General features: G+C 38.5%; 1 long non-coding RNA gene and 1 other non-coding gene across 2 annotated transcripts; one reads left to right on the top strand and one right to left on the bottom strand.

Moving 5' to 3' along the window:
- Positions 1-61,820: 61,820 nt before the first annotated feature.
- Positions 61,821-68,814, top strand: LOC122428738. The gene is made up of 3 exons (XR_006265811.1): positions 61,821-61,902; positions 64,971-65,058; positions 68,649-68,814. It is a non-coding gene; the product is annotated as an uncharacterized LOC122428738 (long non-coding RNA).
- Positions 68,815-70,235: 1,421 nt separating this feature from the next.
- LOC122429021 lies at positions 70,236-70,341 on the bottom strand. Its single transcript, XR_006265890.1, has one exon. It is a non-coding gene; the product is annotated as a U6 spliceosomal RNA (small nuclear RNA).
- Positions 70,342-72,089: the final 1,748 nt, after the last annotated feature.

Here is a 72,089-nt window from a genome sequence, read left to right as displayed (position 1 = left end):
TCGGACACAAGGGAGGGACAGCACAGCACAAAACAAGAAAATAGAGAAACTGAAAACTGCTTTCCCTCTGTTCAAGGTGATTATTGATATCGTCCCATATCCGTTTTGCATTGGGAGAGAATCTAAAACAGCCTTTTAATTGTCAGTGCAAACAACTATGAGTTTTTTAATTTATGGAACACACAAGTGGAGAAACAGCTATTTTTACAGTTCTGTTACTGTGTTCTTTTTAATTAGATACAGAATATTTAACTAAACCTTAAACTTGATGTCAATAAAACCAGCAATAGACATTTATCAAAACTTTACTAGGTTTAAGGTGCTCTACTGAGTGGTAGTTATTCACAGACAAAATCCAGATGATTACAGTCTAGGAGGGGAAAATTAGATGCACATGAAAAGATGACCAATAAGACTAGGTAGCATAGAATAAATGAAAAGTCATTGAGGTTCAGATTAGGAAGCGTTTCAAGACAGAGTAGAAGTTCACACCACACGCTGGGAAGAGAAAGTCTGAGCCAGAGGGGAGGGGAGTAGGAACTGGGGAGGCCAAAGCAGGTAGATGAAAACGGACAATTCTAAACTATTGCTCCAGTCGAACCCCTCTGTCTTGTCAAAGATTTAAAAACAGTATAAATTAAAGCCAGATCAGTAAAAGTATTCAGGAAGAGTTTATTGTGCACAAAATAACAGTTTGTGAGCTGCATGCATACTCAGTCACTCAGCTGTGTCCAACTCTTCGTGACCCTATGGACTCCAGTCTGCTAGGTTCTGTGTCCATGGGGTTCTTCAGGCAAGAATGCTGGAGTGGATTGCCATTTACTTCTCCAAGAAATCTTCCTGACCCAGGGATTGAATCCGGCTCTCCTGAATTGCAGGCAGATTCTTAACTACCATCTGAACCACCAGGGAAGCCCAGTTTGTGAACTAGGAGTCTTCAAATTCAAAACCAATATGAAGCTCAGAGGCATGACATAACAGGGTGACTTAAGAAGTAAAAAGCAGGAAGTCACCTAACTTTTACAAAGATCATTTATTACCATAAGCATTTCTAGACAGCAGGTTAAAAGTGGTTGTGTTACACCATTTAAGAAGATAATTTAAGTTTATTTTTTGGTTATCAGAGGCACTTACAAAAAATGGGCTCCCTAGGTGGCAGAAATAGTAAGGAATCTGCCTGCCAATTCAGGAGACCTAAGAGACCCGGGTTTGATCCCTGGGTTGAGAAGATCCCCTGGAGGAGGAAATGGCAACCACTCCAGTATTCTTGCCAGAAGAGTCCCATGGACAGAGGAGCCTGGCAGGCTACAGTCCGTGGGGTTACAAAGAGTTGACCACTGAAAAACTAAAAACACAGGCAGACATGCACGTGGATTAAATGGTTTGGTCTCATTTTATTTTATTTGAATGGTCTTAAAGCCCCAAAGCAGCCCGTGGGTAAAAATTGGGTCACATTAGCCATTTCTGATTCTGTTTCTACAGCCCTAGCCCTCTGTCAGGGAAACCATGACAGGTTCTACCTCTTGCCGTGGACCATTTCTGTGGGTCCTAAGAGGGTGTGGCCCATGTGTTCAGCCACGTCCTCTCTGCCCCCTTGGAGGGCCCATCACTGCTCGCTCTCTCTGGGGATGACGGTGATGCTGTGCTGCTGAGGAGGAGCAGCAGCGGGAGGCCTCACCGCTGCCGCAGGTCCTACTGCCTTCCCTGAAAGAGCTGTGGGCTGCCCCCGGGGCCCTGTCTCCTCCTCGCCACCCACCCTTCCTCCATCCTGGCTCACTGCTGCTGAGATGTGCAGGGTCTCACTGCAGTGTCTCCGATTGTAACTGTACACGGTCACGGACTGAAGCATTGCGATCTTCACGCTGCTACATGAGCCCAGAAATAAGGGTGACTTTGCTCCAACGTCTCTCTTGCAAGCTGTTAGTAAACTCAGTTCATCTCTTTTACTCCTAGCATAATCTCTCATCTCAGGCCTCACATAAACTGATGAATTGATGATAGTGGGGCCTGATGACAAATCAAACTAATAGATCCAAAACCTTCAAGGCTTTACTGTGAAGAACAATGTCATGTAGTAGACAAGCTACTGAAAGAATACTATTTTCTGAAAGCAGCAGTAATAACTGGGAAAACTTGTCAAGAATGAAGGCAAAGATTTCCTCTTCTCAATCACTTTTGGAAGAAGGGTCAGCCTGGCTTAGGAGCTTTATGAACATGACCTAGGGAGTCTGGTAGTCAAGGAGTCACATTCCACACTCTAGTCCCATTACTGCTCAACCTTGGTGATCTTCAAGGCCATCTTGTGGCTTTGGATTTCAGATTATTTACCATCTGAAAAAAAAATGAGATCAGCTTAAATAGTTTTTGTTTGTTTGTTTTTCTTCCTAAAATTCTACAAGTGTGTATACATACTAAAGATTATTCTATTCCCATGTGTTCGAAGATATCAACTCAATCTAAATAAACATGTGGGACCTTTGAAGTTCTGTCAAGTCAGCCCTGTTGACTCAATAAGTATTATTATCAAGCATATACCATACACCAATATTAATAATGAATATTAATCTGCAAACTCTGGAGAGCAACAAAGTCTGTTTTAAAATATTTTTTAAATCAACATAAATCTTCCCTGGTGGCTCAGATGATAAAGAATCCACCTGCAATGCAACAGACCTGGGTTTGATTCCTAGGTTGGGAAGATCCCCTGGAGGAGGGAACAGCTACCCACTTCAGTATTTTGGCCTGGAGAATTCCATGGACAGAGGAGCCTGGCAGGCTACAGTCCATGGAGTCACAAAGAGTCAGACACAACTGAGTGACTTTCACTTTCAAAGTCGCCTCCAAACTTCTCCGTGCCAACTCCAACACCCTCTGGAAGGAGATTCTATTTTAATCAGTGTCAAGGCCTTTACTTTCAACAAAATGGCTCTAGAACTTGGGAAGACTAAGTAACTTCTGAAAGAGGGGCAGGGCCTTAAATCTTGGCCTGCATTATGACACCTGCGGCTGTTCCCATTTGCTGTAACTGCCGGAAGTCCACTCAGGAGCTGTTAGCGGGCATGGACATTTTCGAAGAGGTGGATGGCTCCACCCAGTGTCCAGGCTCCCCTCATACAACATGCTCCCAAAGCCTTGAAGTCCCACCTTCTCTCCAGGGCATCCCCACACAGCAGAGCACAAAGGTCCGCAGATGGGAAGGTTCACCCATCTCTGTTTCCTCCAAACTTTTAAGAATTCTCTCCTTTTTAATTCTGTACCGTCTCTTTGGTGTGCTGGGCATTTACTGAGCAGAGAAAGAAGCCGTTATCTGATGTCTTACCTATGAAATTATCCATATTTAAGGCAATGAATATGTAGGCCTTATTACTTGCTTGAATGGGAAGAAAGGAAATTAAGGAAAAACCATACATACATTTATATCTTAACAGATTATCCTGCTTACACTTCCTTGCCTTAGGGCAAAGGTAAATAACTCATTTAAGTAGCATAAAATAAGGATGAAAATTAGCACTGGCTTTGGGAAAATCAAATCAAGTTCATGGGTGCTCTTTTGCTGGTTTTAAAATTGACTCTAAGTCAGGTGGATAATTCCCTCTAGTTTATACTGCCAAAAAGGGAAGACAAAACAAAATGAAAACCTCCAAGTCTAAATTAAGACAATTATATCAAGTTTTTAATTTGAAATTACAAGTGTAAATTTCTGAGCAATCATAGTAAACTGCCTAGATTTGCCTCTTATCTATCCAACTACATTTTTTTCTCCAATTAACTGATACTCCCTGCCTAGCTCCATCCCTGAATACACCATTCTTTTCTCATATTTGTTACATATATATTTAATTACTTTTGCATTTGCAAACATTGGTTAACTTCTTCATTCCTGAACCTATAATCAGTTTAGTTCAGTTGCTCAGTCATGTCCAGCTCTTTGCGACCACATGAACCACAGCACGCCAGGTCTCCCTGTCCATCACCAACTTCCAGAGTTTACCCAAACTCATGTCCATTGAGTCGGTGATGCCATCCAACCATATCATCCTCTGTTGTCCCCTTCTCCTGACTTCATCTTTCCCAGCATCAGGGTCTTTTCAAATAAGTCAGTTCTTTGCATCAGGTGGCCAAAGTATTGGAGTTTCAGCTTCAACATCAGTCCTTCCAATTGTGAACACCCAGGACTGATTTCCTTTAGGATGGACTGGTTGGATCTCCTTGCAGTTCAAGTGACTCTCAAGAGTCTTCCCCAACACCACAGTTCAAAAGCATCAGTTCTTCAGTGCTCAGCTTTCTTAATGGTCCAAATCTCACATCCATATATGACTACTGGAAAAATTGCAGCTTTGACTAGATGGACCTTTGTTGGCAAAGTAATGTCTCTGCTTTTTAATATGCTGTCGAGGTTGGTAATGGATTTTCTTCTAAGGAGCAAGCATCTTTTAATTTCATGGCTGCAGTTACCATCTGCAGTGATTTTGGAGCCCGAAAAAATAAAATCTGTCACTGTTTCCACTGTTTCCCCATCTATTTTTCATGAAGTGATGGGACCATATGCCATGATCTTAGTTTTCTGAATGCTGAGTTTTAAGTCAATTTTTTGACTCTCCTCTTTCATTTTCATCAAGAGGCTCTTTAGTTCTTCTTCACTTTCTGCCATAAGAGTGGTGTCATCTTCGTATCTGAGGTTACTGATATTTTTACCTGCAATCTTGATTCCAGCTTGTGCTTCATCCAGCCTGGCATTTTGTATGATGTGCTCTGCATATAAGTTATATAAGCAGGGTGACAACATACAGCTTTGACGTACTCCTTTCCTGATTTGGAAGCAGTCTGTTGTTCCATGTCCAATTCTGTTGCTTCTTGACCTGCATAACATATCTCAAGAGGCAGGTAAGGTGGTCTGGTATTTCTATCTCTTGAAAAATTTTCCACAGTTTGTTGTGATCCACACAGTCAAAGGCTTTGACGTAGTCAATAAAGCCAAAGTAGATGTTTTTCTGGAACTCTCTTGCTTTTTCAATGAACCAACGGATGTTGGCAATTTGATCTCTGGTTCCTCTGCCTTTTCTAAAACCAGCTTGAACATCTGGAAGTTCACACTTCAGTTGGAATTCCATCACCTCCACTAGCTTCGTTCATAGTGATGCTTCCTAAGGCCCAATGACTAGAAGTCATTCAACAACATGTTGAATAGACATTTTTTCTATATATATATTTTAATGTAAAGTATAGGATTTACCAGAATTCATGGGGGAATTCACATTTCTACCATGTTGACTTTTCTTTTTCATAAATATTTACCTATTTAACATCTTTCTTTAGATCTTCTCCACTTATCTGCCTTCCCTGGTGGCTCAAATGGTAAAGCGTCTGCCTGCATGTGGGGAAACTGGGTTCAATCCCTGGGTCGGGAAGATCCCCTGGAGAAGGAAATGGCAACTCACTCCAGTACTCTTGCCTGGAAAATCCCATGGATGGAGGAGCCTGGTAGGCTACAGCCCATGGGTTCATAAAGAGTTGGACACTACTGAGTGACTTCACTTTCACTTTTCACTTTCCACTTGTTTAGTTCTTATTTAATGTCTCTCAACAGAGTTTTATCATTTCCATTATAAGAATCTTGTATATTGTTTGTTTTTATCCGTAAATGAATCAAGACTGAAAATTATAGACAGAGTATGTTAAGTAACCAAAAGGTAATCCTTCACAAGAATTAAAATACCTTTGCAAAAATATGTAAGTATAATATATAATCCTTGTATAAGAGTCAGATAATGCAGAAAGATGATGCCCATGATTCCACTGTCCTAAGGTAATACCTAATAACATTTTGTTGAATAGACTTCAAGTCATTGTTTATATAGACATGTGTAGGCACACTAAGATTTATTCAGGTTGAGACATACCCACACATACGAATAAAATACTATTAAAACACACAGTGCTATGCTAAATGATTTTTTTTTCACTTAAAATGTATCATGGGCCTCTTTTGAAGTCAACTTGCTCAATAGAGATTTTTACTCTTAATATTAACATATTTTCAATTAACCATTATTTGACAACTTATAGCTTTCAAGATACACTTTAAAAATAATTACTGCTACAATATTGTGGAAATAGTAACCTAAATTTTCCTTTAGTAGTTATGTGGATTTATTTTTCTATTTAATTAGTTAATTCCACCTGGAGATTAACAACAGTCCATCTTTTGCACTTTTTTGCACCTATCAGTTCAGTTCAGTTCAGTCGCTCAATCGTGTCCGATTCTTTGCGACCCCATGAACTGCAGCACGTCAGGCCTCCCTGTCCATCACCAACTCCCACAGTTTACCCAAACTCATGTCCATTGAGTCGGTAATGCCATCCAACCATATCATCCTCTGTCGTCCCCTTCTCCTCCTGCCCCCAATCTTTCCCAGCATCAGGGTCTTTTCCAATGAGTCAGTTCTTCGCATCAGGTGGCCAAAGTATTGGAGTTTCAGCTTCAACATCAGTCCTTCCAATGAACACCCAGGACTTCTCACAAAATATTATAATGAATAATCACTAATTCAAAATATTAATGTTTAACAAATTTTCTATTTTGGCATTCTCTATGCTATTATATTGAACCATTTGTTTATTCAACAGTATAAAAATATTTTATTCACTAAAAATTTATAACACATTTTAACGTCAGAAAAAATAAATTCTTCTGGAATGATTTGAATTTTCTTCTGTCATAAGGGTGGTGTCATCTGCATATCTGAGGTTCCTGATATTTCTCCCAGCAATCTTGATTCCAGCTTGTGCTTCCTCCAGCCCAGCGTTTCTCATGATGTACTCTGCATATAAGTTAAATAAGCAAAGTGACAATATACCGCATTGACGTACTTTTTCTATTTGGAACCAGTCTGTTGTTCCATGTCCAGTTCTAACTGTTGCTTCCTGACCTGCGTACAGATTTCTCAAGAGGCAGATCAGGTGGTCTGGTAGTCCTGTCTCTTTCAGAACTTATTTTCTAATCTTTAGCTCTTACTGAGATGCTTTTTATTAGCATACTAATACTTGTTAATATGAAAAATCATGAATAGAAAAAATTTAAACTGTCTTTTAAACTATATTCAACAAAAAATCCATTTTGGAGCTTGGATATACATTTCTTTTACTATTTGGAGTTTGTGAAATATTGTTACTTTTAATGTCATGGTGTGTTCTGCTTGCTATTACTGTATTTAGGATTTTTGTTTCTATACTAGCAAGTGAGATAGTTCTGTTTTGTTTCCCTTTTTGTGATGTTGATGAGTACCTTTTAGGTAAAAAAAAAAAAAAAAAAAAGTTGAGGAATTCCGTATGTATGAATATATGCTCTCAAACTCACTGCTAAATATTCTGACCTTCATCAGGCTTCCCATAGTTTCAAGCCCAAGAAAAAGGCATTCTAAAGCAGTAAATCCTGGAAGTGTAGTGGATCCAGTTCGTTGGCTTACTCAGTTCCAAAATCTAGCCTAACTTCTTGTGCTGCAGAATCTGTAAAGTTAAAAATACAAATGAAATTGCTCCGATTTTCCTTAAAGTATAAGATAAAATAATAAAGCTTTCATTTCATGAGAGGCTTCCCCACAAAAAAGAAATAAATCTGTATTACTTTCACTGGGGTTAATATTTTTGTGAAAGTTACATTAAATGAGTAGGGAAAAAAAATAGGTTTAAGTGGTGCTTAAATGTAATCATACCCGTGTTGTAGGTGTCATAAATTCTGCTTTTCTCTTTTTCTTCTCTTTTTTTCAGAGCATTTTCATTTATAGGAGACCTAGATGGAACAGAGAAATATGGTTCACACCGTGAGAGATGTTTTAAAATTTAAATAATGTCACTTGGCAAATAATAAGAGTTAAAAGTGTGATTCTATAGAGCTTTAAACAAGGCCAGCCTCAGGGGTTTACAGCTCTTTTGAAAACATCATTTCAGAAACTAGATGTAAAATGATTGAGAAGGAAAGTGTGGATTCTGTAGTCAGACAGGCCTGGAAATGAAATCCCAGTTCTGCTACTTACTGACTTTGTAACCTTCAGCAAATTGCTTAATCTTTCTCAAACACTGTTCTCTATCTATATATAAAAAAGCATCATATCTAACCATGAGGTTACTGTACAGATAAAAGAAGATAATATGCGTGAAAACTCCTTTCACAGTGTCAGGAGCACACTTCACATTCAGTAAATATTAGGACTGTTCCCTCCCAACTGGATTTAAAATCTGCAATTTTACCTACTTAGATATATAAGTTTAATTTATGCTTTTCCTTTTGGTTTGATCCACTACATCTGTTAATAAATCCTTTAGTGATATTAATTATTTACACATTTGAAGGAATAGGTTATCCATCTTTCACACAAAAAAGGATCTTCATTCACAGACGGGAGCAGTGCGGAAAGCAGTGTTACAGCAGTGGTTCCTGGCGTCTGAGAAGGGTGGGAGGGGACAGGATTGTCGCAGCTCTTCAGTAGCAAAGTTGTGTCCATATCCGACTCTCTGCGATTCCGTGACCTGCAGCATTCCAGGCTCCTCTGTCCACCATCTCCCGTAGTTTGTTCAAATTCATGTCCACCGAGTGGGTGATGCTATCTAACCATCTCATCCTCTGCCTTTCCTCTTCTCCTTTTGCTTTCAGTCTTTCCCAGCAAAAGGGTCTTTTTCCAGTGAGTCGGCCCTTCTCATTGGGTAGCTAAAGTATTAGAGCTTCAGTGTCTGTCCTTCAAAAGAATATTCAGGACTGATTTCCTTTAGGATGGACTGGTTGGATCTCCTTCCAGCCCAAGAGACTCTCAAGAGTCTTCTCTAGCACCACAATTTGAAAGTATCAATTCTTAAGCGCTCAGCATTCTTTATGGTCCAACTTTCACATCTGGACATGACTACTGGGAAAACCACAGCTTTGACAAGATGGACCTTTATTGGGAAAGGGAACACGATTGGCAGGATATTCAAAGTGCATAGAAGAAGAGCTAAGAGTCAAGGAAGAGAAACTTATGAAGGATAAATGTTAATATCATAATTTTTCTAGGGACATGCTGATGAATAGTCACTGATGTGGGGAAACGACTCCTTCACTGGACCATTGTAAAGTGAGTATAGAGGCCAGGATGATAAAATTTCCCAAATTCTCCAGGTGAAAGTAAATGTGAGCGCTCAGTAGATTCTCAATGAAACTCACAATTAATTATTATACAAACCTATGAGCCAAGAGAATGCGAATGTGTGCTTTAATTTATTTTTCCTAAGAACTCCCTGTAATGATTCTTGGAGTAGGCCAGTACTATTATAGCCATTAAACACACACACACACACACACACACACACACACACACACACACAAACTGTGGAATATAGGAATGTGCCCCAAATGAGGAAATCAGTTTATAAAGAAGGCAGAATAAAAACATAGGTTTTAATATTGTACTTCACCTTATGGCCCTTAAAAATTAGAGCTCAAACAGTGAAATTTTAAAATGGTATCACCCCAAGACACGATGGCCTAAGATAATCTTTTCCGAGTTCATTTAACACAGATCGTGTTTCCACCAGTCTAACTCCTGAATTCTAAAGATGCAATAATTATCTTTGCTCCTAAGGTGACGAGTAAAATTTTCCTACTGTTGAGATCTCATCTAGTCGTTTCAATGTAAAGTATACCATTTTGAACCACAAAGGTTATCAGAGCTAATTTTTCCCAGTACTTTTATTTCACAGATCAGGAAACTGAGACCTGCGGAAGTAGTTGACGGGTCAGGGACACACAGCGGTATGTTCACAGCCAAGAGTCACCCTTATGTCTTCTGACTCTCAGACCTCTGTTCCTTCTATTATTATTATTACTATTATCTCAGCTTTCCTAACTTTAGCAATTTTGTGCATTGGAGAATATAAATCACTAATGCTATTCATTGGTACCCAAGGCAAGAGATTTAGAAATCAGAAGAAAAATAAACCATGATTTCATTTGTTTTGCTAAGGTACACTTACATTTAAACGTACATGTGTGTATTGTGTTGTTCAGCGGCTGTCAGGTCTGACACTTTGTGACCCCATGAGCCGCAGCACACCAGGCTTCCCTGTCCATCACCAGCTCCCAAAGTTTGCTCAAACTCTTTCCATTGAGTCGGTGATGCCATCCAACCATCACAACCCTCTGTCCTCCCCTTCTCCTCCTGCCCTCAATCTTTCCCAGCATCAGGGTCTTTTCCAATGAGTCAGCTCTTCCCATCAGGTGGCCAAAACATTGGAGCCTCAGCATCAGTCCTTCCAATGAACACCCAGGACTGATCTCCTTTAGGATGGACTGGTTGGATCTCCTTGCAGTCCAAGGGACTCTCAAGAGTCTTCTCCAATACCGCATTTCAAAAGCATCAATTCTTTGGCATTCAGCTTTCTTTATAGTCCAACTCTCACATCCATACATGACTATTGGAAAAACTATAGCCTTGACTAGACAGAAACTTTGTTGACAAAGTAATGTCTCTGCTTTTTAATATGCTGTTTAGATTGGTCATAACTTTCCTTCCAAGGAGTAAGCGTCTTTTAATTTCATGGCTGCAATCACCATTTGCAGTGATTTTGGAGCCAGGAAAAATAGTCAGACACTGTTTCCCCATCTATTTGCCATGAAGTGATGGGACCAGATGCCATGATCTCAGTTTTCTGAATGTTGAGCTATAAGCCAACTTTTTCACTCTCCTCTTTCAGTTTCATCAAGAGGCTCTTTAGTTCTTCTTCACTTTCTGCCATAAAGGGGTGTCATCTGCATATCTGAGGTTATTGATATTTCTCCCGGCAATCTCGATTTCAGCTTCCGCTTCTTCCAGCCCAGTGTTTCTCATGATGTACTCTGCCTATAAGTTAAATAAGCAGGGTGACAATATACAGCCTTGACGTACTCCTTTTCCCATTTGGAACCAGTCTGTTGTTCCATGTTTAGTTCTAACTGTTGCTTCCTGACCTACATGCAGGTTTCTCAAGAGGCAGGTCAGGTGGTCTGGTATTCCCATCTCTTTCAGAATTTTCCACAGTTTATTGTGATCCACACAGTCAAAGGCTTTGGCATAGTGAATAAAGCAGAAATAGATGTTTTTCTGGAACTCTCTTGCTTTTTCGATGATCCATCAGAGTTGGCAATTTGATCTCTGGTTCCTCTGCCTTTTCTAATTCCAGGTTGAACATCTGGAAGTTCTCAGTTCATGTATTGCTGAAGCCTGGCTTGGAGAATTTTAAGCATCACTTTACCAGCGTGTGAGATGAGTGCAATTGTGAAGTAGTTTGAGCATTCTTTGTCATTGCCTTTCTTTGGCATTGGAATGAAAACTGACCTTTTCCATCCCTGGGGCCACTGCTGAGTTTTCCAAATTTGCTGGCATATTGAATGCAGCACTTTCACAGCATCATCTTTCAGGATTTGAAATAGCTCAACTGGAATTCCATCACCTCCACTAGCTTTGTTAGTAGTGATGCTTCCTAAGGCCCACTTGACTTCACATTCCAGGATGTCTGACTCTGGGTGAGTGATCACACTATCGTTATTATCTGGGTCGTAAAGATCTTTTTTGCACAGTTCTTCTGTGTCTTCTTGCCACCTCTTCTTAATATCTTCTGCTTCTGTTAGGTCCATACCATTTCTGTTTTTATTGAGCCCATCTTTGCATGAAATATTCCCTTGGTTTCTTTAATTTTCTTGAAGAGATCTCTAGTCTTTCCCATTCTATTGTTTTCCTCTATTTCTTTGTACCAATCACTGAGGAAGGCTTCCTTATCTCTCCTTGCTGCTCTTTGGATCTCTGCATTCAAATGGGTATATCCTTCCTTTTCTCCTTTGCCTTTTGCTTCCCTTCTTTCACAGCTATTTATAAGGCCTCCTCAGGCAGCCATTTTGCTTTTTTGCATTTTTTTTCTTGGGAACCGTCTTGATTCTTGTCTCCTTGTCTCCATTGAATCACATTGTGATTCAATGTCACAAACCGTCCATTGTTCATCAGGCACTCTGTCTATCAGATCTAGTCCCTTAAATCTATTTCTCACTTCCACTGTATAGCCATACAGGATATGATTTAGGTCATACCTGAGTTATCTAATTGTTTTCTCCACTTTCTTCCATTTCAGTCTGAATTTGGCAATAAGGAATTCATGATCTGTGCCACAGTCAGCTCCCAGTCTTGTTTTTGCTGATTGTATAGAGCTTCTCCATCTTTGGCTGCAAAGAACATAATCAATCTGATTTCGGTATTGACCAGCTGGTAATGTTCATGTGTAGAATCTTCTCTTGTGTTGTTGGAAGAGGGTGTTTGCTATGACAATTGCATTCTCCTGGCAGAACTCTATTAGCCTTTGCCCTGCTTCATTCTGTACTCCAAGGCCAAATTTGCCTGTTATTCCAGGTGTTTCTTGACTTCCTACTTTTGCATTCCAGTCCCCTATAATGAAAAGAACATCTTTTTTGGTTGTTAGTTCTAGACGGTCTTGTAGGTCTTCATAGTACTGTTCAACCTCAGCTTCTTCAGCATTCCTAGTCAGGGCATAGACTTGGATTACCGTGATATTGAGTGGTTTGCCTTGGAAATGAACAGAGATCATTCTGTCGTTTTTGAGATTGCATCCAAGTACTGCATTTTGGACTCTTTTGTTGACTATCATGGCTACTCCATTTCTTCTAAGGGATTCCTGCCCACAGTAGTAGATATAATGGTCAATGGCTTAGCACAAAAGTTAACTTCTTCTTACAAAATGTTATGCAATTTGATGGGAGCATTTTGACTTTTAGAAAATAGGATTCACATAGCTGGGACATAATCATCTCAACATACAACCTCCAAACCAGAGAGAGAGATGGAAGACACATGTTAGCTCTGAACTGTCTTGGCCCAGCAGTAATGCTCATAATTCTTGTACTCAATCTATTGGTCCCTACTTTCCTGAAAAAGAAGCTAGAAAATGCAGAAGAGACCTTGGAGGATTTTGTGAGCACTGGCTATCTCTAGCGGGGCTTTCCTGGTGGCTCAGACAGTAAAAAGTCTGTCTGTAATGGAGAAGACCCAGATTCTATCCCTGGGTCAGGAAGATCCCCTGGAGAAGGGTATGACAACCCACTCCAGTATTCTTGCCTGAAGAATTCCATGGTCAGAGGAGCCTGGTGGGCTATAGTCCCTGGGGTTGCAAAGAGTCAGACATGACTGAAAGACTAACACTTTCACTTTTTAGCCATCTGTAGCACACCTATGGACCATATCAGAGTACGTCTCTTTACTCACTAATGTTGTCAACTCTCCATGAGATCAAGCCCTACATCTGAGGTCCTACAGAAGTAAGTCATAAGTGAGTAGAATCACAGAAACAATCATATTGGGGGAAAGTCAAGAGAAAAGAAGAAAGTTCATAATGCTGGATTCTATCTCTACAGTCACAAACGAGGAATAATATGATTATTTAATTTTAAAACTTTGCTTGCTTATGCCTTGATAAATCCATTGTAAGTTGAAAGGTTTGTAAGTCAAAAATGCATTTAATAAACCTAACTTAACCAAACATCACAGCTGAGCCTAGCCTACCTTAAATGTGCTCAGAACACTTAGAGAAGCCTACAGTTGGGCACATCATCTAACACAAGTTTATTTTGTAATAAGGTGTTAAATATATCATGTAATTCATTGAACTCTGTACTGGAAGTGAAAAAGAGAATGGTGTTGTGGGTAGAGAATGGTTGTAAGTGTATCCACTGTTCGCCCTTGTGATGGTGCAGCTGACCGGAAGCTCGGCTGCTGCCCCTGCCCAGCTTCACAAGACAGTCCTGCTTATTGCTAGCTGGGAGAAAGATCAGCATTCAAAGTATGTGAATTGTTTCCACATCATCATAAAATTGAAAAATATTAACTGAAACCTTACGTCAGGGATCATCTCTATGTAATCATAATGTAGAAGGAGTGCTCAGTTGCTCAGTTGTGTCTGACTCTTTGGGACCCCATGAACTATAGCCCGCCAGGCTCCTCTGTCCATGGAACTTTCCAGGCAAGAATACTGGAGTGGGTAGCCATGCCTTCCTTCAGGGAATCTTCTTCATCCAGGGACCAAACGTGTGTCTCCTGCTTTGGCAGGCAAATTCTTTACCACTAGCATCACCTGGGAAGCCCTATAATATATAATACATACTTTGTATATTGGAGAAGGGCATGGCAAGCTACTCCAGTGTTCTTGCCTGGAGAGTCCCATGGACGGAGGGGCCTTACAGTCTATGGCCTGCGGGGTCGCAAAGAGTCAGACATGACTGAAGAGTCAGACATGATTGAGTGACTTAGCATGCATGCATGTTATATAAAAATAATATCATAGAATTGTATAATGTGATAAGTAGAAATAATAGAATGCAACTTCCTTACTTAAAACCCACTACAGGCTTCACACTGAATCTAGACAAGACGTCCTGTGGTGTCCCTGTTTTACTTCATATTAGAATCCCCAACTTGTTATACTCTGGCAACTTTAGTCTTACTTCTATTCCTCAAACATGACAAGCTTATTTTTTGTCCAAGGCCTTTTATCTTTGAGGTCGTTTTGCCTTGAATGCCCTTCTTCCAGGCTGTTTCTCATTCATTAAATCTCAGTCCAACTGCTGGCATCCTAACCTCCTTTCTAAAGTTTCTGCTACACCTTGTATTGGGTTATTTTGTTCTATGATCAATACAATTTGTTCAAATGAATTGACTTTCTGCCTTATGGCATGATTATGTATTTATCTTAAAACTACCCAATTCGTTGTCATTTTCATTAGGGTAGGGACTGTACTTTATGAATCTTCTCATTTTCCCATAATGTCTAGCACACAATAAAGAGTCAAGAAATATTTGTTTCACTGAACTTGAAAGCTGGAACGCCATTTAATCATTTAGGCACTTGAGCCTGACAGCGTAATAAAAAGGATATGAGAACATGCACCATATTATGTGAAGTAGAAAATAAGACTTGATTTTCATGAAAAGCAGCATCATGTCTACCTGTTGATCAACTTTCTGGGCTCTTCTCCTTTTCAAATCTCTGAATAAAAATTAATGGTCAGAAGAGGCTAAACTTACTTACAGAGTCAAACTCACTTTTGTCTAAATTTTGCCATGTAAAAGATACACAAACTGCTAGAAAGATCCTCAACTGTTTTGGGGAAAAAAGGTGCTCAAGAAATTCATTTAAATACAGAGTATCAAGTTGTGTAAATAGCTACTGTGAATCAGTATTAACTTTAGGGCTATTTGACCATTTAGGGTAATAATTTCCACCTAGAGTTGGTATATGACGAAAAGAGATAAAGTAGGGATTAGTAATCCAAAGCTAGGCAGGTCACTGAAGATATAGAAGAGAAGCTAGGGTGTGTATAGAAGAGAAGCTCGGGTGTGAGTGCCTTTCTAGAAAGCAAACGCATTACCTTTGGCTTCCCAGAAAATACCTAGTGCTTGTGAGCATCTTTGTAAAGAAATGATTCTTAAAGAGAGTTTTTAGAAACCACATCTTGGCAGAAAGGAGATAAAAGGCAATCAAAATAAACGATGTACAAAGTATAAAACTTCAAAAATTAATCTGATGATTGGTGCTTGTGGATTATTTATTTATTAATTCAACTTAGAATCTTCAAAAGCCCACTGAGATTTGTAGTATGTGTATGTTACTTGCTCAGTCATGTCTGATTCTTTGCCACCCCACAGACTGTAAGCCCTCCAGGCTCCTCTGTCCATGGGATTCTCCAGGCAAGAATACTGGAGTGGGCTGCCATTTCATTCTCCAGGGGATCTTCCTGACCCAGGGATCGAACCCAGGTCTCCCATATTGCAGGAGATTCTTTACCATCTGAGCCACCAGGGAAGCCTGAGATTTGCAGAGGTTTTCTTAATCCATCTTTACTATGTCACCTACTCTTTGTAATTCCAGCTCATTCCATTTCTATAAACATTGTAAATTCTAAGAGATTTTAGGCTAATTTCTATAGTTTAAAAGTATTTATATTTAATGACTTGAAATATATTTTACTAAGAATTGGTCCTATACTTGCCTAATTAAGACTTATGCATGCAAATAAAACATGACTGCAAAAAACCCCAAAATAAAACAGTGCAAGTTTCCTTGGACAGTTTAAGTTAAGCTCAGTTGCTAAAGCATCATTGTCAAATCAGGTGTAAGAAAACAATGAAAAGAGATTGGAGAAACATGGAGTAAAATTAGCTGTACTTTGAGCTCAGGTTAGGGCTTCTAACGTGGCACAGTGGTAAAGAATCTGCCTGCCAAGGCAGAAGACATAAAAGATGCATGTTCAATCCCTGGGTTGGGAAGGTCCCCTGGAGAAGGAAATAGCAACCCATTCCAGTGTTCTTGCCTGGAGAATCCCATGGACAGAGGAGCCTGGCAGGGGCATTGCCGACGTTGGGGCTGCAGACCATGGGGTTGCGAAGAGTCGGATGTGACTCAGACACTGAACACACACAGGAGCTCAGATTACAGAAATTAAAAAGGCAGAATTCCAAACATGGCAAATGCAAACTCAAACGTGGACCCTTGTTCAAAAGATGGTGTGCAGTTTGTCATTGTTGTCTTTATTATACACAAAGGAAACATATAGGACATAAGTCATTGCAATTTTTTCCCTTTAGTGATTTTTCTTTAATGACCAGTGGCATAGCTTTAAATAAAAGGTTTTCTACTATTGTCTTCATTTACTGAAGACTAAAAAAGTACAGTCAGAGAGGAGCTTGCAACTTTCCCAACTTCCAGTCTGGTGTTTTTTTTCTCATCGTAAATTGTATCCCTTAATCTATATGTTACTGACCTTATATTTTAAGGCCTGTTCTAATTCTGAGAATGATTCTATGGTTGAATTTCTAAGAGTTATCAAGCTAATGTTGAATGTGGGGGCGTGGTTTTGTTCTCAGGAGAACTGCTGTGGGTGATAATTCTGGCCGCCGTACCTCCATATTAATCTTGAAGCATTCACCAAAGTTACCCAGGATGTTTCCAGACAACAACAGCACGGCAGAGGATTTCAGAGCTGAACCATTGCCCCTGCATGTGACACTCCTGGAACAGGTCACAGCATTCTCAGGACTATGTTATCGTATGAGGCTTCTTTCATCTAGCCTTCCTTCCCTTCTTCTCTCATAGGTGTCAAGCATGCATCAAGGGCTCCCTGCCCACTCTTTCTCTCTCCCTCTTCATCCTTCAGAAGTTTTTCACACGGGACTTCCCTCATTGTCCAGTGGTAAAACTTCACCTTCCAATGCAGAAGGTGTCCATCGGCCGATGAATGGATAAGGAAGCTGTGGTACATATACACAATGGAATATTACTCAGCTATTAAAAAGAATGCATTTGACTTAGTTCTAATGAGATGGATGAAACTGGAACCTATTATACAGAGTGAAATAAGTCAGAAAGAAAAACACCAATACAGTATAATAACACATATATATATAGGATTTAGAAAGATGGTAATGATGACCCTATTTGCGAGACAGCAAGAGAGACACAGATGTAGAGAACAGAATTTTGGACTCTGTGGGAGAAGGCGAGGGTGGGATGGCTTGAGAGAAGAGCATTGAAACATGTATATTACCATATGTGAAATAGATCGCCAGTCCAGGTTTGATGCATGAGACAGGGTGCTCAGGGCTGGTGCACTGGGATGACCCTGAGGGATGGGATGGGGAGGGAGGTGGGAGGGGGGTTCAGGATGGGGAACACAAGTGCACCCGTGGCTGATTCATGTCAATGTATGCAAAAACCACTACAATATTGTAAAGTAATTAGCCTCCAATTAAATTAATTTACAAAAAAAGAGAAAGAAACCAAAACATAAAACAAACAGTATTGTAACAAATTCAATAAAGATTTTAAACTGGTAAGCATAAAAAAAAAAAACAAAAAAAAACTTACAAAAAAAGCAAAAGCATTTCCCCTGATAAATTGCTTGCACATCTAAATTTGGATTTGGCATCTGCTTCTAAGAGGACCTGGATAGCTAGTGTGCTTGCAAAGGTCTAAGGAAATAGATGTTATGATGGGATGTAGGATTTTCTCACTCACCATCCACGTGGTAAGGAGGACCACATTGTTGAGAGCAAAAAAGGAGCAGTTAGTTCCTAACACAATGACATGATTCACTTGCTGTAGATGTCATTGCTGGTGAATAGAAAAAAATATCCTCGTAGATTAGAAGAAAAAAAAATGTCCTTGTAGAGAGCACTCCTGCCAGCTAATTCGTACAGCTTTTTCAGGATATAATTTCTTCACAGGCTTTGTATGTTCCCAATTATACTGAGATTTTAACCCCAGGTATTGGCCTGATCCAGAGAAAAATAATGGAATAATTTCTATAGCAGAATTGTGTTGCCTAGAGCGAGGGAGAGAGGTTGTTAATTGTCTTCTCACATTCCATCTCACAGTACAAATGGTGAGACACCTCTGCAAGTTTCAAACATTTGTATGGGTCCACAGAGCCTAAAACATCAGTGCACACACCCAGATGCATTGACATAACAATCCTGCTTCAGCTAAGCATTTACTAAGCTCTGTGACCCCCATCATCACATCTGAGGATTCTCATTAAGTGTGCTCCCCTCGTTCACCACAGGAAAGAAGGGCATTTTTGTCACCTTAAGAAGCGTTCCAGAAAAACATCTATTTCAGCTTTATTGACTATGCCAAAGCCTCTGACAGTGCAGATCACAATAAACTGTGGAAAATTCTGAAAGAGATGGGAATACCAGACCACATGACCTGCCTCTTGAGAAACCTGTATGCAGGTCAGGAAGCAACAGTTAGAACTGGACATGGAACAACAGACTGGTTCCAAATAGGAAAAGGAGTACGTCAAGGCTGTGTATTGTCACCCTGATTATTTAACTTATATGTAGAGTACATCATGAGAAACGCTGGGCTGGATGAAGCACAAGCTGGAATCAAGATTGCCAGGAGAAATATCAATAACCTCAGATATGCAGATGACACCACCCTTATGGCAGAAAGTGAAGAAGAACTAAAGAGCCTCTTGATGAAAGTGAAGGAGGAGAGTGAGAAAGTTTGCTTAAAGCTCAACATTCAGAAAACTGAGATCATGGCATCTGGTCCCATCACTTCATGGCAAATAGATGGGGAAACAGTGGAAATAGCTGCTGACTTTATTTTTCTGGGCTCCAAAATCACTGCAGATCGTGATTGTGGCCATGAAATTAAAAGACACTTACTTCTTAGAAAAAAAGTTATGACCAACCTAGACAGCATATTAATGAGCAGAGACATTCCTTTGCCATCAAAGGTCCGTCTAGTCAAGGCTATGGTTTTTCCAGTGGTCGTGTATGGATGTGAGAGTTGGACTATAAAGAAAGCTGAGTGATGAAGAATTGATGCTTTTGAACTGTGGTGTTGGAGAAGACTCTTGAGAGTCCCTTGGACTGCAAGGAGATCCAACCAGTCCATCCTAAAGGAGATCAGTCCTGGATGTTCATTGGAAGGACTGATGCTGAAGCTGAAGCTCCAATACTTTGGCCACCTGATGCAAAGAGCTGACTCATTTGAAAAGACCCTGATTTGGGGAAAGATTGAGGGTGGAGGAGAAGAGGATGACAGAGGATGAGATGTGGATGGGTTGGATGGCACCAATGGCTCAATGGACATGAGTTTGAGTAAACTCCGGGAGTTGGTGATGGACAGGGAGGCCTGGCATGTTGTGTTCCGTGGGCTCCTAAAAGCGTTGGATACGACTGAGCTACTGAACTGAACTGAAGTGAACTGAAGCCCTTCTGGAGGAGGAAATGCACCCCCTGCTCCAGTATTCTGGAGAATTCCATGGACAGAGGAGCCTGGTTGGCTACAGTTCATGGTGTTGCAAAGAGTCGGACACGACTGAATGACTCAGCATTGCAAAGAAGCCCTTAGCTCTCATACGTATCCTTTGATTCTTGTTAACAGCCCTCAGTTTTTCATTAGCCCTCTGCATCAGTAAAACTTAGCAATAAACAGCCATTTCCCTGTCATTGTGGACACCACTTCCCCCTAACGGCACCAGAATGCATGCTAAGTTGCTTCAGTTGCGTTCTACTCCGTGTGATGCTATGGATTACGGCCTGTCAGGATTCTCTGTACATAGGATTTTCCAGGCAAGAATCCTCCATGGGATCTTCTGCACCCAGGGATTGAACCCATTTCTCCTATGTCTACCTCCATTGGCAGATGGGTTCTTTACCACTAACACCACATTTCACAACAAAATATGCCTTTTTAGCATACAGATTGTCTTAAACTAAGGGCCACCGAGAACCAGCAGATACAGAAAAAACTAAAAACAGGACACATGTTTTCTTTTATAAAATAAACGTATCATTATAAAGCAAATATTCACTTGTAAAGACGCCACCCTCTTCAGTACTAAAAGAGCAGGATTCTTAGCAACTCTTATCAATGGGGAAATCACCAGCGTAAAGTAACAAATGTTTCTAAGCAGAACAAATCTTGTTTACCATGCTTATCCTGGTCACCTTATAACTGGCTTCACCTTCCCAGAAACCTAGAATTCCTTTTTTTTTTTTTTTTTCCTTTAGTCTAAGATGGTATATAAGTCCAAGTTGTAACTACTCCTTTTAGTTACTCACCATTGAGTGCTTCCAGATGTATACCTTGGAGAAGGAAATGGCAGCCCACTCCAGTATTCTTGCCTGGAGAATCCCATGGACAGAAGAGCCTGTGGGGCTATGGTCTTTGTGGTCACAAAGGATCAGACCTGACTCAGTGACTAAAGACCAGGCATACCTAGGCAGCCGTGAACACACGTCTGCTTTTTCTTCTGTGTCGCCTGGCATATGGGTCTGATCATGATTTTTAGGTGTGGAGTGTGCTGCCTTCCTATAGAAGCCATAGTCATAGCCTTAGGATTTGACTTTGAAGACACTTTATCAGGGCCCTTGAACATGAGACTAGACAGATAAAGATTCATAGATTCAGGGCACTGGTTTTGGGGACATAGGATTTCATAACCTTGCAGTAACTACAGGGAATTGGTTGACAAGCTACAGAGGGTAGTTCTCAAAAGCCCAGAGGAAGCGTGGCTCATGCTGAGAGAAGTGGGAAAGCCTGGGCTTCCCTGGCATATAGAAAAAGGGAAAAAAACTTTGAGGAAAGTGGTCATGCTGCTTTGAACATATTTCATGAGGCCGGAAAACCCATGTTGACTAACACACACACACACACACACACACACAACCTGAGAGGTGTAAGTTCAGTTTTACTGGGACTTACTGAGGACTATGGCCCAAATCCAGGCCGTAGTCCTTTCCAACGAAAAAAGCCCCACACAGGCCCCTGAGTTCAGAAGCAAGAAATGCCATTTTTAACAGAATTCTATTACTTTTGAGAAACAGCTTCCAGCCTTTAATTGGGCACTGGGAGAGACAGGATCATAACTGTGAGATACTAAGTGATTGTGCTTCTGGAATGCCCTCCAGGAGCTCCATCCTGAGCTGGCATTGGTATCATAAAGACAGACAGACGGACCAGCCGTCCACTGTAAGATGGAAATGGGAGAGCTGCCGTTACACTCAAATGGGACTAGAGGGTATAGGTGAGCTTCAGGATGGGTGGTCAAGATCCTCACACTGCCCATCAACAGAATATACCTACCTCTCCCTTATAGCTATAGGAAAAAGTGTCTCGGATAACCAGCTGAAGGATAAGGAAAAAGATCCCAGTTTGGTTTAAGAGTGTATCAGATCATTATGTGAGCACAAGCCAAAGATGGGTGGTGTCTGTATTTCTGTAATACTGAAATATGGTGTTGAAAGAGTAAGGCAGGGCAAATTTCCCCAATCAGCAGAGAGGCAAATGGTTTGCTGGGTCCTCCCCACATTGGAAAAAAAAAATGGCTGAAGGTGAGAATTATATATACGGATACCTGAACAGGGGTCAAAGACCTAGCTAGTGATTCAGGGGCCTGGAAGGAAAAATAATTGGAAGATTAATGATAAGGTGTGGAGGAAAGGAACATGGATGGATATTCAGGAGTGCACAGAATATACATTTTTGTATACATATAGCACCCATCAAAATCACCCACTATGGAAGAGGTACTGAAAACCAAATAAATGACTTGACTAGCTGACATCATTCAATTCTTGTCAGTGGCCTTCCCCTGTCTTCCTTTTAAAGAGGTGATTTCCAATGCTTGAGTCTGGGAGAAAGATCAGTCTGCCTGAAGAAAACATGTATAACCCTCCTGCTCAGGACCAGGCAGTAAGTTTTCCAGGATCAAGTGATTTTTTTTAGGGTGAGGCAGTGGGGAAGCCGGGTGCTCTGAGATCCCAATGACTGCGACTGAAAATGAAGAACTAATTTAGGAGTAAGCTTTTGGCAGGCCCATTTGGCTAATGAACCTACAGACACACACCTCCACAACTCTATCAGTAATAAACCAATAGTTTAATTCCATCTATCCAACTCCTATGCTCATCTTGCCTTTGGTTTATAATGTGAGGGCTTATTCATTTGTCCCTCAAATTCAAGCCACTCACAAAATGGAAAGTAAAGATTATTTAAGGGTGTTTTATATTTTCTTCCAAAAGATGATTTTATATCAGAAGAGTAATCCATGAGAAAAAGCAGCTGATTGTTCATTTTGTTTCTCTCATTATTATCTTGTAGGTGATTGAGTGTATCTTTCCTTTCCTTTCTCTATTTAAAATTTTATTTTTAATATGATGGAGATTTAAATTATGCAAAAGTCATACTCTTTGTCTACATTTATTAAGTTTTAAATGTCAGAACACTGGGTTCTAACAATCTACTTAGAGCAAGGAAAGCCCAAGGTATGCACTTTTTGGCAGTGAAACTAAAGAGAAGCTCTTGCATTCCTCAGACCAGACAGACGCACCTGTATGGTGCCAGGTACAATTCAAGCAGGGTGGGGAAGCTGATTCCCAAGCCGCTGTGAGCGTTTGTGTGATACTCAGTCACGTCCTGCCCTTAAGGGACTTCTGTATTTACAGTCAGCTGTCGTGCTGTTCACAGATTAATTCATGTTCCAAATGGAGGACCTTTTAGAAATCATCTAGTTTCAGATCTACTTTTTAAGGAAAGCACTTTTTTTTAATTGGAGTACAATTCCCCGGAGAAGGAGTTCTCCCTGGAGTATAATTGCATTACGACGTTGCGTGACTGCCTGTTGTTCGGCGGAGTGAGTGGCTGTATACCTGCTCCATCTTAGACCTCTCTCCGCACTCCCATCCCGCCCATCCAGGTCGTCCCAGAGCCCTGGGCCGGGCTCCTCTGTTACTCTAAGCTCCCACTAGCTGTCTGTCTTACGCATGGTGGTGTATGTATGTTGATCTTAATCTCCCAGTTCATCCCACCCGCCTTTTCCTCCCTATGTCTGCATGTCTGTTCTCTACATTTGTATCTCTTTTCTTACCCTGGAAATAGGTCACCAGTATCAATTTTCTAGACTCCACATACATCTGTTAATATATAATATTTGCTTTTCTCTTTCTGACTTGCTTCACCCTGTGTGACAGACTCTAGGTCCATTAATAACCCCACAAATGATTGAATTTTACTCCTTTTTATGGCTGAGTAATATACCATTGTGTATAGGTACCATAAGAACAGACATTTGTTGTTGGACATCTAGGCAGTTTCCATGTTCCAGCTATTGTAAATAGTGCTGCAATGAATAGTGGGGTATACACATCATTTTGAATTATGGTCAGACCTATTTTTCTTAAAATCAGTGAAGTGTTTTTTTTTTTTTTTTTTCCCCACTAGGAGATCATACATAAGGCAAATCAAAGAGGAGCTATCTGTTTAAAGGTTGGGGAAACCACAACTGCACAGTCTAGCCTGAAACAACTCCACGAAATTCACAGACTCAAGGCTAGGGCACTGACAGTGTGTTCCCTCCTCACCCTAAAGTGAGGAAATTCAGAGCCTTCTGTATGTACCATGGAGCTGAGTGCTAAACAGTATTGTTAAATAGATTAAATGTAATTATCATTTACTTTGGGTTTCCCTGGTGGCTCAGACGGTAAAGAATCTGGCTGCAATGCAGGAGATCCAGTTTCAGTCCCTGGGTTGGGCAGATCGCCTAGAGAAAGACATGGCAACCCACTCCAGTATCCTTGCCTGGAGAATCCCTTAGACAGAGGAGCCTGACAGGCTATAGCCTATGGGGTTTCAAAGAGTTGGACACAACTGATCAACTAACACTAACCGACTGACTATTGCTTAATTTAGTGCTCCTGAGTTTATAATGGCATGTCTTACCTTTGAAAATGACATATCTCACATTTGGGAAAATGGCATAAAGAACATAAACTACAGAGTCCAATAGATCAGAGTCCAAGTTTGTTAACTCTTCTCTAGTTTTTACATGTGTAAAGCAAGTGTACTGATCTAACCTTCTAAAGATTGTTCTGAGAACTGAATTAGAAGATATATAATACCACCTATTGTTGCAGGGTCATATTAAAAACTTGAAAACTATTAGCTTCCTTCACCCAGTTAGTTTTAATTTTGCCTCACATAATGACATAGCAAAGTTGGATTGGAACATAGGAAAATCTAAGAAGTTGGTCAATGTAGATGAAGAGCCTAGGACCACCCAGATCTTCATTTTCCTGTTTGTCAGTTTCTTTATTAGAACAACTGTGGTGTGACATCAAACACATTAGGACAGATGCTCCATTAGAAAAAAGTTGGTGACTGGTTAGCCATTTTCCAGGGTGGCAAAATATTGATTTTTCCTATTTCATATATAGTCTTATAATGGGAACTACAGAAAAATCAGAAAACTGGAGCTGTGGTCTTTAAGAAAAAATGAAATGTGTTTATACATTCCCTTGAATAAATATGTTCATGGATATTAATTTCATTTTAAAAGTATATACTGCGAGTTTTATTTATTTGCCAATGAAAAAAACAAGAAAAAATAAAACTTGAAAGTGCCTGATTCACCATAACATTTTTGGAAAGGCTTTTGAAGGTCATTAACACTTCTCCTCTCACATCCTACTGATGCTGCACAAACACCATGATTACTTTATTTACTTTGAAACTGTTTTCATTAATAAAAGGAGCCAATTTATCTATGTCAAACATGTCAAAATGAGCCAATACAACAAATTGATTTAACTTTGTTACTCCTAAGTGCTTTCCAACACTTAATAAGTAATATCTAGACTAAACACAATTAATGCAAAATACATTACCTCTTAACCTTGAAAACACTTAACAACTTCCTGGCATAGTGTGAAAATACTTCCTACAGTGAAAAAAGTTATTGTTACTTCAAAATTTTTGTTTTGTGTAGAAGGTGAAAAAGTTAGAAGCAAAAGTTTTCTTTCAAGAATATGAAACATAATATTTCAATGGTCGTACTCTTTATAAAGAAGAAAGGCATTGCATATTATTGTTCAGAAAACAATCCATATTCAATAATATATTACATACAAAATAATCTAATAAGCCAACCAAATCCAAGAGAGAAAACTGAACAAAGAATTAGAAAATATTTCTCTCCTAGGAGATTGTGCTGGAGGAAGACGTGGCAATCCACTCTAGTATTTTTGCCTGGAGACTCCCCATGGACAGAGGAGCCCAGCAGGCTACAGTTCATGTGGTCACAAAGAATCAGACACGACTGAAGTGACTAAGGAGAAGCAGCAGGGGACGGTGAACAGTGACTACTGTATATCTACAGAGATCTTTGGCATCAGGGTGAAGTTTCATAATGCTTACAATTTCTATCATTAGAATGATACTTCTTTGTTAAGATGTGTATACACACATGAATATACCACACACACAGATCCCAGGTAGACTGCAGGTGTGTCTAAGCCAAGGTATGGATGGTAATGGGTACTTTGCCTTAAGGGTGAGATAAAAGTGTATTCTTTTTCTCTTGGATTTTTTTTTTTTTTTTCTGTTGATAACACTGATTTTAAAACTGCATATTTGTGGTTGTTAACTTTATGTGTCAACTTGGCTGGGCCATGGTGACCATATACATAGAAAAATATGATCCTGAATGTTTTCTGCAAAGGTGTTTTTTTTTAAAATGAGATTAGCATTTAAATCTGGCTCAGCAGTAATGAATCTGCCCACAATTCAGGAGACCACATGAAATGCAGGAGAAGCAGGTCAGATCTCTGAGTAAAGAGAATCTCTAGGAGAAGGAAATGACAACCCACTCCAGTATTCTTGCAAGGGACATCCTATGGATAGAGGAGCCTGGAAGGCTACAGTCCATGGGGTCACAAAGACTTTAACTTGGCAACTAAACCACAACATTTAAAGCAGTGGACTTTGAGTAAAGCAAATTCAGTTCATTTCAGGTCAGTTGCTCAGTCGTGTCCAGCTCTTTGCGACCCCATGGACTGCAGCATGCCAGGCTTTCCTGTCCATCACCAAACCCGGAGCTTGATCAAACTCATGTCCATCAATCAGCGATGCCGTCCAACCATCTCATCCTCTGTCGTCCCTTTCTCCTCCTGCCTTTAATCTTGCCCAGCATCAGGGGCTTTTCTAATGAGTCAATTAGGCCAAAGTATTGGAGTTTCAGCTTCAGCATCTGTCTTTCCAGTGAATATTCAGGACTGATTTCCTTTAGGATTGACTGGTTGGATCTTCTTGCAGTCCAATGGACTCTCAAGAGTCTTCTCCAACATCACAGTTCAAAGGCATCAATTCTTAGGCTCTCAGCTACTGGAAAAACAATAACTTTGACTAGACTGACCTTTGTTGGCTAAGTAATGTGTCTGCTTTTTAATATGCTGTCTAGGTTGGTCATAGCTTTTCTTCCAAGGAGTAAGCATCTTTTAACTTCATGGCTGCAATCACCATCTGCAGTGACTTTGGAACCCGAAAAAATAAAGTCTGTCACTGTTTCCATTGTCTCCCCATCTGTTTGCCATGAAGTGATGGGACCAGATGCCATGATCTTATTTTTCTGAATGCTGAGTGTTAAGCCAACTTTTTCACTCCTCTTTCACTTTCATCAAGAGACTTTTTAGTTCTTCTTCATTTTCTGCCATAAGGGTGGTGTCATCTGTGTATCTGAGATTATTGATATTTCTACCTACAATCTTGATTCCAGCTTGTGCTTCATCCAGCCTGGAATTTCACATGGTGTACTCTGCATATAAGTTAGATAAGCAAGGTGACAATGTACAGCCTTGACATATTCCTTTCCCGATTTGGACAGTCTATTGTTCTGTGTCCAGTTCTAACTGTTGCTTCTTGACCTGCATACAGGTTTCTCAGGAGGCAGGTCAGGTGGTCTGGTATTCCCATCTCTTTCAGGATTTTCCACAGTTTGTTGTGATCCACACAGTCAAATGTGTGGCACAGTCAATAAAGCAGAAGTAGGTATTTTTCTGGAGCTCTCTTGCTTTTTCAATGATCCAGTGAATGTTGGCAATTTGATCTCTGGTTCCTCTGCTTTTTCTAAATCCAGCTTGAATATCAGGAAGCTCACAGTTCATGTACTCTTGAAGCCTGTTGGAGAATTCTCCAATGTACTGTTGGAGAATTTTGAGCATTACTTTGCTAGCGTGTGAGACGAATGCAATTGTGTTGTAGTTTGAGCATTCTTTGGCATTGCTCTTCTTTGGGATTGGAATGAAAATTGACCTTTTCCAGTCCTGTGGCATGAGTGCGGCACTTTCATAGCATCATCTTTTAGGGTTTTAAATAGCTCCACTGGATTCCCATCACCTCCACTGGCTTTGTTAATAGTGATGCTTCCTAAGGCCCACTTGACTTCACATTCCAGGATGTCTGGCTCTAGCTGGGCGATCATACCATCGTGGTTATCTAGGTCATGAAGATCTTTTTTGTACAGTTCTTCTGTGTATTCTTGCCACCTCTTCTTAATATCTTCTGCTTCTGTTAGGTCCATACCGATTCTATCCTTTATTGAGCCCATCTTTGCTTGAAATGTTCCCTTGGCATCTCTAATTTTCTTGAATAGATCTCTAGTATTTCCCATTCTATTGTTCTCCTCTATTTCTTTGCATGGATCACTGAGGACCCTTCATAAAGTGTGTGGGCCTGACTTATTTCTTTGAAAGAATAAAGACCAATCTCCTCTTGGGCAAGAAAGAAGTCTACCAGAATATTGCCTTTGGACTTGTCCTATAAGACTTCCCTGAGAATCCAGCCTGCGGGCCAACTCCGTCAGATTTTAATAATTTGTATTTACCAAGCCTCCACAATTGCACAAGCCAATTAAAATCTTTCTCTCTCTATCTCCACTGGTTCTAGTGGTTTTATTTATTTGGTGAATATTTTGGTACCTTGAGTGGTTCTATCAGATTTTGGTACCATGACTGGTTATGTTAGCAAAAGACGCTCTTTGTAATACAAGTTTCAATTTTTATTAGTTAAAAGTTTTTGTAACTGTGAGAAAGGTGTAAATTCTTCTGTCGGTTTTTCTAATTCAAAGGAAAATATGTTTTATTACGTAAAGGGTGAGGTGTTTTGTAACTCCCTTCCTTCCTTCATTCTTTCCTCCATTTTTAAAGAGTAATACAATGATGACTAGGATGAAATGTTGCAATACAGAATTGAAGAATTCCAAGAAGTAAAGGCAAAAGAGATGGTTGAAATTCACAACACATGGCATGTACCATGGGTGGTTAAATCTCAAAAAAAGGGTTAGAATAAAGTTTCTAAAATACCACTTTGAAAATTTAGCCTGCTGTCTTCACCATCCTTGTGAATGGGGTCATAATGTCCTGTTTGCCAAGATTTTATTAGTTCTATACACTGTGCCTTGTTTTTAAACACCTAGCTTCCACATTAATTTTTCAAAATATAAAATTATTGTTACAAGGCAAACTAAAAAAGAAACACATTTTCCTGTGGTCTCAGGACCTCACACAACTTCTGTTTTAATTCAGGTATTTGAAAATGTTAGCAGCACACTGTGGAGTTGTTGTCTGTAATGATAATAGATAATCACCGGGGATCCGACCATAAAAACATAATAGTGGGTGACATTTCTCAATGTTAATAAAAATAAAAATCCCCTGTCTCTGGGGTTTGAAGGTCTTGCAAACCATGGAAATTCTCTTTCAGGAAAAGTAATAAAGCACACATTTATTGAGTGCCCAGTTGTGAATTTCTCAAAGGGCAGGATCCTTTCTTCATATTTCCTAATACTGAAGCAAGAGTCTGCACTATGTACCAAAAGAAGCTGAGAAACTCCTATTGATATGACTACTTTTCATAAAAATGTCTTCCTTCTGTCATATTAGAGATGCAGGACTCAGTGGTATCAAACACACCCTCGGTATTGCTTTAAGGCACATATACTCTGGAATCAAGCTAAGCCTGCTACAGAAGGGAGAAAAAAATCTCACCACAGTGGACTCATGTGTCCAGCTCAAATGCTATTCCAGCAGTGATTTTCTCTTTACTGGAGTTTCTCAATAACCAGACTTCGATTCCTACTTTCATATTGTGTGATCTTGCACCTTGTGGCTGGTTTAGTTGCATGATCTGGTAACTCTCTTATTTCATATCTATTATTTTGCACCTTTAATGATGGCGTCCTTCCTTTATTTTACTCTGGACCCAAGGCTCACGTCTACTCAGGCTTATTCCATACACGGCTCTGCGTTCTCAGAAGTCCTTTTTTCCTGCACTAAACCACCTTTAAGAAGGCAAAGGGCATGAGTTAAGGCATTCAGGAAAATCTCTTTATTTACTATTTGCATGGAACAATTTCCTTCTCTGTCCATAGCCTTATGCCTCCTGGTGTTCTTGATGTTTTCAAGAGAGGAATATCCATCAGGTAATCAAACCAACATTATTTTGAAGTTTCTGAAGAAGGCCAGTTAGGAGAAACTAGAGGGAAAATGTATATATAGATAGATGAGTGATCATTTGTTAGACGATATTTAGAACAGCTAAACAACATAAAAAATTTTCCAAGCCAGAGACAAGGAAACAAACTGAGGGAAATCATAGTTTTCATATATTTCAAAAGTTATGTATTCAAAGTCTTCCTGTTTCTACTTCATTATTCATCCAGGCTCATCATTAAAAGAAACTGCTAACCCAAAGGGCACTGTCCCCACTTTTCGTCTTAGGAAAGTGGCAATTTATTGGTTACGGTAAATTGATGGGGTGTTAGAAAAAAGTTGTAATAAAGATTTAAAGAATTCTGCTTACTCTTTTGAAAACATTGGAGTTTTAAAAAAACGTATATGTTAAAACGAGTGTAGCCTGGGATGGCACTAAAGAGGCTGTGTCCCACTGGCTATGTGACCCTGCCCCTGTCCCCACCAGCTATATGATATCATAGAAATCACTTGCATTTCTCTGTCCAAAAGCTTCCTTGCCTAGGGAATGAGTCTTAGACCGTTTCATTGCTAAAGTGCTTTCCAGTTCCAACATTTTATACGTTAAATGTTTATGAAATTCTGCCTCTGAGTTCTTCCAGGTATCTCAGAACATTTATTCTGTCAATAACCTTGAGGATTATTACATTTTAAGAGGCTGGAGAGTGGTATGGCAAGGCCAAGTGTTCAAGGCTACACGATCTTCAACAGGGCTAAGAGTACAATCTATTTCGTTGTATTCACTCTGTAATTTTATCAACATATAATGATGTATCCTCCATTGAATGTATGAACTAGAATACAAATAGTCTCAAAATATTTCCCATATCCCAGAACTGTAAGTCTTAGATAGAGAGTCTTTTCAAATCTGCCAAGGCATATGAAAAGTGTCAGCCTTGTCAAGGTAATAGAAGAACAATGTAGTACAGAGAAGACAAAGCAATGATGTGAATGACTCTCTGACTTCCTATAAGCCAAGGTCAATCTATACACAATCAAACTTGGAGTGACAGTAGGCATCTGGGCTGGGCTGGGGCTTCCCCGAAAGCTTGCAGCACTTACTATGGGGTACTGAGGGTTTCTGATAAATTTGGGAAACAGTTTCTATGAGCTGTAAGGCCTGCTCTTCAGAAAGTTCATTAGGCACTGAGAAAACGTTGTCACTATGTTTCATCCAAATCCGCAGAGGTCAGAATCTTCTCTGATCTTTGGGATCAGCAGAAATAGTAGGATTGGGGCTCCTCAGGCCAATAAATCCAGACTCATGATATATTGCATTAGTTTCCTTTTGTTGTGTTGCTTTGCAGCCTCCTCTGAGGCTTCCCAAATATAACCTGAAACTGGCCCCCAGACACAGAGAAGCTAGGGAGAAAAGGGCAGACCTCGTCAGACTGCTGGGGGGCAGGTTTATGAGCAAGAGAACTTGGTTGTGAAGCTTTTCATGGGTTGCTGCAAAACTAGCAGATTCTGTGCCTGCCCTGGGTTCAGTCATATGCATAGTTAGATAACTTCAACTTCATATTTCCAGTTCAAGGTGATATCCTTGCAACAGTTTCCGGAACTGGGGAAGGCGAACAGCCCCCAAGGGTGAGGAATGGTGCTGCTGTTGCTATAGTGTCCAACTCTTTGAGATCCCACGGAATGTAACCCACCAGGCTCCTCTGTCCACTGAATTTTCCAGACAAAAATACTGGAATGAGTTGCCATCTCCTTCTCCAGGGGATCTTCCCGAGCCAGGGATCAGAACCTGCATCTCCTGCATTGGCAGGCAGATTCTTTACCACTGACCCACCAGAGAAGCCCTGAGCAAAGGGTGAGCAGCCTCCAATTGCCTGGGTCTAGCTCACAAGTCAACTGGAGGTCACGGCTTCTTGATGACTTCTTTCAACTTGCTATTGTAACAAGTTAGAACAATTTTTTTTCAGCCTCAAACAGCACAGATTTATTCTCTTGCAGCCACAGAAGTTGAAAGTTCGAAAATCAAGCTTACTTCTGCAGGCATTAGGGTAGAATCCAGTTCATTGCCTTTTTCAACTTCTAGAAGCTGTCTGCATTCCTTGGTTCTAAGCTCCTTCCCTCATCTTCAAAACTAGCAACATGCACTTCAAATCTCTTTCTTTCTGATTCTGACCCATCAATACACTCTCATCAGGACGCTTGTATATGTATCGCTTTCCAGGTGGAGCCAGTGGTAAAGAACCCATCTGCCAGTGTAGGAGAGGTAAGAGACACAGGTTCAATCCCTGGTCCGGAAGATCCCCAGAAGGAGGGCATGGCAGCTCATTCCAGTATTCTTGCCTGGAGAATCCCATGAACAGAAGAGCCTTGTGGGTTTTACAGTCCATAGGGTTGCAGAGTCTATGCGACTTGCACAGTGCAAAGAATATCCAGGATAATCTTTTTACTTAAGAGCTTTAGTCACATCAGCAAAGTCCCTTTTCTCCTGTAAGGTAACATATTCATAGGTTGCAGAGATAAAATATAAGAATGTTTTGGGGCCATTATTCTGTCTACCACACATACTGGGTCCATCTGGATTCACCCTACTTCCAGAAATGGTGTTTGGTAAGTGGATCTTCAGTTGGATGAATCTTCAGTTAGGTGAAAGCAGACTTCCAGTTGTCTACTTGGAATTACAGCATCTGAGCCATACAGAGACAGATACTACAAAAGTTCTATGGGGCTAAAGGACAAAATACAGGTGACTAAAGTAAGGGCCGTGGGCAGTCACTGAAAAATTAAAGGGCTCAGGAAGCCTTTCTAATGTGTGCACATCCTTTAACCTTGAGGCCAATTCAACACAAAAGCACAGTCTCTAATGGTTAAGGCAGCTTCTGCCACAGGGCCTACACTGGCTGCTCCTTCTGCCTGGGACATTATCGCCTTAGTTATTCACATGCTAATCCCCTTAATTTCTTCAAATCTTTTAAAAATGTTGTATTTTCAATGAAGTTTGCACTGATCATTATTTAAAACTGCAAACTGCCTTCCTCCTCGGATGTCTAACCCACATTACCCTGTTATAGTTTAAATTTTTCCATAGTACTAATGACTTTCTTATAATTATATAATATACTTATTATGTCCATAGGACATTATCTTCTCCTAACTCTCAACCTAGAAGTTAGATTCTTAGAAACCTAAGATCGTTACCTGTTTTTGTTTTTTTTTTCTCCACTGAACTATCCCAAGTGCTGAGAATAGTGGCTGGCATACAGTAAGTGCTTAATAAAGATTGTGAATTAATTGAATGACAAAAGATAAACCTCAGGTACTTCAGCTAAATGTACCCTAACTGGCTGCATCCCAGTTTTAATTGAGTAAGTGTTCTAATTTTAATTGATTCCTAAGCTTTAGCTTGTTAAGCGATTTTGACTCTTCTTGTATTTTTGACATATAGATCAATATGCGTTACTCATAAGGGATCAGGTTCAGACTCACCTCTGAGATTATCCCAACCCTGGCTCTATCCAGAAGGAAAATTCACTCTAGCTCTGGCCCTGGGACACAAGTTTACCTGGTAGATGCCTCAATTGGGCCATACAGCCTGAGATCAGGATTAGACGGATAATTTCTATAACCAATGCTTCTCTGAAGTACTCTCATACTGGTTCCACGAAATTGTTAGGATCTAAAAGGAATGGATTTACTGTCCCAAAGTAATAGAATCTGGCTTTATCTCATTATAAAGGGTATAACTCTTTTCCTCCTGACTATTTCCTAAGCTTCCTAGCTTTGTTGCCTTCCTTGGTTAAGGAGTGAAAATGTTCTTCGTTCCTCCAAAGTGATTCATTTCCTCCGAGGGAGTTCTGTAGTATTGTAGACACTCATGGGCTTGCCAGCATGGCTTTGAGGCCAGTGCTAAATTTATGTGAAACAAAACCCTGCTTGATAGGCAACAGTTTAGAGATGACATAACAATGCCAGTTTGTGAAACATGCTCGTAACAAATGTTGATGTCTCCCCAATTTGATGACAGGCTAATCTAGCATAGTGATCGGTCACATCTTTCAGACCACAATCTGTGCTACACATACTATGTTTTCAAAATATGACCAATATAAATACATAGTTCTTTTGACATCTACATGTCATAAGATAGTTGGGATGTTAGGAAGAGGCACTGAAATGTTAATAACCAGGAGGATGAAAATATGTAATTTGGCATGTCATGTGGATCCTTAGGAAGTAAAACCCCTTATGCTGCTCAAGGACATGATAAACCCTTTTAGTCTCCTTCTGCTGGCTTCACCACTCTGCATGCTGAGTTCACTACTTGCATGTCATATTCTGCTGAAGAGAATAGGATGACAAGGCTTGGTCCATGTCTGCAACAGCACAGCAGGTGAATTTTACTTGGATGGGCCAAAAGCCATTCTCAGCCAAAGAGATGTCTTATTAGCAAGCATGAAATGATTAAACAAATTTAACTAAAAGTGTACAGGAAACTTTTTGCAAGAGCAGCAGAAGTCCTCTCTACTCATCTGTCAGTTCTCTTATATAGAAGTCAGTCTGCAACTTAAAATTACTTGTGGATGAAGACTCAGCTCTAGCTCTCAGGACAGTTCACATTATCAAGGAATCTAAAGGTTTCATTTATATGAGAACATTTGTGGAGAGATCATATCTGTATCTAAGTCTTTATTATATATGTAGTGAATAAGTTAACCAATGCCTAATGCCAAATTTGAGGTCAAGTTCTTGTCTTGAGACTTTCCATCTTTCTCTCATGTCATCTAATTTGCAATAACTTGAATTCTTCCAACACTAATTTAAAAAATGGATTAAACGTAAAGAAAAAGAGAAAATTTCTTTGACTGCAGAGAGTGACATGGGAGTTGACAGTAGGGTGGAACACATCATATTCTTTCAAATGCAGTTCTTCTGCAAACACCTTTATTTCTTCCACTCCTTAAATTTTCCAGGGTGCCAGATAAGTCTCAAATGCTCCTCTAATGGTTTTCCTCCTTCACCTACTTTATATAATATCTCTTACCTAGCTATAATTCCAACTTCCAGATGTTTTTCTTGTCTGAGCCCCTTTTGATTTCCATTCACTGATTTTCAGATGTAACTGAAGGTAACACACAAGGGCCTGATTCTGGCTTCCTTACTAGTCTCACGAATGGCAGCGACAGCCACTCGCTTGCCCTTCCACCAACCCCCTCCACCTCCACCCTTCTTCCTCAGACTCTCGAAAATTTTATGCGTTATTAGTTAGTCCCATTTGTGGGAAACTCTCTTCCTCTGGATTCAATAACCACATAGTTTCCATCTGCTTTTCTCTCTATTGCTTATCAACTTCCTTTGTTGATTCTTCCTTCTCTATTGGGCTTTAAATGCTGCATCCTTCAAGACTGCCCCTCGACTTCTCTCTTCAGACCCCTCTTTAGCACACTACCTACTAAAGCCCATGTCTGTAGTAGGATTGCTACACTGACTTTTTCAAATGTATTCATCTAATTCAGTTCTCTCCTCTTATTCCTATAACCATGCATAGAGGTGCTACTCAACACTGCTATTTAATTTGAATATACCTCAAAATTAACATGTCCTAGTGTGAATTATGTCCCACCCCTAACTTGGGCCTCCTCTAGAGTTTCTTATGGTAAGCAGTAATTTGCCATTGTTCTGCAATACTGAAAATATTATTATCATGACCTTACAAGTTTTTGTAGTATCTAGTATAGCCCTTGATTATTTTCTGCTTGTATCACACCCTTACTCTGTCTCTGCCACTTCATTTGCCTTGGACACATTTATTCCTCATTGCCTTTGCACCTCCATCTGTCTGGGATACCCTTCTACATGCTCCTCGTTTCTACATCTCCTTCGTCCCAGAATTCTGAGCTTTAAAGTCACTGCATCAAGAGAGCCTTCCCCAAGTCACATCCACCTTCCCCTCACCCTGTGCACACTCACTCTCCTGCTATTCTGCATCTCTCTTTAGCACTTTTCCAATCCACAATTGCATATTTATCTGCATTTATTATATCTACCTATAAATATCTAAATATATGTGTGTATATATATATATATATATCACTTCTGTGAAGCAGAAATATAATTCATCTTACTCAATGACATATTATTAGTGGCTATAAGCATATATAGTACATAGAAATCTGTCAACCAACTTGGAAAATATATAAAGCTCAGATAAATTCACTTAAGATTGGACCTTCATGTCCTTTCACAATTAAAAAAATAAAATGTTTTAAAACTTTGCTGTGTGGCTTTCAGGACTGCATAAGCCTGAATATGTTTTACAAGACCTGTGTGTATGAATGAGTTCCTAAAGCAGGGTCTGGAAGATGATGTGGAATAATTGTACGTACATGACTGTTTCCAAAGATGTATTAACCCAAGGTCTATAAGAGAAAGTAATTCAGAATTGTGGAACTGAATGAAATGAGATTTAGCCAAATACACTTAGGTGCTTTAGTACCATATGGGTATGAGCTCTGTAAGTGAAAATCTAGCTTATTCTTAGTCAGTCTGAAGCGAATAACTTGTGAGGAGTAATGATGTGCAGTAATTGTATGTGGGGAATGCTTCAGATTATGATAACTATGGACAGAAATCATAATGCCATGTGGAAACTGAATTGAACAAATATAAGTATTTGAAGCAAGGTAGCTTTCTAAGAGACAGAATGTCTTCAGAAAAATAAGGAAGGTTTGCTAGAGCCACTGTGGTTTATTGCATTTAATCATATCTCATCTCTTACTCAATGATTTTGAAACAGCCCATTAACAAGGGACACAAATATAAGAAAGTTAATAAAATCAGAGTCTTGAGCAGAAGGGGAAGGCAAATAGGTGGGAGGTTGAATCATTCACAATTTTTGGTTGCAACCAAGAAAAATAGACCCAAACTAATTTAAGCAGAAATGAGCTCAAAAGAACTTCTATCATGTAGTTTAATCCTCTCAATTTTTAACTGATAAAATGAAGGCTGATTTAAGCTACTTCCTTAAAGTCTCATGGCTCAACTGTATTAATGCCATGGGTCATAATTTTTCTTTATATTATTGTACACTTTTAAATATGTTTTATTTTACTCTTTGGATAGTTCTTATGATTCTAGGGTATGAACACTTACATGAACCTATCTTTATTTTTTTCCTATTCTCTTATAAGGCTATATAATGCATTAATGAAAAGAGGTAAGGAAAAATGTACTACATTTCACAGTAAAAATATAAGTAAGTGCAAATTTATCATTTGTATTTTGAAGTAAAATGATGTTAGAGGTCATTTCTCTTGACTTTATGAGAGAGAAATGCAAATATCCAATTGGCATTTTCTTGATATGATCTGCTATATTTGCCAAAGCTTTGTCATTTGTGAGCAATTCAGACAAGAAAAACTTTCTGTTAATTAAACTTTGATATTGTACAAATGAATTTATATGTCATATATTTAAATCTGTGTTTATAGAGAAATATCTTTAGAGATATAATAAAAACATTTCTCCTTGATTTGTCATGAAAAAGATTTCCATTAAATATCCTTGTTTCTGCATGCAGTGTAATGAAGCCCTTTAGCTATGACTTTGAGTCAGTAGCATCAAGAATGATTTTTGAAGTTAGTTTGTAATTCAGAGATTGTCCAAATAAATAGTCTTATTTCTATCTTTTATTCAAGGGCTCTTCTTTGCGTCCCACCTACAGTCTATTATAATTTAAGGAATTCAATATGAAGAGATTTGGTACTTTTATGGTATGTTTAGTTGTTCAGTTCAGTTGCTCAGTCGTGTCCAACTCTTTGAGACCCCATGGACTACGGCACCCCAGGCCTCCCTGTCCATCCCCAACTCCTGGAGTTGTTAGGCTAATGCAAAATTAATGTTTAGTTGTTAGGCTAATGGAAAATTTTAAAAACAGGTATGCATAGTTAGAACCTAACTTTATTTTAATATAGGAAATCTTTTAGTGAATTGATTTTTAGATTAGTTAATCAATTAAGCAACTCAACCATTTTTTATTAACTTATGGACAAGGTAAATATACTCTAAGAGCAAATCTAGTAATTCTAATGCTACAGAGGTAATTGATACAAATATTTTAAGCTAATACTTATATAAAATGCTAGTTGCTTTACCTGAATTATATTGTTTGATTTTGACAACAAAACTATGAGAACTTACTATTATTTCTTTTGCAGTGATGAACCTGAAGCTTACCTGAAGATAAGTAACCAAAGTCAAACAGCTAGTACGTTAAAGAAGCTAAGATTTGAACCCCCAAATGCACAACTTCAGAGTTTAACTATATAATCACAAAATTACATTTCCTTTAAGTGTTTTATCATAACTTTCATTTCAGAAAATTTTAGCTTGACAGTCAGATATGTGTCAAATATAATTTCTATGAATATTATAAGGTTGGTAATTCTAGTTTTTCTAGTTGCAATATTGAACTAGTGAGACTAAGGACGTAGGGATGGTCTAATTAAAAGCACTCAGATAAATCTTTTCAATGTTAAGGATTAATTTGGAAAAATGTCTAAGAAAGTTATATATCATTTTACAGTGACCTCAAGGATAGTATAGAATTTTATATAAGAATCTGTTTCTCTAGATGACCAAAGTATTTGCATTTATCCTATATTATATATTTCATTTGATTTTCTACAAAAGAGGTTTCACACCACTAAACATTCCAAAACTATTTATTGAGTACAAGACTGCAATTCTGCTTTTTCAAATTAAGAATGCTTTTCAAATTGTTAGGTATTATAGTTTATTGCTGTGGTGACTGGTAATGGTCTAACATGTGTGTCTTCCACCCTCCACTGCAATTCTCACAATGAAGTCCTAATGGCCAATTTGATGGTATTAGGAAGTGGGGCCTTTGGAGGTGACACAAGTTTAGTGCTGTGTGAAATGGGCCTGAGACAGCTCCCTGCCCCTTCTACCTTGTGAGGCCACAGCAAGCAGTTAGAAGCCTGAAACCCCCCAAAGTGCTCTCATGGGACCATCCTGGTGCCCTGATCTTAGATGTCTGGCCTCCATATCTGTGAGCAATAAACTTTTGTCTGTGTTACTTTATTCTAGCAGCTTGAACAGACTACAACAGTGATCTTAAAACATGTGACAGTCCTTCCATGAAGATACAGGGCCAAACAGATATATGGCTGGTGGTGATTGACAAGCTTGGCAGGTTGAAAAAACACTCTTTCAAGGAGAAGAGCTTGGGTTTGTGGTGGTGGTTTCCTGTGTGTCCAACCTAAGGTCCTACCAGTCCTTGGACCGACTCAGTTGAGAACTTCTTAAGATTGTACATACCTCAGCACATTCCCTAAAATCATGTCATGTTTGAGTACTTGCAGCAATCACCTTTACCAAGTTATGCCATTTGAATCCGACATGTAGTTTTCAGGCACAATATTTCACTGTGCCACCAGAGTCCACCTGCTGTGTAGCCCACAGGTTATATAAAAATGTGGAAATATCAGATGTATGCATCACACATCACCGCTTGTATAAATGACAGGCAGTTATCCAGCAAACCTGGCCCAGGGAGGGGCTGAGGACAGCTGGACTGCATCAGAAGTCAAGCATAACTGACAGTTCAGGAAAACAGAATCTCACACATATCCCATAGCTTATTATAATACTTTGACACATATTTAAAAATATATAACCTTATGCTACTTCTTCTTCTTCTTCTTGGTTTGCAAGCAGATCTATCACTAATTCATTTATGCTTTAATTTAGTCAATCATTCAACAAATTCTGACTGAGCACCTGTGTAAGATGAAAAACCTTCTTAACCACATACCATGTTGTTTAGCAAGAAGAATGGCTTAAAAGCTGTTGGATGCTCTAAAGCAAGGATTTCAAATTAGACTGAATGATGGATTATGCAGTAAAAGACTAGTAGGCAATTGGTTGCATTTAGAAAAGCAAACATAATTCCTATCATTCAGTTCAGTCGCTCAGTCCTGTCTGACTCTTAGCGACCCCATGAACTGCAGCACGCCAGGCCTCCCTGTCCATCACCAACTGCCAGAGTTTACTCAAACCCATGTCCATTGAGTCGGTGATGCCATCCAACCATCTCATCCTCTGTCGTCCCCTTCTCCTCCTGCCCTCAATCTTTCCCAGCATCAGGGTCTTTTCCAATGAGTCAGCTCTTCGCATGAGGTGGCCAAAGTATTGGAGTTTCAGCTTCAGCATCAGTCCTTCCAATGAACACCCAGGACTGATCTCCTTTAGGATGGACTGGTTGGATCTCCTTGCAGTCCAAGGGACTCTCAAGAGTCTTCTCCAACACCACACTTCAAAAGCATCAATTCTTTGGCATTCAGCTTTCTTTATAGTCCAACTCTCACATCCATACATGACCACTGGAAAAACCACAGCCTTGACTAGATGGACCTTTGTTGACAAAGTAATGTCTCTGCTTTTTAATATACGGTCTAGGTTGGTCATAACTTTCCTTCCAAGGAGTAAGCGTCTTTTAATTTCATGGCTGCAATCACCATCTGCGATGATCTTGGAGCCCCCAAAAATAAAGTCTGATACTGTTTCCACTGTTTCCCCATCTATTTCCCATGAAGTGATGGGACTGGATGCCATGATCTTAGTTTTCTGAATGCTGAGTTTTAAGCCAACTTTCTCACTCTCCTCTTCCACTTTCATCAAGAGGCTTTTTAGCTCCTCTTCACTTTCTGCCATAAGGGTGGTGTCATCTGCATATCTGAGGTTATTGATATTTCTCCCAGAAATCTTGATTCCAGCTTGTGCTTCCTCCAGCCCAGCATTTCTCATGATGTACTCTGCATATAAGTTAAATAAGCAGGGTGACAGTATACAGCCTTGACATACTCCTTTTCCTATTTGGAATCAGTCTGGTGTTCCATGTCCAGTTCTAACTGTTACTTCCTGACCTGCATACAGGTTTCTCAAGAGGTGGATCAGGTGGTCTGGTATTCCCATTTCTTTCAGAATTTTCCACAGTTTATTGTGATCCACACAGTGCAAGGCTTTGGCATAGTCAATAAAGCAGAAATGGATGTTTTTCTGGAACTCTCTTGCTTTTTTGATGATCCAGCAGATGTTGGCAATTTGATCTCTGGTTCCTCTGCTTTTTCTAAAAACAGCTTGAACATCTGGAAGTTCATGGTTCCTATGTTACACTATAAATTTATCGTCTTCAAAATAAAATAGACCTTTAGCTCTTCTTCATAACCCTTCTTTTCACACAGCTTTCTTTCTCTTTCTGTCCTCTTTAGCAGATAGTATCTCAAATGCATGCATGCTCAGTCGATCAGTCTTGTCCAACTCTTTTCGACCCCATGGACTGCAGTCCACCAGGCTCCTCTGTCCATGAAATTTTTCAGGCTAGAATACTGGAGTGGATTGCAATTTCCTCCAGGCGATCATCCTCCAGAGGATTTTCCCTGACCCAGGGATCAAACCTGCATCTCCTGCGCCTCCTGCATTGGCAAATGGATTCATTACCACTGTGCCACCTGGGAAGCCCAGTAACCCAAATAAACTGAGATAATTTCAAGTTTTATTTCACAGAAGAATTAGAGACCATTGATGTAAAGTGCAGGCCTTCAAATTTATAAATATATATTCATTTATATTCATTCACCCCACCACCTTCATCTTTGTTACAATAAATGATGTGTCCTTTCCCGTTCTGAGTTCAGTCCCTCCACTGGTACTCTGGTCTCAGCATCTTTGCTTCATTGTGATCCTTACACTATGAACTATGCACTCTGTGTCTTTTACGTCCAAAGTCTTATTCACCAAATCTGTCTCATCAGTAATCAAGCTCTGTCATATTGGCTGTCTCTGTCTCACACACACACACACATGCAGACACACACTGAATTTGTTATTTTCACACTCTTTCTCTCCATTTCCTGTTAACATGCTGTGAAATTTATCCCCTTAGTAAAGTTACCACTGATCTCCACTTTACCCAGATAACAGCAATTTTGTCCTTTGATCAATGCAGTCCTTTTTCCCCTTTATAAGCCTTTTTCTGCATTGAAGCTGGAATGAGACTTTTAAAAATATAAATCACATGGCATTAATGCTGCTTAAAACATCAGTTGATCCTTATTCTTCTAGGATATGGTTCAGAATCGTTTGGTTTACAAGGTCCTCTACTACCCAGGGGGCTTCCCAGGTGGCGCTTTTGGTAAAAGAACCCGCCCACCAGTGCAGGAGACATAAGAGATGTAGGTTCGATCCCTGGGTCAGGAAGATCCTCTGGAGAAGGGCATGGCATCCCAGTCCAGTATTCTCACCTGGAGAATCCTTTGGACAGAGGAGCCTGGTGGGCTACAGTCCATATGTTTGCACAGTTGAACACACCTGAAGCAATTTAGCATGCACACTCACACTAATACTTGGCACCTGCCAATGCTGCCAATCCCCCTTCTCTATTCCTCATCCCCCTCCCCTTTCTCTAAGCTCTGGCCGTACTGAATTTCCCTTACTGCAACACATTCTTCTTCACCATGAGCCTTTCTAGGTACTCTGTTTCCTCCTGACCCTTGAGGTTTTATCTTAGTCATTCATTCCTATGGAAAGACTCTAGCTTTCAAAGCTGGTGTTCAATGGCTTCCGTGGCTTAAAGTGGCTTTCTATGTCATCTTGCATTTCTCTGTCTTAGAACTTATCATAGGCTACTTAATAACATGGTCATTTGTTTTCCCCACTAGATTATAAGCCCCGTCAGATTTACTGCTCAAGAATCCAGGACTTATGCCTGAATAAAGGAATGGATACCATGCTACACACAAATAACAACTTCTGAATGGACTAAAATTTAAATATACAGAACAAATTTGCTAAACAACTAGCAGAGGATAAATATCCATCTGTTTTGGCATAAGCAAGTCTATGAAAGCCTATAAGCAGATGTAAACATTATCAATAAAAGACTGATTATAGATGAGTTAGCATAAAAGGAAGAAATATATGGCAGCAACATAAACTATAAACTATATTGGAAGCCAGATGACAAGTTGGGGGGAAATATCTGCAGGCTATATAGAATAAGTGGTAAATATCCATAAAGCTTTTTGAAGCTCTTAAATATCGATATGAGAGAAACAGATCCTTCACAAGTACACCATTATATGAAATGTATATTGTGGAAGAAGAAACACAGATGACAGATAAGTAGTAAGTATGGATAAGTAATGAATACCAGTGAATGTTTACTGTGTTTATAATCGTGTAAGTCATGTTCTAAGCCCTTTACAGTGTTAACCTGTCAATCCTCAAAAGGAACTAATGAGTTAGATGCTATTATTTTCTCATTTATCTCACAGAAGAGAAAACTGGGTCCCAGAACGTTTAAATAACTTTTCCCAAATCTCATAGTAGTGGAGCCATCTTTCTACTTTATTCTCTCCACCAAGCACTGTGTGGATCTAACCCCACACAATCTAATAGTTCACACATTTAAAAGCTCTGCAATTCCTTGATGTTGTTATCTTGATGGGGAAATATTTCACACCAATAACAACAAATCAACATAGTGAGGCACAAGACTTGGGAGTTTAAACTGGGAGCTTTATATACAATTAGCAATATGAAGAATAGAGTAAAAGGAACTTTCCTAAATTACTGTTAAGAAATTAAGTAGGTTCAAATTTTCTGGAAAACGAATCTTAAAATGGTGCCTTTGCTTCGACCTAGCCATTGCATTGCACTTGATTGGTTCAAAATTTTAACATCAAATATATTAATTAATAATATTAATAATATAATAATTAAATAATAATTATAATCAATTAATTATAAAAAATCTTTTTTATAAGAGAATACAACCACAGTTACTTAAATGACTAACAATAAGGGAGTGAATAAATAAATTATGCTAAATGTGTTTCTATGTAGATATAAAAATTGCATGTAAAAGACTACTTAATTATGAGATATATTCCCATGAAATTGTTGAAAAAGTCATACAATAATATTGAAATATTATAAAATGAATAATATTTTTAAATTGAGAGTTATGCAATAATAAAATATTATATAATATATTATAATAAATCAAATATAAATATTTGATAAATCAATATTTGATAAATATATATAAAAATATTTGATAAATATATATAAATCAATATTTGATAAATATAATAAATCAAATATAATTAATAAATTAAAATAAATATCATATCATATCATAATAAAATATGATGCCCATATTTTGTTAGTATACTTGTAGATATGTCTTTTTCTTATTTTGTTTGCTTCTAAATTTTCTAGGAGTTTTATGTTGAAAGTAATTTCCTTAGTCACAAAAATTAATATGATAGAGTTCTGGACTTTAGGATTTGACTCCTGGTGAGTTTGATAGCTTTCATATATTCCCTCTCTTCTGTACAACTGATAAGTAAGCCTAGTAAGCCTACCTCACAGGACTACCAGATTAAACAGTAGTATGAATAAAGTACCAAGTGTATAAAGTATGATCAAAACATGCAAACTGCTACTTTCTTGATGGTTAATAAGCCTGGGCAGAGTACTTAAATTTGTTCAATCAATTTCTAAGATTTCCACAGTAAGTTGAATTAGAATGTAAGCCAGGGACTGTTGTGATGTTGAGGGTACAAAATACTATGGCTTCTGGGGATCTGGGTCAATTTAAGCAATTTGTTCCCAATACAGGCAATCAGTAACTCCAAGTATGCAGCCTAACATATGGTTTACACATGGGTGCTTGATTCAGGTGAATGCCAGTTTCAAAGGAATCTGGTCTGGTCAGTGCTGAAAGGTAGCTTGAATTTTCAGTGAGCTGGGGTATTTGGAGAAAAATATGTGACTGCTTTTGCTTTAGTTGATGAGATTAATTTGGAGCATGTTTTCAATGAGTGCCTTGGGTTATGCATACATATGAGCATTATTCTCAGTAGAAAATTCTTGCAAAAAAGTGTGCCAGAACATCTGGAGTTCAAGAATTGACCCAGCCCATAGAGTTTAGAGAACTAACCAGAAATCTAAGGCACTTTTAGGATCAAACATGGCAGGGTTCCAAGTAGGTTCCAGTCAGCCATGTACATTGGATACCAGCTTTAGATTTTACCGAGGGAAAAAGATTCTTGGCTTGGGATTCTGGCATGGCTAAATCTCTCAACTCACATACTGGTGGCCTGTGGTCTACATTCCATCTAACACATGCATCTGTTCCATCTGAGGGATGTGTTTCACTTGGCTTACAGAGTTTAAGCAAAATTAAAAATTAGTTTCCAATATTCAAATATCGGGAGACTTCATAGCGAAATCTGGATTTTGGTTTTTTATGAGATATGGGACTATCTGGCCACACTGGGGCTCTATTTTCTGTTGAAAACTGGCGAGAGCCCAGCAGCTGCTTCCACGAGAAGTGCGGTCTCTGGCTGCCCATGCTCTTTGCTCTCTGCCTGGTCCGCTTCTCTCACAGTCATTCCCTGCATGGCCCTGGAGTGATTTGTCTACAATTTTTCCTGGTTCACAATGCTGCCTGCTTCCTAGGAGAAGTCACAGGCTGTTAAAGACTGATGTGTACAAAATTTCAAACCCAAAATGTTAAGTAGAGATGCCTGCAGGCCTGGTCTGGCTTACTGCTCTCCCATATATCAAAACATGGAGCCAAGAGGCAGAACTTCCCTGGTGGTCTGGGGGTTAAGACCTTGCCTTCCAATGCACTGGTATGGGTTCCATCCCTGGTCAGGGGGCTAAGATCCCACATACCTGGTGGTCAAAAAGCCAAAACATAAAACAGAAGCAATACTGTAGCAAACTCAATCAAGACTGTAAAAATGGCCCACATTAAAAAGAAAAAAAAAAAAAAAATCTTTAAGAAGAAAAAGAAACCAAAAAGTGTTAGGTAAGCAGTCAACTTGAAACTTGGAACTCATTTAAACTTACAATTTCCAGGGAAAAGAAAAAGCACTCTGTTCTCCCACAATCAGAAATAGGCTAGTGGAAACAATATTTAACAGAGAAAGTAAACTTAGATATGTGTGAGAGTAACTTATATGGAAAATATGTATGAAGTTACCATACAACACTAGAACTCTCTATGTCTTAGTTTTTCAATATGTAAATAAAGGTATTTGAAAATGAGACTCCCCAATTCTTGTAACTACTCCCATTCTATTGTTCCATGCAAAAGCTTGCCGTCTTTAACTAGGAGCATCATATTCTCAATGGGATCTAGCCTCCTGGCTCTTGAAGGAGGATATATAGAGATGATTCTACATCAAAACAACCCAGTAGCTTCCTGATGTATTTTTCTGTTAAAAGACTAAAATAGTACCAAAGTGAGCTCTTTATCTAGGAACCCGAATCTATAGCTTTCAATAAAGAAATCTGCGAAATTCAGTAGATATTTTTCAACATTAGTTTCCCATGTCAAAGAGCAAGATCTGCTTCAGCACTTATTTTATATGTGCTGTAAATCATGTTTTCTAACTGGATAGTTTCCATCCAGGGCATGTCTTATTAGCATTATTCCTTTGCACAGTAATCAAAATTTTCTTTTATCATGGCAAGGGTAAGAAAACATTGCTTACTTTGTGTTTATTTTCTATCATAATTGTGACAGGTGTAATTTCTGTTTAGACATTTCCAAGGTACCATTTTAGTACAGTAAGAAAATATAGATTTTAATGCTGTCTAGACAGAGCGTTTGCTCTGAGTCAATACCAGAAGTGATATAGGATGTGTTGTGCAAGGTCTAACATTATGTATGACTTCCCCAGTAAACAATATAGTAGGATAACCATCAGGCAACTTCTAGCATTCAAATCTCGGCTCTACTGTTTTCTAGAGAAATAAAATTGCACACATTACTCAATATCTCTGAGACTTTTCCCCAGTTATAAATTAGACTGATGTTAAAATATATTAGCTAATTCATGTTTCTATGAGTATTAAACGAGATAACATATTCAAGTATTTAGCTCAGAATTAATGCTAGTTGTTAATAAAAATGATACGGTTATTAATACAAAATTATAGAAATTTATCAATAAAAATTTATTTTGCTTCTGAAAATTGTCATCAACAGATGTGCCCAATATATAAAACAAGCTTTTTTAGTACTCTTTACTACTCTAGGGGGCTCAATAACGAGATGCAGATGCCTCAACTTTCCTTAGGCAAGTCTATGACATCTGGCACCTGGCTATTCAAAATTCTCTAGAGGTCAGTCTAAATTACAAATTATGCTAATCAGATCATCTTGCATAGTCAATGAGCCGATGACAAGAATGAAGAAAGCTGATGATTATTACTAAGCAACCGCTACTGATTTTGAATGAAATCAGAAAAAATTGGCAAATAATTGGGGCAGGAAAAAGTTTAGTATAGCTTCAGTAAATTTACCTTAGACAAAGAATTCTTAAAGGAGCATCCTTTGCAATTTATGCTGATTATTTCCAAAATCTTTGCTTCTGTATTGTCAAAATCATTTTTTTTCAATTATGTAATTGTACATTTATAAACTGAGTTCTAAAGATTTTCATCCTAAATTTATATTGTTCCAAATGTTTTAGTATTCAACACATTGCAATTATTAAAGCTTTTCAAAATCAAACTGTTATATTTTTAATATAATAAAACTTCTCTTTTAAATTATTTCACTCCTCCAAACACTTAGGAAGTTCACATTGCCCTTGATTTATTTAAAAATACACAAACTGCTTTTCCTTAAGCAGGCAGAAATGTTCTTTTTCTTCTTGAACTCATATTTCTGTTCCATGTTCAAACAGAATATCTCTAAGTACTGTTTTTGATCACCTAATACTAATCTGCAGGAAAATTTTGTATATTAATTAATCTTAAGTTTTAAAAGTTCTGGTAATTATAAATGAGTTACCTTTTTTTCTTTTTGATTGAACTATGTTACAATGAATAATACTGCAGGATTATTCAAAATAGCAAAACATAGCTTAGATTTTATTGGTAACAAAAATATACAATAAACTATCATTAGATATGTATTTCTTAATAACTAGTTCTTACATATGAATCAATAACTAATTGTTGCTATTTGTTGCTGCTTAGTCAGTAAGTGATATCCAACTTTTGCAACCCCATGGACTGTAGCCTGCCAGGCTCCTCTGTCCATGGGATTTTCCCAGGCAAGAATACTAGAGTGTGTTGCCATTTCCTTCTCAGGGGATCTTCCCAACCCAGGGATCGAACCTGTGTCTCCTGCATTGTAGGTATATTCTTTACCACTGAGCTACAAGGGAAGCCCAACGGCTTAACATCAAATTTATCCTAATTATATACATATATACATATATATGAAACCTTATTCACATAAGAGAGTAAATGGGAATTTAAAGGTGGTTTTACAAAAACAGTGTCCGTTAATTCTTAAAGCTTCTTTTATATGTTAAGATTCACATTGTGATCTATCATCACCAATAACTACATATTAAGTCTTCTGGAACATTTTTAGAGAGCAATGAATTATAAACAATATAGATTTACAAAATGATTTATTACATAGTCATTAGATTTCTGGAAAGTAAACTAAAAATGTTATGAAAAGTTATTAAATGACTATTTAGGTGCATTATAGTTTCTCACTTGGATATATTTTTTTCAATAGGCTATATGTGAAAGTTGTGAAAAATTAGAATAATAAATTTAAATATATCTTTGATAGTAATTTTGAATCATTGTTCTATCTTAACATGCACCTTAAGTATACTTTGAAGCTTCAGACACAACTGATACAACAGTATCTGGGAGTATTCACCAAACTTTTCCTCATCTCCAAGAGTGGTGTAAATACAGAGTGGGGAGTAAACTGTTATTGCACTATATCTAGTATTTCCCACGTATATTCTCTCTGCTTTGAATATTCTTGCTTCCTTAATTCTTTACCAATAACCCAAGATTGTGAAATAAAAATTAGTCATGCTGCCCACTCTGCAGTTTGTCTTAATTTATAATACTCCAATATGAACTATAATATGATTTATAGTAAGACACTACCACCCTAAACATAAATATGTATAAGAATGCAAAAGACATGAAGCACTATAGTGTCTTAATTAAAAGATATTGGATTGACACTAATAAACTGCATCGTTTATTCTTGTGGTATGCAGAGAATTCTATACCTTCCAGTAGTCACAGTAAAATATAGAATGACGGAGAAGCATGCTTTTCTTCTATACAATGGAAAGAGAGTGAGTATGAAGGGGAACATGGGATGGAAAAAGAAGCACTGCATTGTCTACAGATGCAAAGCAAATACACAAAAGAAAATTTAGAAACTGAAAATGTGTTCTATTAAAACTATCCAGGGCGACTCTGGGGTTTTATTAGAGCCTAACTTACTTGAGGGAAGGGAAATGCCCAGCTGCAGCTGACTCTAGCTTTCTAACTGGAGGAGGGAAATGCAAAGCTCTAACTCCCCAGTCCCTGGGCCCGCCTAAGGGGAGAGGGTGTGAGAAGCACTGGTGAAGTTCGCAATTCAGGAGCACAGTTTCACCAAAAGACTGAGACCCACAGGACCACAGAATATGTCCTACTCCCACACACCGCGCTACTGCGTTACTAAGGGCCCATTTACCCTGACTGCTTTGCACCTTCTCTTCTCCCTGCCGTGCTGTTCTGTAGGTTCCCCTTAGCTATCTATTTTATACCTAGTAGTGACCTAGAGCCATCTCCCAATGATCCCACCATCCCCCCACACTTGATGTCTGTATGTTTGTTCTCTGCATCTGTGTCTCTATTTCTACTTTGCAAATAGAGTCATCTGTACTATTTTTTCCAGTTTCTAATATATCATTAATATACAATATTTATTTTTCTCTTTCTGACTTATTTCATTCTGTATGACTGTCTCTAAGTCTATCCACATCTATAGCATACCACATCTACCCTTCAACAAAATGTTGCAAGGTGTACTAAAAAGCAAAAAATATAATCTGAAGAGATAAGGAAGGAATATAGGACTCATATAAGGCAGGAATATTGAAATTATCAGAACAAGGGTTTAAAAAACTATAAGTCCCCTACACATGAATGAGTTGCAGTCTTAGAGCACATTCATAAGTCCAATTTGTTTATAAGGCCAACCAAGTTACCCTAGGTACTCAAGTAATCAGCTATATAAGTACTGTATTATAATAGGTTTATAATACTTTTCACACAATACATAAAAAAGCAAACACAAAAAACAAAAGAAAATATTTTTAATCTTATAGCACCTTGAAAATTATAGTTGTACAGTACAAACCTGACATACAGAGGTTGGCATGAAGTGAACGGAAAAGAAGAGTTACTGATTGGGGGAGAGAGATGAGATGGGAGATGGTAGAGCTGAAGGATCACAGCAACAGGAGGTGGAGGGAAAGCTGTAATTTCACTCAAGCCTGATGGTGATGAAACGCACGCTCACATCTCTGAAAGCTCATATCATTGCTGTACTATTAATATGCAAAGGGGTTTAATGTATAAAGTAGACCACATGAAAGAACTAGATGGGTAATATAAGCAGAGAGAAATTCTAAGAAAGAAAAAAAAAAGGGAATGCTAGAGTTCAAACATATTATAATGGGAATGAAGAATACCTTTGATGTGCTCATTAGTAGACTGCAAACAGCTGAGGAAAGAATCTCTGAGCTTGAAGATGACAAAGGAAACTTACAAAATTGAAAATCAAAGAGAAAAAGAAAGAAAAAAAACGATATACAAGAACTGTGGGACAAGTACAAAACATAAAATATGCATATAGAAAATAGCAAAGGAGAAGAGAGGGGAAAAAACCCACAAGTAATATTTGAAGCAATAATAATTGAGATTTCCCCATATTAAATTAGACACTAGATCACAGATCCAGGAAGCTGAGGGAATATGAAGCAGCATAAATTTCACTAAAAACTATATCTAAACATCCCATATTCAAATATCAAAAAATAAGAGATAAATACAAAATTTTGAGAGGAGCCAGAGGAATACACACCTTACCTATAGAAGAAGAAAGATCTACATTCAACTTCTCAAAATCATGCAAGCAAGAGTGAAGTAAAAATTTTAGAGTTTTGAGAGATAAAAATGCACCAACTTAGAATTCTGAAATTGTGAAATTATCCTTCCAAAGTGATGGGAAAGTAAACAATTTCTTTCAGAAAAATTGAAAGAATTTCTTGCCAGTAAACCTACCTTGCAAGAAATGTTCAAAGAAGTTCTTGAGAGGGAAGAAAATATTATAGTTTAGAAACTTGATTCTACATAAAGTAAGGTTATTAGAGAATATAAAAAAGGTAAAATCAAACTTTTATTTTTCTCATTTTTAACATAACAATTTGCTTCAAATAACAGCTGCAATGGTATAGTCTATTCCCTCCCTTCCTTTGTCTGTGTATGTACTTTTAGACTATATTATATACATATTTACTTACGTAAAAGTGAGATGAACTACAGTATGATGCAAAGGATGGTAGAGAGGAATTGGGAATGTTTTATTCTTGTGAGGAATTTAAGGTTCATGTGAGTGGTATAGTATTATTTGAAAGTGGGCTTGGATTAGTTGTAAAGGTATATTGCAAACTCTAGGGCAACCAACAAAAATGGTTTTAAAAAAAGATGTAATTGATATACTAAAAAGGAGAGAAATGAAATCATATAAAAGATTTGCAAAAGACACATCTGAGAATGACTTTTCCAAACTATACAAAAAACTCATAAGTTTCAGCAGTAAGAAAATTTAAAACCTGATTGAAAAATGGGCAAATGGCCCAAAGACACACATCAGCAAAGAAGGCATATAGATGTCAGGAAAATATGCAAAAAGATATCACCAGAGAATTGAAAATTAAAACAATGAGATACCACTACATATGTATTAAAGAGGTCAAATTTAGAACACTGTCAACACCAGATGCTGGTAAGGATATGGAATAACAGACACTCTCACTTTTGATAGGAATACAGAATATTATCATCACTTTGGAAGATAGGGCTTCCCTGGTGACCGGGATGGTAAAGAATTTGCCTGCAATGCAGGAGACCTGAGGATGATTCTTGGTCGGGAAGATCCCCTGGAGGAGGAAATAGCAACCCACTCCAGGATTCTTGCCTAGAGAATTCCATGTGGAGCCTGGCAGGCTACAGTCCATGGGATCACAAAGAGTTGGACATGACTGAGCGATCAACACTTTCACCCTTTTTGGAAGATAGTTTGGTAGTTTCTTCCAAAACTAAGTCTATTCTTACCATATGATCTAGAAATCATACTCTCTGATGTTTACTTATATAAGTTGAAAAATGTCAACACAAAAATGAAATATGGATATTTATAGCAATTTTATTCATAATTGCCAAGTTAATGGGGTATTACATAGCACTGAAAAGAAATGAGTTATCAAGCCACAAGAAGACATAGAGGAATCTTAAATGCATATTACTAAATGACAGGTGCCAATCTGAAAAGGTTAAACACTGTAAGATTCCAACTGTATAGCATTCTAGATAAGGCAAACCTATGGAGACATTAAAAGATCAGTAATAGCCAGTGGTTATGCATATGAAAGGAATAAATTGGCAGAAAGTAGAGGATTTTTTAAGGCAGTGAAACTGTTCCGTAATACTACAATAGTGGATAATTGACACACACAAGTTCAGTTCAGTTCAGTTGCTCAGTCGTGTCCGACTTTGCAACCCCATGAATTGCAGCACGCCAGGCCTCCCTGTCCATCACCAACTCCCGGAGTTTACTCAAACTTATGTCCATTGAGTCAGTGATGCCATCCAGCCATCTCATCCTCTGTTGTCCCCTTCTCCTCCTGCCCCCAATCCCTCCCAGCATCAGGGTCTTTTCCAATGAGTCAACTCTTCACATGAGGTGGCCAAAGTACGGGAGTTTCAGCTTCAGCATCAGTCCTTCCAATGAACACCCAGGACTTATCTCCTTTAGGATGGACTGGTTGGATCTCCTTGCAGTCCAAGGGACTCTCAAGAGTCTTCTCCAACACCACAGTTCAAAAGCATCAATTCTTTGGCGCTCAGCTTTCTTTATAGTCCAACTCTCACATCCATACATGACCATTGAAAAAACCATAGCCTTGGCTAGACAGACCTTTGTTGACAAAGTAATGTCTCTGCTTTTTAATACGCTGTCTAGGTTAACCCATACAATATACAACACCAAGAGTGAACCCTAATGTAAACAATGGACCTGAGCTGATAATAACATATTGGAGTAACTTTATCAGTTGTATCAAACATAGCACTCTGGTAACAGATGTTGGTAGGAGGGGGCATGTTTGCCTGTGTGAGTATAGGGAATGTATCTGTACACCTCACAGAAGTATGCATTGCCCATGTCGAAGACTGCTAAACAATATTGCAGAATGTAATTCCAGTTTTGCCTGGGGAGTTGGGGGCACATCTACTTTGTGCATGATCTCGGAGGAATATGATGGACTCATCAGAAATAAGACTCAGCTTCTTTCTCAGCTGAGAAACAATGGAGATAGCAGCTTCCTGGACATTTTAGCTATTTTCTCAGTCTTCAGAATGACTCTCAACAGGAGGGATCCCTGTATGACATTGTGTGGAATATCATGAAACCGGTTAGCGTGAGTTTGAAAAGGACTGAAATTTTAAAGAATGAGTGGAGCCAGAATAAAAGCATTTTCAGTGGCTACATGTAAAAAAAGAATACAAACTACAGAATTGGTTCAGAAAAGATGCTAAATAAAGAACAACAAACTGTGGGGAAGGGGAGAATGTGATTTCCAAAGTTACCACATTATATTATTTAAAACATCAAGTTTTAAACAAAAAATTATAGACATATCAAGACACAAGAAAGCATTGTCCATACACAAGGAACAAAGCAAATAGAAACTGTCCCTGGTGAAGCCTGGATGTTGGACTTACTGGACGTAGACTTTTTAAATCAACTATTCAAATATGTTCAAAGAACTAAAAAAAAAAAAAATCCATGTCTAAAGAACTAAATTAAAGTAAAAGAATGATTTATCTTTAAATATAGACTATCAGTAAAATGTGTAAATCATAGAAAAGAACCAAAGAGAAACTCTGAAGTTGAAAAGTGTCGTGACTGAAAGGACTCACTAGAGGAACTCAACAGCAGGTTTCAGCAAACAAAAGAATCAGTGAACTTGAAAATAAGTCAATGGAGACTATCCATTTAGAGGATGGAAAGGAAAGAGTGAAGAAAAATGAGAGCCTCAGAGCTCTGTGCGATATCATGAAGTAGACCATCACGTTCATGGGAATCTCAGAAGACGAGAGAAAGAAAAAGGCAGAAAATATACTTTAAAAATAATGAAAACAACCTACACACCTAAGAAGCTCATGAATTGGCAGAAGGATAAACTCACAGATCCACATCTATACACATCATGAAAAACAGCTGCCAGGAATAATTTATATCACAGAGAATTATTTTAACTTTTAAAACTTAAAATTAGTATATAAAGCTAATTTTTCATGATGAAGGGTCTGAACATATTTAATATACCATGCAAAATGGTGCTGGTGGTTGTGGTAGAGTATCAGAACCAGAATTTAATTTTAAGGGCAATAACTTAACAGATATGATTTATTTTATGTTATTTAAGTTCTCCATTTTTCTTTTTCTCCTTCCTGTTCTTACTGGTTAATGTAGGGATCAAAGTAACAAGATGGAGCTAAAAGAGGATGGGAAAAGATCAACAGAATAGCTACCACTTACTTGTGAAATTTCAGATGGAATTTTATCACCAAGAAATTGTAACTTAAATACTGATTTGAATGAGAAAATTTGGCATCCTTCTCTCAAGACACACTGTGACATTTACCATTACTTAATAAGTTTGGAAATTCAAGGTCAGACTTAGAATGTTTGTGTCATCCTTGGTACTCCCTTAAATATGAGTAATGTTAGATGAAAATTGATTCCTGGGGTTGGGCGGCTTATTTTCAAAGATATGGCTTTTTTTCAGATAAGAATAAGTGAGCCAGGTACAAAACTCATGAAACATTTTGTGAGCACTTACTATCTACTTTGGTATGCAAGATAGACAAAATCTCTATTGTTATAAACATTACAGGGCCTTCCTGGTGGCTCGGAGGGTAAAGAATCTGCCAGCAATGCATGGGACTGGGGTTCAATCCCTGGGATGGGAAGATCCTTTGGAGAAGGGAATGGCTAGCCACTTCAGTATTCTTTCCTGGAGTATATCATGGACAGAGGAGCCTGGTGTGCTATTATTCATGGGGTTGTAAGGAGTCAGACACATCTAACACACATAAAGATCACATTCTAGCAGGGAAGACATGTAGAAGAGTAAATATAAGCATGTAGTAGAGTAAAGTAATTTCATACGGAGACAAGTAGGACATGCATCATTTGTGGTACCTCGTGAAAAATGGAAATTCAAGGCTCTTGCTCAAGTGTTAAGAAGAATTTCAAGATAGCAACTGCTGAGCATAAACCACATGAGAGATGATTTTAACCATGGGGCTCTATGTGACTGCAGAGATTGCAAGCCCACAAATCCAGGCATGCATATAAATGTTGTAAAGGAAAGAACACCGGTTAGACGGGCTGGGTTAGAATTAGATAAACCGGCTGAAAGACTGTTAAAGCTTTAATGTTTAAATAGTTGAAAATACAACTCCAACCAAACAGTTGTGTATGCTGTGTGTTTTACAACGTAAGTTATGATATTTAAAAAATGTAGCTAGCAAGACAGAGTTTAAATGCACGCTGTCATTAAGCTGATATAATGTACTTTTATGAAGGAATAAACTCAGCCTTTGAATTGAGCAAACTGAATGCCCTTCAAAAAACAGCACTGAATTTGCTTTGGGGATGAAGTAAGATTATCTTAATACTTGGTTCTTAGCATGGTGCCAAGAATACAATAAAAACTTTAAAATGATAATTAGTTATCAGTAAAAGCAAGTTTTATCATTGCTGCTTACCTTCTTATAGATTTTTTTTTCCTTTGTAGAAAATTATTTCACTTTATCCTACCAATTTCTCTAGTGTATGGAGATATATTAATTATCTTGAGAATTCATGGCCACTCATTAAACCCTGCCCAGAACTTAAAAAAAACAAACATTGACAAAACAAACAGAATTTTAAATTACATTATATGTGTTTGCTGTTGGTCATTGATGATATGATATGATATTGATGATATGGTAGAATTCTTAATCAATTATGGAATTCTTATTCAATAAGATTTTCTCTGAAAGAATTTACTTGCTGGCATGGAAACTTTCAAACTCTTGTTGGAGTTCTTGCCCTTAACCTACTTCATTTTTTCCTTTAATATACAATAAAAAAAAGGAGGAGCTATGATCTTTATTAGATGACACAGCAAAAACTATATAGGTATATCTCCTACTGGGGTCTGTTTCTTCTCTCTAGAACTTCGACTAATAAAGATTTTGATACTGAGAGTGGTTTCTGAGGAACAAAATCTTAAAAATGAGTTTTCTGAAAGTGGTTCTCTAATTCAATTAGATTTAGATGTAAAGGCACATTCCCAGCAGTAAGTGAGAGCTGGTAGTCCATGCCATTATGTGGCAATAGAGATGAAAATATCACCTACAAAAGGTAAAGTTATGGGTGATTGTCTATTATAGTTCACAACATTTTAGGGAAACTAGGAAGTATCATGAGATTGGTTAGTTGCTCTTAGCTGCACTGGAAAAAGGAAAGAATGAGCTCAGAGTTTCAGATTCCCATTTCAAGGTCCACATTAATGATTTAAAATTTGCTATATGTGTTCTGCAAGAAACTCTTATCTTCCATGGCCCCAGCACTGAAATTGCTGAAAACCAAGTCCAGAGTCTCATCAAGTGAGTAGCTAAAATACAAAACAAATTGAATCCCCAATCTCACAGGGTACCTGATATTAAAGAGAGGACATTGTTGTTCAAACTGCTATACAATTGCACTCATTTCACATGTGAGCAAGATTATGCTCAAAATCCTTCAAGATAAGCTTCAGCAGTACATGATCTGAGAACTTTGAAATGTGCAAGCTGGGTTTCAAAAAGACGGAGGAACTGAGATCAAATTGCCAACATTCCTTGGATCATGGAAAAAGCAAGGCAATTCCAGAAAAAAATATCTACTTCTGTTTCATTGACAAAGCTAAAGCCTTTGAGTATGTGGATCACAGCAAACTGTGAAGATGGGAGTACCAGACACCTTACCTGTCTCCTGAGAAACCAAATGTAGGTCAAGAAGCAACAACAGTTAGAAAGCAGACATGAAACAAAGGACTGGGTCAAAATTGGGAAAGGAGTTTGACAAGGCAGTATATTGTCCCCCTGCTCATTTAACTTATATGCAGAGTACATCATGCAAAATGCCAGGCTGGGTGAATCACAATCTGGACTCAAGATTGCCAGGAGAAATACCAACAACCTCAGATATGCAGATGGGACCACCTTAATGGCAGAACGCAAAGAGGAACTTAAGAGCCTCTTGATGAAGGTGAAAGAGGAGGGTGAAAAGGCTGCGTGAGTTTTCCAGTTTATACACACAGAAACCCAAGGAATATGTTTGGGAATGGATATTAAGAATGTGAGACAACAGTGGAAGGAATATAAAGTTGAATTGCTGCTGCTGCTAAGTCACTTCAGTCATGTCCGACTCTGTGTGCCCCTATGGACAGCAGCCCACCAGGCTCCCCTGTCCACGGGATTCTCCAGGCAAGAATACTGGAATGCGTTGTCATTTCCTTCTCTGATTTAATCGCTAAGTCATGTCTAACTCTTTGGAACCCCATGGACCATAACCCACCAGGCCCCTCTGTCCATGGGATTTCCCAGGCAAGAATACTGGAGTGGGTTGTTATTTCCTTCTCCAAAAGTTGAATTAGGCCAAATTTACTGATATGCACCCATCTAGTGGAGATTCTAGATTTAATGTTGCAGCTTGAGAAGTTATACAAAGTCCTAACAGTTTGTTTAAGGAGCTGAAACATGGACCAAAACTAACCTATATTAAGTGAAATTCCAGTGTCAGAACTGCCATGGTGTATTGCAGAGAGAGGTATCCAAGGTGTTAAGGAGACTGAAATGTTAGAGGGCATTTGTCCTGCTTGATGTTCTTGTTTTCCCTGGTAGAGTCCAGACAACTTACCTTTCACCATGACTGTGAGAAATACGTCTGCGGGAGAAGTCTCAGGATCCATGAAGTGTTCCGTTTGTTCTTCTGTGTCGCTCAGAAATTACAGTGAGAATTCTTGTCACTGAATTGGGAAACCTAAGTGTGATGCAAAAAATTGGATCCCAGGGTGACAGGACCAAGAAGCAGCCTCTGATCATCAAAGACGAGGTGGACGTGGGTCCTATAACGGGCAGCAGAAGCAACGCAGGAGTCAGGTCAGCCTGACTTACAGGGCCTGTGGCGTTGCGGAACTGACTAGGGAGCCCCTAGGACGGAAGAAGACGCACAGACCACTCAGTTCTTACATGTAGAAGCAGAGTTCTGAGCCAAGTGAACAGAGTCTAATTTAAATCATTAACTAGAGTCAGCCCCTCAATTCATCCTAGACATGAGACACTTTACAGACTCAGAACCCCTCTAATGAAGGGGAGGCTAGTTTTCCGTGAGGAAAGAACTTGTTTCACTGACAAAAATTATAATCTTCCTATCAGCTTTTGCTCAAAGGGCCTAAGACCTTTTGACAGGCTGACAGTGAGGGGGGAAGGAGAATGATCAGAACTTGCAATGATTACTGGACATTGCCTCTGAAGTGACACTAATTCCTTGAGACCCAAAATGTCTGTGATCTACTAGTCAGAGCAGGGACTTATAAAGATTGAGTGATCAGAGGTTCCACCTCAGATCAGTTCCACAGTGGTTACAGTGGGTCTCTAAACCTGTTCTATGTTTATTTCCCAAGCTCTGGAGTAGATCATTGGAACAGACACACTTAGCATCTTACAGAGTACCCTGTGTTGATTCCCTGACCTTTGAAATAAGGACTTTCATGATGGAAAAGGTCAAGTGGACACCAATTTAACTGCCTGGACTTGGAAAAAAACATTAAACTAAAAGCAATACTGTATTTTTATGGGCATCAAAAATATTGGTGCTATCATCAAGGACTTGAAACATCCAAGGGTGATGATCCCCACCATATCTATTTGATCTGTGTAGAAAACAGATGGATCTTGGAGAATGGAAGTGGGTTATTATAAACTTAATTGGATGATGACTCTTAATTGTAGCTGCTATTTCAGGTATGAGTTCATTGCTGGAGCAAATTAACACACTCCTAGTACCTGCCAAGTAGTTATTGCTCTGGAAAATGCTGTTTTCAATACCTTTTGACAACCAGAGCAATTTTTATCCGCTGGCAAGGCCAACAATATGCCTTCACTGTCCTATCTGAAGAGTAATTCAACTCTCTATCCTATGTATAGTTCAATCTGCAGAGACCTTGATCATCTTTCCCTTTCACAAGACAACATCATCATCCATTGTTATGCAGACTGGCCCTGGTGAGCAGAAGTAGCAACTACTCTAGCATATTGGGAGGTCATTTATGTGTCAGAAGGTGGGAGATTAATCCAACAGAATTCTAGGGTCTTCCACCTCAGTGAAGTGTCTAGGGGATACACTTGGTTGAAATATTCCCTCTAACATGAAGGATAAGTTGTTACATTTAGCCCCTTGTACAACTAGTAATCAAGGCACAATATCAAGTGGGCATCTTTGGATTTTGAAGGCAACATATTCCTCATTTGGGTGTGCTGCTCTGGCTTACTTGCCAAGTGACCCTAAAAGCTGCCAGTTTTGAGTGGGCTCTGAATGAAAGAAGGATCAACAGTAGGTCCAGGACGCCATACAAGCCACTCTATCATTTAGGCAAAGGACCCAATAGATCCAATGGTTCTTGAAGTGTCCCTGGCACAGTAAGATGCTGTTGGAGCCTTTGGCAGGCTGCTATGGATGCGTCATAGCTCACACCCTGGAGGAAAGCCTTGCCATCCTTGATGGACAACTACTCTCCTTTTGAGAAACGGTTTTTGGTTTGCTCCTGGGCCTTACTTGAGACTGAACGCTTAGCTATGGACCACCCAATTACCATGTGACTTAAACTTCCCATCACAAACAGGCTATTGTCTGCTCCACTAAACACACAGTTGGGTGTGCAGAGCACCATGGGATTATCAAATGGAAGAGGTGTATACAGGATTAGACTTGAGAGGACGCTGAAGGCTCAAGAAGTAACACGAGAAACTGGCCCAAATGCCATGTTCTCTCCTCCTGCTGCAGTCTTTTCTCTCCCAGGCCAGCTCTACGGCCCCATGGGGAGTTATCTACTTTGGGCGTGGTTTACAGGTCTCCCGCATTGTAGGCAGACACTTTACCCCCTGAGCCGCCAGGGAAGCCTCGTATACAACATGCAGGTGCCATCTGAAAGCGAACAGGTTTGGCATGCAGCTCCTTTCTGAGACATCCCTGAAGGACAGTGGTGAGGGGAAATCCTCCCAGTGGGCAGACATTTGAGTAGTATGCTTTGCTGCTCATTTTTTGGGGAGGAAGGAAAATTGGCCAGAAGTGCAAGTCTATACTGCTTATTAAGCTGCTGCCAGTGGTTTGGCTTGATTGTGAGGGACTTAAAATATAACTGGGAAATTGGCGACAAGGAGGTCTATGGTTAATCAGGCAAGCAGATCCCTTTGAATGATCTAAAAAAATGTGAGGATATTTTGTCCCACGTGAAATTCCACTAAAGCGTAAGCTTAGCAGTTGTTGTTCCACAGGCAAAGAGGGGAAGCACTGTACTTGCTGGGATAATTGCTCCTGAGTACCATGGGGAGACTGGGCTGCTGCCTCAAAGTGGCAGCAAGGAAGAATGTGTCTGACATACAGCAGATTACTTGGGAGTCGTTCAGTACTAGCACATCCTGTAATCAGAGCTAGTTGGAAACAACAGCTACCCAATCCAGCCAGGACTGCAGATGACTCAGACCTTCAGGAAGGAAGCTTTGGGCCACCCCAACAGGTAAAGAAACATAACCAACTGAGATGTTTGCTGAGGGCAAAGGGAACAAGAAGTGGATAGTGGAAGAATACAGTCAAAATCTCTGACAAGTGTGATCAGTCACAGAGAGAATGAGGAATATAATATTATGAATGTTATTTATTTTGTTATGACCATGCGCGCGCGCGCGTGTGTGTGTGTGTGTGTGCATATACAGTATATATAGCAGCCAAATTATTCACTCAATGTGTTCTTCCTACTTCTTCCAAGTAATTCTACTTTCCATGGCATAGAGTTTCATTTTACACTGTTTTAAAAGTAAATGACCAGATGACAAGTTTCTAAAGTTAATTCGTTTTGGGGGAGGGGGTAAACATTAAAAATATTATATGCATTTAGGTTTTTTTCTTACACTCCAACTATTGCTTCATATATGTATGTGTGTTTGCAACTATTAGCTCCTGGATTGTGAAGGGCCTTGCTGAACCTTGAACCTTTTAGAGACTATTACTCTAGATTTTTATTTATTTTTTATTAAATTTTTTTCTCATTGCTTTATTTTTTAATTTTTACTTTACTTTGGAGCAGAGTTGATTAACAATGTTGCGTTAGTTTCAGATGTGTGGCGAGGTGATTCAGTTGCACATGTGCATGCATCTATGCTTTTTTAAATTACTTTCCCATTTAGGTTATTATAGAATATTGCGTGGAGTTCTCTGTGCTATACGGTAGGTTCTGGTTGGTTATCTAGTTTAAATACAGTGTTGTGAATGTGTCAATCTTAGGGGTTGATTTTAAGCTTCACGAAACTTGACAGAAGAGATTTTAATGTCACATCGGAGTCTGTTCATTTTAAACTGAGTCCCTGGGGGCTGAAATCATAGCCAGAGAACTAGGATGTGGGGAGTTGGGACTAGGGCATGGATGAATATTCCTGCCTCTTGGATCCTGCAGGGAAGGGGTTTCCTATCGACATCTGCTGAGCGCTCTCTTTCACGGCAAGTTGTGATGAAGGCCAAAGAAGCAAGCTGCAACTCTACGAGGTACAAAAATTCTCCACTATGCTTCTTTCGTGTGCTATTTTAAAATATAATTAAGTTCACGAGGCAGCATGTGTAATCCCTTAGCAAGAGCTACTATGGGAATTTACACGTGACCTGTGGGCCTGCTCCTGATGGGCAGGAAATACTTCTTTGAAAAGAGTTCTTTTTTCCATTTCCCCCCTTGATTTAGATAAATCACTGAGCACCATGCAGTACTGAAATGATCACGCTTTTTAATTCTCACCAATCAGAATCACCTGGGCTCACTTTGTGAACACGTGCTCACAATTACACTCTTGTATTCATGTCTTTCTTCTTAGAGGCTTGCTGTGATTTGGGGCACCTAAAATGTGTTTTAGTTATTCAGTAGAAAATCTCTGGGCTTCCAAGTGATTGGAGAAGCTGACTTGTTATTTTACAAGTGAAAATGTTCAGACTAAGCGTGTAAATGATTTAGCCTACCTCTGTGACTCACTTCTAATCCAGTCTTCTTTTTTAGCTCTTCACAATGTGGCATATTCCACTAGTCCAATAGTACTATGACATTTGTCATCAGATTTTAAAAGGATTGCCATGGGCGAGACTTTTTTCTTTTCCTTAGCATATTTTTCTTATATGGTTTTTCCTAATGGTAACATGAGTTATTGTCTCTAGAAGCATGCACTACTTCCAGATGAATGTGGCTTTTCTATAAGCCCTTAAGAAAACCTGAATAAAAACATTTTATCTTGGCACCTTGCTGTTATCTCCTTCTAAAAATACACAGAAGCTGAAAGCTTTCATTCAACACCCACGGTGTGCAATTCCTGTCCCAGACTAGGTTCAAGCAGAAAGGCAGACAGTATGAGTAGGTCGTGATGTCATTAACATTAGAATTCCCAGGAAAACATTTTAACTGATGCTTGCTGGTTATGTATAACTTCAGTTTTGGTACAAGTATAAGTCTATAAGCTTCCTTCAGAATCTAATAGTCAGTCTTCATTTATTTTTTTTCATTTGCTAATATTCACTGAACACTCCATGGTTCCTGTTGGCAAGGTGTTCATGATGGCTGAGAGTCATCTCTGCTCTCCTGCACACATTTTTTTTTTTTAATCGGAGGACTATTGCTTTACAATGTTGTGATAGTTTCTGCTTTACCACAACTTGAGTGGCCGTGAGTATACATGTATCCCCTCCGTGTAGAGCCGACCTCCCACCCCACCCATCCCCATCGCTCTAGGTCATGGCGGAGCACCCCACCCATCCCCATCGCTCCAGGTCATCACGGAGCACCCCACCCATCCCCATCGCTCTAGGTCATCACGGAGCACCCCACCCATCCCCACCCCTCTAGGTCATTGCGGAGCACCCATCCCCATTGATCCAGGTCATCGTGGAGCACCCCACCCATCCCCATCCCTCTAGGCCATCATGGAGAACCCCACCCATCCCCATTGATCCAGGTCATCGCGGAGCACCCCACCCATCCCCATCGCTCCAGGTCATCGCGGAGCACCCCACCCATCCCCATCGCTCCAGGTCATCGCGGAGCACCCAGCTGACCCCTGTGCTGTAGAGCGGCTTCCCACTGGGCATCTGTCTTACACACGGCAGTGTGTGCACGTCAGTCCTACCTTCCCGATCTGGCCCACCCTCCCCTTCCCATCCACATGTCCATGCTCCATGTCTGCATCTCCATTCCTGCCGTGGGGATAGGTCCAGCTGTACCATTATTTTAGATTCCACATATATGTACTAATATACTATGTTTGTTTTCATCTTCCTGACTCACTTCACTATGTATGACAAACTCTAGGTTTATCCATACCGCTGAAAACCGCTCAACGTCATCCCTTTCATGGCTGGGTATTATGCCATTGCATATGTGGACCACATCTTCTTTATCCATTTATTTGTTGATGGACATTTAGGTTGCTTTCATGTCCTGTCTATTGTAAGTAGAGTCATGCAATTTAGAGAATATATATCTCTAAGTGGCCAACTTATGTCTCCTTAACCAAGGGGAACTATCCCAACTTTCTCCATTTCTTCATCCCCCATGTCTTCAAATATAGCATCAAGATCATGTGTTTCCCCTAGGAATTTTAAGCATCATTTTAACCCTTTGTCTATAAGTATGAGACACATAATGAAAACAAAATGCTATATAAACAATAGGCATGTATGATGATTTCTGATACAAGATAAACCTGCAGTTAATGTTCTCTATTTTGTCTTGAGACTCCCAGTCACATAGTAATAAACTGTCTGTGTTAGTAACTAGAAGAACTAGCTATAGAAAACATAGATAATAGTGGTCTTGTGCCCACACAATGTAGAAATAGTGGAGTGAGAAGAAAAGTATGTGAGAAAAAAACAGTATGAGAAAGTGTTCTTAGAAGGATGAGCTTACTGGAGTCCTTCATATGAAATTCCACTGGGAAGCATGTTAAGTTCTATGAATGATTAACATGTATTTACATAATCTCACAATATATGAATATTTTTACTTTAAAGTTAATGTAATTAGCAATATTAAGTAATTTATTGCATATCATCTATGGTCTTTAAATTTTTTTTTTTTTTACAATAACCTTGCCAAGTAGGTTTAGCATTTCCACTTTCTGTTTGAGAGAACCAAGTCTCAGAAAGAACTTTGCATAAGACAGTACAGCCTTCATCAGTTTCAGCTGGCTCAGGCTTTCTTGCCGCTATACTGTGCTGATTGGGGTCAAAATTTAATTTTGACTTGTAACATTATTCTTAGAAAATTTAGTAAACAGGACAGTTTTGAGTATAACATTTTTAAAGTTCCATATTTCATTTAAAGTTCCATATTTCACTTAAAGTTTCATAAATTTCATTCAACTCCTTGCCAGCAAATGTTAATTCAGAATAAAGGACTTTATAAATGGCTTTTGCTGTTATTGTTGCTACTAATTCAGAGTGATGAATGGTTGGAGGGTCTTTATGTCTAATGTTTGATCCATTTACATCAGATTTTCATGCTCTGTATTCAGTGGGCTAGCCATGCTTTAAGAATAAAGACCATAGCTTATGTATGCGTGCGTGCTTAATATTGGCAGGAAGATCTTGGAAGAAGTGGGGAAGAAGTCTGGAGGTGATGTTAAAAAGAAGTCATGAACAATTTTCTTTCTGGGTTAGAAGATGTAGGTAAGTACTTTTTAAGGGAGTTAATAATGAAGTCCAGTCACTGGTAATGAGAAAACCCTAAAATGATAAACTTGCAATAAGTCAAGATTTTAAGCCTAAACTGAGAGTAAATAAAAATATACCAACAGAATCCAGCTTCTTAGAAGCACCAGAAGTCTTATTAGCCCAGGTAAAGGTATTTTTCTACCTTCTTTTTATCACACTTCTGAGATAATTAGGGGCAGTATTCCTGTCAAAAATACTCAAGAAAAATGGAGATGAAATTTGTTGTATCATTCCTGAAAATTAAATGTCTTTTATTCTCTGGTGGTAAGAACGGTGCAGATTTTAGGCTACCTAATATGGTGTACTTTTCAAAAACCCTTGGTGGAAATTTATGAGAAACAGAGAGAAAATAAATAGCAACTCAGGCTCTTTGTGGCAAAGGCCTCTCAACCATAGGTATTATACGACATTACAATTCTACAGCAATTTCCTGTCTCCTTTCCCCATGTTCATCTATGTTAGTGAGATACCCCTGATATAGAAAATTTCACTCAATCCATACAATTCAATTAGTTGGTTTTTCATGCTTACATTTGAAGCTTCTTATAAAGAAAAAATCAAAAATTAGAAATAATCCAAATTAAGATGGGAAAATAAAGTTTACAACAAACAAAATTACAGATTTTAACCTCTGTGAAAGTACAGGCTGATTTAAAAGATGGTGACTTGTACTTGATGGGTTATTTTTCATTGCTTATCATTAGCCTCCAAACTAAAAAGACATCAGTAATTTAAAGAGGCTTTTTTCTTTTACCTCGGCATGCAACATGGTTATGCCTTCAAACCAAAGAGTGTATTTGTTTTGGCTCAAGTGTACTTAATTAGATAATATGAATCATAGGCATTTTTGTGACTAAATAGGAAAACTGAAAAATCTATTGCATATGAAGTTTCACTGACAGAGGAATCATTTGAAATAGGTTAACTCCAATTTAGAATCAATCAACAAAAGACATTAAATTGTTATCATTTGATTAGGTAGCTCAAACGGTAAAGAACCTGCCTGCAACGCCAGAGACCCGGGTTCGATCCTGGGTCGGGAAGATCCCCTGGAGGAGGGCCCGGCAGCCCACTCCAGGATTCTTGCCCGGAGAATCCCATGGACGGAGGAGTCTGACAGGCTACAGTCTACGGGGTCACAAAGAGTCGGACACGACTAAGCGACTAACACACACGTGATTAAATCTTCTGACTGGGATATTTCCAAGTCTGTTTGGCCACTAACCTTAATTTTTAAACTGTGGGAGGTCCAGGTGTAACTTACAATAAGCAGACAAAAAAGACAATCCTAGATAAATACTTACTATGATGTAAGAGGTCTGCTTTCATGACTCACCCAGAGAGCCTTGATTACTATTATCAAACAAGTTCAATAGCCCAGACATCAGAACTTACTTCTCTACCTTTACAGTTTAACTCAAGACATGTAAATAAGACAGGATTTGTTGAAAATTACTGGAAAGAAAACTAGTTTCATGTTGTAAAACAGCACACATATGTGCAGCTCTAACTCAATCATCTAATTCAGTCATGTGTGCACACAGATTTCGATATAAACATATACCCCTGATTATTCTTTCATTCATTAAATATCTATTGGGCATCTATTATATACCAAGTATTATTCTGAGAACTAGACATTCAATAAACTAGATAGGCAAATATCTTGTTCTGTCAAACTTACATTTTATAAAACTGATAATCAACAAGCATATTAAGTAGATGTATTGTACAGTATGTTAGATGGTAAATGTATATAATGGTAGTGACATTTACATCTACTGGTAAAGGAAATAGGCAGTTTCACTCATGGATGTATGTATCACCATCACTGGTTTTGCTCAGGGCTGGGAAGATTAATACTGACCGTTGGTTGCCGCAGCAACTATTAAACTTCCTGTGTTGGGGCTATGCTACAGACCTGGATGGGACCTTTCAGAATAACTGGATAACTGGCATAATTACATTTACTAAATCAGCACAGTTAAAGCTGAATTGTGCAGAATCATTGTGATTAAGACCAAAAATTTTAGACTCAAGGTTTAAACTCTGCCTTTGTAATTTTATACCTATAAGATTTTGTCCAGTTATCTTTTCTTTCTATGTCTTTGTTCTCTCATCTATAAAATTGGACTTACAAATTCTCCCTCAGAGAAGTGTGGTGATGATTTAATAAAAATGCAGATAAAATATTTAGCATCATGATAGATACATAAATCCTATTTGATGAAGAGCAGATATCATCATTTTGTGTTTAAACACTCAAGGAATGTCAGATATGGAAACCATTTGGGAGATGACTTAATTGGATTTAGTAATTTATAGGGGGAGAAAACTGGGGCCCAGATTAGTGAAATAAATTGTCCAAGACCACAAGGTTAATCTTGGAGGTAGACATTGGTAGTGGTAATTAGTTTCTACCAGTTATCAAATCCCAGAACAATGTGGCTGTATTTGGATATATTGCTGTTTGTTGTTTAGTTGCTAGGACATGTCCAACAACTCTTTTGTGACCCCATGGACTGTAGCTCCTCTGTCCATGGGATTTTCCAAGCCAGAATACTGGATTGGATTGCCATTTCCTTCTCCAGAGCATTTCCCGACCCAGGGAGCGAACCCACTTCTCCTGCTTGGCAGGTGGGTATGCTACCACGGAACCACCAGGGAAGCTACTTGGCTATATCCACATGCCATATACATATTCTACTTCCTTCTCTATATTTAAGGAAAAGGGTAAAAGTAGTCACGGTTTCAGTGCACATACTTTCAAGAGCTCAACATCCAGTTTCTGAGTGTTATTCCAAACATAATTTCTACTCCTTAAGTTAATTACTGCCAAGTTATGGACTTAGACTTATTTTGTGGTCATCTCAACTGCTAAAGAGATTTTCTGTGCTATGATTTGATTAAAATGAAAATAGAAACATGACTTTAATATCTGAAGTCATAAATATACTATATTTTTAAAATAAGTTACTTTTAGAAATGTGAAGTGTTTATTTAATATATTTACTGTAATGACATAGTAAATTAAAGCAATGATTCCTATATCCATCAAACACAATGACTTAACAGAAAAATGCCAACTCCAATGGTCATAGAACTTTACAAGATTTTCTAGTCAAAGGAACCAATGTCAGAGTGAGGTGAATGATGGGCAAAAGATGCAAAGGGAATACAGAAGAGAAGCAAATGAAATAAAAAAGTGGAAAAGCAAAGCGTCTGCTTTGTTCCAGGATCCTTAGGTATTCTGGTCCTACAGACAATTTTGAGAAATGGCAGCATTGCTCTCCAGCTCACTAGAAAGATCAATGAGTTGTGAATACTGTGACTTTTTTCCCCTGTTGATTCCAAACGAGGGCATTTGGGGGTTTTGTTTCCTGACTGTTGATTTCTTGAATGAGTTAAGACTTAACAGTAACAAAGTTGAGTAGAAATAATGACAGCAGGCATTTTCTTCTTTTTCTCATCTAATGATCATGGCTCTTAAATTTTCACTATTAAGTTTGATGTTTTCTGCAGTTTTTTTTTTTTTTTTCCCTTAGGACAACAGGAATTATTACATTGGTCTGGAAGCCAGAAGTCCAAAACCAAGGTGTGGCAGGGCCACACGTCCTCCAAAGAGCTGGGGAGGCTTCTGCTTCTTACTTCTTCCTGCTCCTGGTGACCCCAGGCCTTCCTTGGCTTGTGACAGCATGCAGCCCAATCTCTACCTCCTTGGCAACATTGCCTCTCCCTTTGCTCTCTAGCAAATGTCCCTGTATACCTCCTGTAAGGACATAGATCATTGGATTTTGCATCCACTGGATAACCCAGGATAATCTTTTCACTTCAAATCCTTAATTATGTCTGAGAAGGCCATTAAAAAAATGATGTCACACTCAAGTCACTGGTTCCAGGAATGAAGATGTAGACACATTTCTAGAGTGGTCAGTTTTGTTTCTGTTATTTTTTTTTAAATGTCCTTTTGTGTTCCGTCCAGTGAGGTTTAATGAACGTAACCATGGGAGGCACTAGCAAAAGCGCTGTAAACATTAATGTCAGAGTCAGACGGATCTGGGTCTGAATCACAGCTTCCACACCTTCTGGCTGTGTGGCTTCAGGCAACTAATTTCAACTCTCTGTATCTCAGATGCCACATCTATAAAATGCACACATTAATTTCTATCTCATAGGATTGCTATAAAAATTAAATGAGATAATATTAAGTTATTATCTAGAAAACAAAGTGATCAATAAAACATATATAGCAGTATTGTAGTGCTTAAACTTGGTAATATTGATAATTGAATTTGTGCTGAAGTATTCAATATAGCTTTCTCAATAATCTGAACATATGCTACCAATATGACATAATTATTTGTATCTTCCCACACTTATCTTTTTAAATTTTATGTATATTTTTATTGTGCTAAAATAGACATAATGTAAAATTTACCAATTCAACCATTTTTAAGCATACAGTTATACAACCCCATAGGCTTTTGATAGTTATTCTCTATTGCCTTCTATTCTGACTCTGCTACATTTTTTTAAAATTAAGGATTTATTATCAAATGACTTTTCTTCATCTACTGAGACAGTTATCCAATTGTTCTTTTATGTTCTGTTAAATAACATATTTTAATTGTATTTTTAAGTTGGAATGGCCATGCATTTGTAGGATAACTTGATATTTTCATAGGAAAGTTTATCCAGCATACAAATATAAGAATTGCCTAATAAGGAAAAAAATTAGACCAAAAGTGTAGATTATAAAGAGGAGTAAATTTTAATGACATATAACATTATGACATATAACAAGAAGAAAGGATATAAGCTACATCTCTGAGTCATTTGGCAAATCCTTATGTTAGCACACTGTTCTGTTAAACTTCAATAAAGAGTGTCAGTCAGTGAGTATCATTTTTTACAGGGTTTTTTTTTCTTTTCCATTAGCTTTTACTAATAAAAGAATCACAATTAGGTCATAAATAAACAGGCAAGTTATTAATTACATGATTTGAGGTTTAGTATGAAAACTTGTATAGTTATGCAACACACTAAAATCAGCTGTTAGTATTTTTGCCTTGTGTGAACTGCCCGTAATGAAAACGGAACAAACTTTTTAAGGATGAAAGATACAATAAAGAAGATATATGGAACGCTTTACAAGTTTTCATGTCATCCTTACACAGGGGCCATGCTAATCTTTTCTGTATCATTCCAATTTTAGTATACGTGCTGCTGAAGTCTTACAAGTTTTACAGTTCTCAAAATAAAACCTCTATAGTCACCTGGATTCATTATATAAAAATTTTATTTTTAAGATACATTCTCAGACTTAATAAAAACATTATTTTGCTTACTGTTATCATTATTATCCCTCAGTATGCCTGTTCCACTCACAAGCCCATGCTATTTGTATAGAAGCTGAGAAAGTGTCCAACTGTTGGTTTTTCTATAGTGGTTGACATTTGAGGTCTTTCTCATATTGCTAGTCTATAAGTATGTACGAGATGCTACTGAGCTATCATAGCAGAGGAAAGTCAGATTCATTTATCTTATTGTATACAAAAGCAGAGAAAAATTTCTTTTAGTTAAAGTTTGCCTAAAAATGCACAACCATAATTTATTCCAAGGGAGACAGTCATTCAAGTATGACTCTGACCTACTATTACATTCTCAGTGGGAATAGACAAAATCTAGTCCTAGGGTCTTAGCTGGCCACTGGGTGCCGTGCAAAATAGACTCTCAATCATTATAAATTCATAGAAGATTTAAAATACTAATTGGAGCTTCCAAGAATATTTGAGGAAGAAAAATAAACCTACTGGTGGGTGCAGACAAGGGCCAAATTTGTCCTCCTTTCCTTAAGGAAGGTTAAACTGCTACAGAACTATTTGACTTAACGAAAAATAATTTGGGGCTGAGCAAGTAGTTGCCTGCAGCTTATTTTTTAGTCAAAGCATATCCCCTTGAAACACTAGGGTTGAAATGGAAATGTTGATGGACTATTTAACAGTTAGGCCCTGGTGAGAGCAGTGAAAACAAATGTAATCCATTTTGTTAGCATGATGAAGTTATCATAATTAGGTAGTTGGTAAAGAAAGAAATCTATCAGGAGATTAAATTCCCTTCTCTTTAATGAAATCTGATGGTCGAATAAATGGGTATCATGGGGTTCCGTCATTGTGTACATTAAAAGAACCCAGCCAGATAAGTCGTTGCTATAATTCTGGCCAGATCTTTGTAACAAGCAGAGTTTTTTTTTTTTTTAAATCCATTCCTGGCAACTCTTTCAACTTGCTGCTTTATGCAGTCCTTACTCAGAAATATTTCCCATTTAAATTAGATCTAGGGGGCAAGCTGATATGTTGTTTCTCTATTGCAAGCTAATTTTAACTCTTTGCTGCCTTTTCAAGAATACAGCAAATCCTAATGGGGACCTATGTTAAAGGAGATAAGACACCCCTAGAAAGAAGTGAGCAGTCCTGAGCCAATTTATTTGGATTCTGAATTTCCAAATTGATGGATTACATTCTCAAAGCTGCTGCAGTCACGGAGATTGCAGCAGCCAAAACATATTCCTTCTTTAATTGCAGCACAACCCAACCAAAAAAGCTTCCGAAGCAAATGAAGAGTTATTAACACTGTGCTGAATTCAAACTCAGCCAAGATAAAGGATTGCTTTTAAAATGTGAGATTGATAGGCCATTAGAATTTCGTGTTTTTCAGTAATCTTCTATTAATATATATACTTTCTATCATTAAAAGAATGAGGATTAAAATATTTTATTTATAATATAATTATCCCACCTTTCTAAGAACAAAGAATATGACAATTTAGAGAGATAATAAAGATTAATCTTTATTTAATTTTGACATAAAATATAATTTATAGAAAGATTATATAAAATGAAACAACATTTATGTTACGCTCAATTCTTTTTACTTAATAATGCATGGGAAAATTCTGTCATCCATTGCTATTTTGATCTCCATGA

The sequence above is a fragment of the Cervus canadensis genome, chromosome 27 (assembly GCF_019320065.1).
Source record: "Cervus canadensis isolate Bull #8, Minnesota chromosome 27, ASM1932006v1, whole genome shotgun sequence".
NCBI classification, from domain to species: Eukaryota; Metazoa; Chordata; class Mammalia; order Artiodactyla; family Cervidae; genus Cervus; species Cervus canadensis.
The sequence above is the reverse complement of the archived record's forward strand: the minus strand, read 5'-3'. Positions and strand labels throughout refer to the sequence as shown.